The sequence below is a fragment of the Hyposmocoma kahamanoa genome, unplaced genomic scaffold (genome assembly GCF_003589595.1).
Source record: "Hyposmocoma kahamanoa isolate Upper Pololo Valley unplaced genomic scaffold, ASM358959v1 204, whole genome shotgun sequence".
NCBI classification, from domain to species: Eukaryota; Metazoa; Arthropoda; class Insecta; order Lepidoptera; family Cosmopterigidae; genus Hyposmocoma; species Hyposmocoma kahamanoa.
The window spans coordinates 806,452-865,135 of NW_020653728.1; the positions used below are offsets into that span (position 1 = coordinate 806,452).

At 36.3% G+C, this 58,684-nt stretch overlaps 3 protein-coding genes and 1 pseudogene across 3 annotated transcripts in view; 3 read left to right on the forward strand and 1 right to left on the reverse strand.

The window, feature by feature from the left end:
* The first annotated feature begins 1,709 nt into the window (after positions 1–1,709).
* On the forward strand, positions 1,710–9,616 carry LOC113227227 (juvenile hormone epoxide hydrolase-like). Its single transcript, XM_026460120.1, has 8 exons — positions 1,710–1,780; positions 6,045–6,236; positions 6,697–6,924; positions 7,490–7,654; positions 7,854–8,039; positions 8,266–8,428; positions 8,739–8,976; positions 9,373–9,616. The coding sequence occupies exons 2-8, from the start codon at positions 6,054–6,056 to the stop codon at positions 9,599–9,601; spliced, it is 1,392 nt and encodes a 463-aa protein (XP_026315905.1). The 5' UTR covers positions 1,710–1,780; positions 6,045–6,053; the 3' UTR covers positions 9,602–9,616.
* Positions 9,475–18,069, forward strand: LOC113227226 (juvenile hormone epoxide hydrolase-like). Its single transcript, XM_026460119.1, has 8 exons — positions 9,475–9,605; positions 11,263–11,454; positions 11,810–12,037; positions 12,682–12,846; positions 14,187–14,372; positions 16,125–16,287; positions 17,390–17,627; positions 17,800–18,069. The coding sequence occupies exons 1-8, from the start codon at positions 9,573–9,575 to the stop codon at positions 18,026–18,028; spliced, it is 1,434 nt and encodes a 477-aa protein (XP_026315904.1). The 5' UTR covers positions 9,475–9,572; the 3' UTR covers positions 18,029–18,069.
* Positions 18,070–18,935: 866 nt separating this feature from the next.
* Positions 18,936–22,274, forward strand: LOC113227232 (annotated as a pseudogene).
* A 12,132-nt stretch (positions 22,275–34,406) lies between these two features.
* The window catches only part of LOC113227255 (facilitated trehalose transporter Tret1-like), a 48,075-nt gene continuing 23,797 nt past the window's right edge, over positions 34,407–58,684 (reverse strand). Inside the window, exons 3-5 of the mRNA XM_026460153.1 lie at positions 45,103–45,271; positions 37,635–37,822; positions 34,407–35,566 (exon numbers count right to left, since the gene is read on the reverse strand). Coding sequence (XP_026315938.1) covers positions 34,502–35,566; positions 37,635–37,822; positions 45,103–45,271 — 1,422 coding nt within the window. The 3' untranslated portion in view covers positions 34,407–34,501. The remainder of the gene's footprint in view (positions 35,567–37,634; positions 37,823–45,102; positions 45,272–58,684) is intronic.

The following is a 58,684-nucleotide window of genomic DNA, read 5'->3' on the forward strand; positions in this document are numbered from 1 at the left end:
ATTGCTATTGATATTTTTTTAATGTTTTCCTGCTTCTGTACCTAAGAATACGTTATTTCTTTCCCAGTAGTTTTTAAATTATTATTATATTAAATAAATTACGTATTCTACGTAATTGTTATAACTTAAGATAAAAATAAACATAATTGCCGAGAGCAAAAAACGACGACGCTGCCTGGTGTTAGAATTGAATTATGACATCGATTATTGTCAATAGGAGTGTTTTAAGAAAACGAAATAAGTTCCTGAAAATTCAACTAGATGGCGTGAATCCAGTTTAAATCCAAAGTACCTATAATGTATGATACAAATTTCGATGTTATAAAAAACGATAATAAAAAGGACACTTTCATTCAGACGCCATTACGGTGACGATGCATTTGTACTGAACAACGTTGGCAGTATGCGATTTGTTATATTTTCTTTTTAGTACAATCAACAGCGAGTTACTTGAATAGACTTTGAGCCGTAAGTTGAATTTAATTCTAGCGTGCTTTTCATGTACTATTTTCATTATAAGATTAAAAAAATATGAGGGCACGTGTTGGAAATCTTTATGAATAAAAATTTGTACCAATTTATTTAAATACAAAATGCCGCTACCTTACCGATTTCTGCTGCCAAGCAATAATGTGACCATTACTGCGTTCCGGTTTTGAAGGGTAAAGTCAAGGTGGCGAAATTACTGGCACATGGGTCTTGTCAACTTATGTCTCAGGGTGACGGGTGCTATGTCTGTGCCCCGGACAGGCATGTCGCTTATCACCAAGCCTGTGGACTGTCACTTATTATTAGGGATGGTTATCCCAAAATGGATTCAAGTGATCTATGGATTTTTTTGATATCGAATCATTGCAACGCGATTTTCAAACGAATCGATTTAATAGAAAGGCAAAATATTTGAGCAAGCAATAAAGATTTTGTAATAATATCACTTACTGCCTCCGTGGCCGAAGTTACCATGCCGGACTGCCAAGCAGATGTCCCAGGTTCGATTCCCGGGCCGGGATAAATATTTGTATGGCCTACATTTATTTCTCTCGTGAGTTTGGGTGAATTTGTGTGTCCGTAACACCCGTGATAGAGGATTTCCCTAGTACGGGGCTTAAAAAAAAACTCGATTTACAAATAGTTAGTTGTCTATAGTTTTTGCCCTCGATTTCGTTTATTAAGGGGTTTTAACCCGATTCAAACCCGAATTAACAAAGCGCCGGGATAAAATCCAAAAAAAAAAAAACAGAAGAATCTATTGTGATAGCGTAACGGACTAAGGTTACCGCCCTGGAAGATACCCTCGTCAACTGCACCAAGTTGCATGAAACATGATAACGCAAACAACAAAAAGTTTATCTAAATATTTATCAGTACCGCTATACAGCTCTATAAATATACCGTTCTGTTGTTAGGAGACCCCAGCATCGATAACTCACAAAGACTCTCTTTTTGTATGCCTTTGATATACAAACCAGGAGGCTTCCAAACACGTTCACGAACTTCATTTCAAAAAAGTCACATAAAGACCCGCATTCTAAACACTAGATGTAAAGAAACTATAGGTCTTCGGGCAAAACGTAAATGTTTTAGTAAAATTTATACTGGAAGTTCCATACAATTGTTAGTAAATGTATGAAAGGTGTGGGTCTTTATAGCAATCTTTATGTAAAGTTATAAATAATATAAAACAGTTGTATCGTACATAGATTGAACTAGTCTACGCCGTGGTGCGGGGAGAAGCGCACCAGTGTTGTCTTTTTTATTAAATAGTGTTTTTTATTTACCGGTAAGTGTTTTTTAATTTGGTGATTTTACATTCTTGTACCTTAACGAGTTAGTGAACAACACATTAATACAGGATAGTTATGTTCATTTAAATTTTTTTATTATTTGTTACAAGTCGTCTTGATACCCTTGAGAAAACTGTACCTAAATGCCAAAAAGGTTTTTATATTTATATTTTGTCTATAAAAAGAATAAATAAGTTAATAAGAAATTTAATTAGGAATGCCGTCAGTTTTGCTTTAGCATTATATTTTTGTATTATAAGAGGACGTTTGCACTAAATATTTCCTTAATCTATCAGGCGTCACAAAAGACCACCAGTTTATTTTCTGCAGTTACCTATTCACAGCAGGAATTGGTTATTAGACTGTGGTATTGCTATTGTTACTGCTTTCGTATATGCTCGTCGGTTGAGGATATTCTTGACCAGGCCTTTCTTTAGGACGTTCTCAATATGCACCCTCACACTCGCCTTGTAAATCTGCTTGTCCATATTGCATCCTCTCTACATGATGATGTGTGTCATAATCCTAAAAAGTAGAAGTGGTCTCTGTAAAGATGTGGAGTGGAATTCCTTGCCTGCAGACTTATTCCTTTACCCTTATATATTGGACTTTTTCAAGTTGAGAGTGAATAGGTATTATTTAGGTGTGCATCTGCCCTATCATCCTCCTCATTGTCCTCATTGACCTCATTGTCACTTTCCGTAAAGTGAGATGGAGGTCAAATACGCATTTATTTTTAACCGAATCTGAAAGAGGAGGTTCTCAATTGGTCGGTATCTTTTTGCGTGCATATTATGTGTTTACTCCTATTTTTATTTGTGAACCAATTTCTTGTTTTTGTATAATAAAAAATTTGTACTTCTGACAGTACTTTTTTGTTGGAAAGATCCCATTTAAATTTGAAGAAAATATTCCACTTCTAAGGGGGTAAATTAGGGGATGAATCGTGTTTATTGGATTTGTCAATTTCACCCACTTTTCGTTAATCGATTTAAATAAAATAAAAATTTGGAACAAATGCATAAGCAAACTTTTGAAGTCGGTTTATGATTATATCATAAAAAAATGCATGAAGTGTATGTTTTTTAATGAATTGCTACGGTAACGCTTTTCTTTCTATATTTCTTCCTCCCTTGAGGAATTATTCCAAGGCTGTAGCGGAATTCTCTCATGTCTTTCGTCTTTCTCGTCCACTATGCCTGCAGGGACGTATACCTTCACATGTCATGTTTTATTTTAGGTCTAAAACGACGTAGTTGTCGAGCACGTTTAACATCTTCAGAATATTTTATGAACTGTGTTATTTCATGATAATATAATACTATTTGGTACGTAAGCACGCTGCCGACCTCCGCACACGGTCAAAGGTCACGAGGTATCTTATTCAATTGAGCTAAAGCACCTATTGTTTTGCATATACATCTACATTATGTATAAATGTATATTTCTCTTCTGGATATTGCATAGACTGTCTTTTTCTCCTGACAGTGATAGGGAAATTTGTCTAGTTGTTATTATCTCAGTTATTAAACATTGTACCGATTGTATTGTTTTATGACATGATCCTTATGTAATTCATAATTTTGACTGATAACAGCATAGAGTTAAGAACTATAAATAATATTTCTTCACTTGGAGTTTCGGATTTTGGGATTAAGCTTGTTGATTACCAAAAGTAGGTGTTCGCTATATTTTGATAACGTTATCAAGCGTATCTTTGCTTCAGCCCAGCACTTAAACCGAAACGGGAAATTACTTTCATTCATTTTGAATTCTTTCATGTAATTATTTTTAATTACATGAAAGCTGCACTGCTTTCTGTGTTGATTTTTTTACGATTTTATGAACAATATACGCATGCGTGATCTTATTACTCCAAACCTGTAAAGATAAAGCTTTTAAAATTATCTAGTCGATATTCCACAAATTGTACCTATTATTACCAATTACCACTTTGGTCCATTGCGCACTGTGAGACCATCCTACACGTTTATTTAAAAAAAAGCCTACTCACTTCTAGCCTTGAAAAGCCCTAAATTTTAGTTATCGGTAAAACACAAATACCGGTTGTGTATTTCATTCCTTAAAAGCAGGAAGCAAAGCGCTACATGCGAATGTCTAATTTATCGATGACACAAGGATAGATATAAGGATTAGACATGTCTGCAGGAGGGCTGACTCCAATGGAGGATGGCAACAACGTAGTGTAGGACGCTTTGCGGTAATGTGGACGGACGACATGAGAAAGGTGATCGGCAGCGGCTGAATGCGGGCGGCATAAATCCGGGACAGTTGGTGTGTGTAAGCTGATGACAAGGATTGAGTGTTCCGGAGTTTTTAATGGATCTAAGAAGGAAACAATTCTTTCTGCGAGATGGAACTGATTCTAAAGTTCCTTTTGCACAAAACCGATAAGCAGACCACTTTACAGAGGTGTTCGAGATTTAGAAGCTTCTGTTCCACTAGACATTTGTCGCTAATAAGTCACTTTGCTCTTCGCTCCACTGAGTCAAAGGTAATTCGTATCGGCAGAACCGCAAATAAGGGAATTTCCGTATGGAGAGATTTAGAGTTAATCGACTTCGGAATGCTTTAGGATCACCAATCACTAACTTGTCACTCAACAAGTGGGAATTTATTTCACTTTCTCTTCTTTATCTGGCAATGGCCTCGGAGACCTTCTCGGGTTTGTTGTCGTTTTGTACTTTGACGAGTAAAAACTACACGAATCTCGACAATTTCAAATGTTTTTAATTTATTACACTTGAGATTTTTTAGATCACTATGTTTTTACTACTACTGCTAATTCTGGAGATTCACCTGAGAAAAACTGTATGAGTTGCTATTTTAAATTTCAAATGCGAAGTCCGAAGCCGTTATTGTTCTTCAAGTTGGTATAAAACCGTATTCCTCCAGTCTTCCGCTCCATTGGACAAACGTCAATTGATTTTGTGCTTTATTGAGTAATCATGCTGTCTCACATTTTGCTTCGACAAAGTAAAGGACAGTATTATAGTTAATAACAATAAAATTTAAATTTAAAGAATGTTCCTACGATCACCTTACTATTTATTATGACGGAATCGTCTTTTCGTGTAGTGCTGGTCTCAACGTTAATTTGTCAAAACATAAACCTTGCAAAGTTAAACGCTTTGTTTCTAACATGCCAGCGTAACTCTCCGTCTCTCACACCAAGTGAATTTGTTGCACTATGTCTCTTTTTATTCCGATAACATGAACCGAAATATTCCATTCAATGAAGATAAACTTGCAGAGCTGTGAGTACAATTGACAGCTTGTAGGTATCTATCTATAAGACCTAAAGTAATTACTGCTCACCTCATTTAGGTTTGATAGTGATTACACCTACTAGTGTTGTACAGTTTGAATTTATAACTGTGTTGTGTTGTGGTATTGAATACAGGGTGGCTATGAAGTCAATGCCAAAAGAAGCTGATTCTGTATTTTAAAACGAACAACTTTTGTTCCACATTGTTTTAAATTATATATGGATTTAAACATTGTTACATTCCTGGGTTCTTTGTGAATTTGAGTGTTTAGAAGAGTAAAATAAAGCGAATGCGTATTTTCTTAACTTTCGATGTCCCAAATAAGCGCGTACTATGTTAGCAACAACCTTGCAGACATTACATTATCTACAGTTTAATATAAATAATAGATTCAAACTAGTGATGAGGATTTGTAGAGAGATATTCATGAATGCTGCAATGTTCACCTCTCCAGAAAAATGGATATTCTATCTGTAAAGAAATTAAGAGAGTAGAGTCGTAATGTTCAAAAACGTTCAAGGTTAAAACAGTTTGTCGAAAGCTTCGGCGGTTGTTCTATGCAGCACTAGTGTACACGTCCATTCGTGTTTATAACGAATTACGTTGAAACATTCCCATCGTGGTCAAAGATAATAATATTGTTATGTACCTACAGAATAACTAATTTAAAAAATATTATGTAGGATTACGTGTCATGATTTAATTGACTTGTAATGATTATACATTGAGTTCGTTAATCGTGAACAAGTACATAAATATTATAAAAAGCAAACGTGCTATTATACGAACATTATTAGATATGCGTTTCTCACCAAGCGGTGATGACGTGGTGATGACAACCAAGAAAGGCTTAAAATCTACAAAGCTATTACTAAATAAAAGGTAAACATATTTGTACATACATGATGAATGATCATCATAAGCTCTGACCTTGCAATAGACAATAGAGGCAGCTATTACACTTTTTCAGGTCTTCACTATGGCGAAACTCCTTTTGGGTCTTATAGCAGTGGTCGTTGGATTGGCTGTTTATATGAGTTGCAAGTGCTGCAATCCTCCGAAACCGCCCAACTTGAGTCTCGACGAGTGGTGGGGCCCCAATGAGCTGAAGGGAAAGAAGGATACCAGTATTCGACCTTTCCAGATCAAATTTTCTGAACAGGTAACTTTTATTAGAGTCCACCATCGTGAACCACATGATGTAACAAAAAGATCCGAATATAGTTCAGCGAGTGTTCTTTTAAATATATATTTCAAAATAGATGAATTTTACATTAAATTACCACCGCAGGTATTACTACATTCGTTCTGGTATTCACTATTCTAAAAAGTTGTCATAAAAAGTCGCAAATTCATCTAAGGGATAAGATTCCTGTTGATTTTCTATATTTGCCTCGTCTTTAGTGATTCTTTTTATAAACCGCTTATCAAGTTCTGCAAGTTTATGTATTGTTCCTGATCAATTACCGCGCCTTTATATATAGATCATTGCGGGGTAATAACTGATCGAGACGGTATCCCATTTGCATCTTGTAGATCATGAATAGTCAAATTGTTTATTTTTATGTGTAAATTTTATTTCACGCTTCCAAATCTTAAACATATATTTTTTTATGCTCCAGATGATAATAGACCTAAAAGATCGTCTTATGAAGCATCGTCCCTTCACCCCACCATTGGAAGGCATTGGCTTCCAATACGGGTTCAATACCAAATACTTGGATACCCTGGTGTCATATTGGGCTGAGAAGTACCCGTTTGCTGATCGCGAGAAGTTCCTGAACCAGTTCCCCCAATTCAAGACCAATATTCAGGGACTGGAGATTCATTTTATCAGGGTTAAGCCTCAGGTAAATTTAAGATTTCCTGTTTGAATGGTTTCCTAGGTGAAAAAGCCATTTACTTCTCCACATAACTCTGAAATTACGATAATGGCAGACTAATATAAAATACGACTAAACAATGTGGATAAGAAGGTTAAAGATCTAGCTTGCAGATTTTTTGTCTGCACCAGCAGCTATTCTCTTGCTGCGTTGGCGGGTAATCATTTTTTCATTTCATTTCACTATAAGGGCAAGGGCAACAAATCAGGTCACTGTATTTTTTTAATAAAACAAATGAAACGAAAAGGACGCAAAAGTACTTGGTGCAAACACATTTTTACAATACCTGTACTTTTATCTCAGAGTAAGATTAAGATTTCTTCGTGTTTTCTCTTTCTCTCTTTCTAATATTATTATCAAAAGCTTGCATAAAGTTTTATTAGATACAATTTCATAAAAGCAAATTTTCTAAAACCGTATTTTCGATTTGAAGAAACATTTTTCTAGGCATTGCCGTAAGTCGTTGTTCCTAGGTTTTCTTCCTGTGTTCAATTTTGTGTTATATTGCAATATCTACGTAATTAATTTTAAGGTCCCCGCAAATGTGCAAGTGCTGCCAATTCTCCTTCTCCACGGCTGGCCAGGTTCCGTCCGAGAGTTCTACGAAGCTATTCCAATGTTGACCAAGCAGGCATCGGGATATGACTTTGCTTTTGAAGTAATTGTCCCTAGCTTACCAGGATATGGTTTCTCTGATGTAAGTATACATGACTTATCTTCTGTTAATGTTGGTTAGAAGGAGAGAGTCTCTGTAATTATTGGTATTATTTCATTTTGAGAAGTTGCCTGATTGTAGTTGAAGTTAGTTAGAAAAACTAGACTGAGCTCCACAGTCGCGAGGCGAGGATTCAATCTTTGTATCAATAATTATATGTCTTTCTACTTTTATCTTTCAGGCAGCAGTAAGACCAGGTTTGGGCGTGGCTCAAGCAGCAGTCATAATGAAGAATCTGATGAATCGTCTTGGATTTAATAAATACTACGTCCAGGGTGGCGATTGGGGAGCCGCTATTGTATCTGCCTTATCCACACTTTACCCTGAGGAAGTCTTGGGTCATCACTCTAACATGGCTGTAATTTCGGTAAGGATTTTTATAACTTATTTTAAAAAATCTTTTCGTGTCATGAAAAGTCAAATTAAGAATAAATATGAAAAATGGGCTCTACACCACTATTATTGTATAGTTTTGTTATTAAATTCCAAGTCCAATTACAGATTGTGGATTGCTAAGTCCTTCAGGAAGAGAATTTCATATTACAAAAGTTCTTTACAAATTTAAGTTAGTTTCACTACAACAACACTTACAGACCCCCTGCACAATGCTGAAGACGGTCTTGGGAGCGTTTTTCCCGTCATTGGTGGTGGAACCTCACCTAGCTGACCGCATGTACCCACTGTCTACCGTGCTTTCCATCGCGCTTGAAGAGTTTGGCTACCTCCACTTGCACGCCACCAAGCCTGATACTGTTGGTGAGTTCATGGAGCTTTGAGTCAATGATATTTAATTAGTATTCGAGTGACTTTTAAGAACAAAGCTGCGGGTTTAATCCTTAGCAACGGTTTAATCGTTTAAATTCTTTTCTCTCAGTATACCATAAAGAAATTCGCCTTGTAAGTATATAGTATTCGTAAATATGTAGTAAAACATAAATAGCAAAAGTACTTAATATGCTCAGGGCACTTTTACCGTATGTTCGTTGATCTCATGAATACAAATTGTCACTGATACTATTTATAGCGTCAGGACTAATATTTTTTGCATACTTTTCTATATTCCTAGGCGTGGCGCTCACGGATTCTCCAGCTGGCCTTCTCGCCTACATCGTTGAGAAATTTTCCACTTGGACAGTTCTTGAGAACCGAAACCGTCCCGACGGAGGTCTGAACAACGGGAAATTCTCCAAAGACCAACTGATTGATAACTTAATGATTTATTGGACTAGCAACTCTATTGCTACTTCTATGAGGTTTTATGCCGAAAGCTTCAGCGACAAGCATAGAGCACTACAGTTAGACAGGTGATTTTTAGATTTACTGTACGCTAGTACACTACTCGTGGCTTGTTCTTCAATAGATGATAGCTTTTAGTACTGTACTAGGTATTTATACAAATTATTTCCAACTAATTTTTCCCTCTCTTCCACTCAGAAAAGCTATTAGTAAATTCTTTTTAGCCAAATTGTTTTTAATAAATAATCTGAAAGCCAATTTATGTTTTTATGCTGTTACAAGTAAAGTTCAAAAGCTAAAGAAAGGGCTTTAGATTATAAATTTCATGGCAATCCATCCAGCCATTATCACGCATAGTATATAGTAGGTATATCCCAACTTTCGAATTTATAAAATTTGTGGCTTGAGCAGTATTTGGAAGTGATCTAACAAATATTACTCACGGACTAAATTTTCTTTTACAGTATAAAAACTTCAGTTCCAACTTGGATTCTTCAAGCGAAAAACGAGCTTGCCTACCAACCTCCAGGCTTTCTGAAGACGAAGTACACAAACCTTATAGACGTGACAGTCCTCGATGATGGCGGCCATTTCTTTGCTTTTGAATTGCCCAAGGTGTATACAGAGGATGTCTTCAAAGCTGTAAAAGCATTCAGAGAATGGCATGCTAAGGCCAGCAAGACTGAGTTGTGATTTGGTAAATAATTCGTTGATGTGGATTAGGTGTAAATATAATGGGATTGTAAAATAAAGTTGTTTCATTTCTATCGATGAAAAATGTGAATTCAAATAATTCTAATTAGAGGTTTAATAGCCGTACAGTTTGTTTAGTGAAAGTTTTATATGAAACATTCGTTTACGTTCGAAAGCGTTAATCGAGTAAATTCATAACAATGCCTTTTTTTATAACATTCTTATGTTTTATCTTGATTTTTCGAACGATTTTTTGGATTCTTTTCGGCGATAGTCAACTTTTTCCTTAAGAATTCACCACACTTACCGACGCGGAATCTGCTTGAGACAAGTGAAGGGTAACCACACTTGTGACATTAATTCGACTTGGTGTCAACGCGGCCGATCGAGCGTCGTTATCTCCATTCAAATCGTCTCGTATCGGGGGTATATGAAATTTTCGGAATACAATATATTTAGGGCTCTCACACATACTTTAACTGCCTCGGTGGCCGGACGGTTCCAGGTTTGATTCCCGGGCCGGGAGAAATAATTGTATGGCCTACATTTAGTTCTCTCGTGAGTTTGGGTGTAATTTGTGGCTGTCTATGTGTCTCCATGGTACCCGCGACACAGGGTTTCCCTTTTGCGGGGCTGTGTTCAGTGTGTGTGTTATTATAGGGAATTTGACTCCGTGGCCGTTCACCGTATAAATGTGGAAGCGTAATGCCTTGTGCGAATTCTTGGAATATCCATAACATAGGGAGGAACTCCAGCCTACTTCTAGTCTACCGGCGATGGAAAGGCGGAATTGCGGATTGAATCGTTCAATGCCTTTTCACACTTTCCGTGCTATCTCCTGTGGTATATTGTGTATTCTAGAAAAATACAGCGTTATTTATTATTTCCTTGCAGTTCTTTTCTTTCTATTGAAACCATAACGATAGTAGCGGTAGAGAGATGCACAAATTGATACTGTCACATCCGTATGCTTTGAAAGGGACATGTGGGATGAATACCACGTTTAGCAATAGCGTCGTCCTTAACGTTAACTCAAAGGAGTTTATCAAAATTTGTCGTGCTACGGGAATTCATGGAAATAAGTTACGTGATTCTATTCGTATGGAAATCAAGAGATAACGTTTCAGTGTATACTGATTTTCAAGGTCAGAACAGAGAATGATTGTTTTGACTAATAATCTGCAACACAGTGCAGCAATCACGGTCGCTTGTGTTTGTAACGGATACGCTAAATCATGAGTTTTTTATAATCACCACTATTATTGTGCTGAAAGATAGCTCGTTAAATTCGATGTGTAAATAGAATAATAAGGTATCTGGGTTATTACATTACGTAACCTTATATAAAACACTTGTAATGATGATAAAAGGGATTTGTTACTTGTATAGATATACACAAATATTATAAAAAGCAAATCTGCTATTATACGATTATCATTAGATACGGGTGTCTTACTACGGAACGACGTAGACACGACGCGACGCAACAAAGAACGGCGTCGTTAATTGAATTGCCAAGAAAGGCTTAAAACCAACGAAGCGATTGCTAAATAAAAAGTAAATATATCTGACTTAAATGAGCATCTTAACATTAACCTTGCAGTTAATGAAAGATAACGTTTATTTGTGCAAATGCTGTAAATAACTTTAACATTTTCCAGGTCATCGCCATGGCGAAACTACTGTTGGGTTTTTTAGCAGCGGTCGTTGGAGTGGCTGTTTATATGAGTTGCAAGTGCTGCAATCCTCCGAAACCACCAAACTTGAGCCTCGACGAGTGGTGGGGCCCTAATGAACTGAAGGGAAGGCAGGATACCAGTATTCGACCTTTCCAGATCAAATTTTCTGAAGAGGTTCGTGACTTTTAATGGTAGCAGGGATTGTGAATGTTGCCCAAAAACTTCTGACAGAATTATGCACTCTATGCAATTTATCTATTAAGGAATTGTATTTATAAGAATTCCAGCTGAATTATGTCCGTGCCTCTTTGTTACACCCTATACAAGTATACTATGTAAATAATGAATGAAATTGGCGATTTTGCCGATAATGTGTGATTTGGTCATCTTTTACTTTGTGTTTCCACCAATCACCGTCCCGTGGCATCTTGATTGTTCGGTCAGTATCGCGTTCCGCAGATCACGAGTAGTCATAGCAAATTTTCTTGAGCGCATTAAAGTATATATTAATTGTTATTCTATGTTCCAGATGATAAAAGACCTAAAAGAACGCCTCAACAACCATCGTCCCTTCACCCCACCATTGGAAGGCATTGGCTTCCAATACGGGTTCAATACGAAATATCTGGACAACCTGGTGTCATACTGGGCTGAGAAGTACCCGTTTGCTGATCGCGAGAAGTTCCTAAACCAGTTCCCTCAATTCAAAACCAACATTCAGGGGTTGGACATTCATTTCATCAGAGTTAAGCCTCAGGTATGCAGGGACTTTAACAAATACTTACTTGCCCGATTCAAACTAACGGTTGCACATTTTGACAAGTTAGATTTATAACTACATTAAATAATCAATGGGAACGAATTGGGTTATCCGAAAAGTATACTACATTGAAACGAAAAGCACTTGCGAGATGAACCAAAACATGACAATACTGTCTAATAATAGAGCTATTGAGCAAAGCGTCAGCTTTTTTCCTTCAACATTTTTATTTATGACATATATTAATTTCAAGACCCTTATTCTAGTAGTCTTATTACTAATGAAGTTATTCTTGGTGAGTTATTCTTTAGTTATTTTTTTGTTTTTGAGCATTCAGTTATTTACTTTCAAAGCTTGTAGATTTTAATAATTTCAAAACCCCAGCCTTACGTTCACTCAACTTTCTTAGAAAAGCAGACTAGACATTATAATATACCATTACACGTACAATTTTAGAGAGGGGTGTTTTTTTTGGAAATTCGTATAATTTAGTTCTGAGTTCAATAAGCTTGCCCAATGTGATTTCAACCCCAAAGAATAATTTAACTTCATATTTCGTATTTTTCTTTCACAATTTCCTACGTTGTTCGTAATGAGTTCAATTTTGTGCGACACTAATTGCAATTTCTAATTCTTTTAAGGTTCCCCCAAAAGTACAAGTGCTGCCAATTCTTCTTCTCCACGGCTGGCCAGGTTCCGTTCGAGAGTTCTACGAGGCTATTCCATTACTGACCAAGCAGACACCTGGATATGACTTTGCATTTGAAGTTATTGTCCCTAGCTTGCCTGGATATGGTTTCTCTGACGTAAGTAAATATCGCTTGTCTATGTTTTTAATTAGGCCCAAGTTTTTCTTCAATTAAAGTAGGCAGTCGGAAGAGCAGGGAAGTCCTTGCTGCAGTAAAATAATAATATCGTTTTAATTTTGGAAAGTTACCTGATGATAATCGGTAGGTACAGTGTAAAACTTAACACGGTATGTAACACCGCTCTGTTTATTTCTAAGCTAAGCAGTAATGCTGTCTGTATTCTGGATTTAAGGGTAGGGAGACACAACGGGTTCAAAGGCATAAAAGGAACGGACTTAAGATATTATGGAAATTTCTTCGTATAGTAAACGTCTATAAGAAGCTTCTATCCATTACGAGGACCATTTGTCTATTCGTCGATTTGAATATCTGGTCTGATCATAGCAAGTTACACAACAAGCTGAATTTATTTTCTGTCCGTCTATAACGGACTTCAAAAAAGGAGGAGGTTCTTAATTCGGCTTTAGTTTACTTTAGTTACTTCTATAGTATAATGTCCTACGGGATTCTCATGTGGGGTGAAGCGGCAGATATTCAAACCATGTTTGTATTGCAAAAACGAGCGATTCGTTCTGTGTACCGTCTAGGCTCTCGGGTTCCTCACAAAGAAAAGTTTAAGGAGACTGGTATCATGACTGTGGCACACAGTACATTTACTCAAATATTTTATATGCCCGTAAAAATAATTTCAATAAGAAAGAAGATATCCATAATATTAACCTTAGAGCTAAGTCCAAACTCATGGTACCACGATTTCGTTTAACCAAGGTAAACAACTCTTTTATGGGGAACTGTATACGTTTTTACAGTAAGATTCCGGAGCATATATTAAGTTTATCATTTCCTAAGTTTAAAAACTACATTAAAAATATTTTGATCGAAAAATCATATTACAAAATTGAAGACTACGTGTTAGATAAAGATGTATGGAAAGACGACATGGCTCCAGAATCCACACAAATTTGATTCAAAGTGTATTCCATAGCATTTAAGTTTATTTGAAAAGAGCAATCCCTAGAGTTTCTTGCTCGTTCTTCTCAGGGAGGTCAGCGTAGTGAACGAGCAGTAGCTTAAATGTGACGTTTTCAAGTGTAAATTTATTTTACCTATGGAATAAATAATCTTTGACTTTGACTTTGACTTTGACTGTATGTTTTTTTTTGTGTGCCATAAAACATAAAGTTGGCAAGTTTATGTATTTTTTCCTATTTTTTATAGTTTCACCAGCTCCCTTATCCCAAAACCGAAACCTAATAATATATACTTACATCACTGTTTAGCGGCGTATCTGTGTTTTGAGTCTGTCTAAATTAGGCCTTTCTTCTTCTAAACTCCAGGCTGCAGTAAGACCAGGCTTAGGTGTGGCCCAAGCAGCAGTCATAATGAAGAGTTTGATGAACCGTCTCGGCTATAAGAAATACTACGTCCAGGGCGGCGACTGGGGAGCCGCCATCGTGTCCGCCATGGCCAAATTTTATCCCGAAGAAGTTTTAGGTCATCACTCAAATGCGCTTTTAGTAATGGTAATTTGTGATATTGTTTTCTTATTTTATGTTACACACGAGACACTATAATTTCCTATGGGCCAAAAGCTATTTTGAAGACATATTTAGAAGTTGGATAGTGACATCTTTGTTATTGTAATACAATGTAATCGTAGACTGCATTATTATCATAGTATAATGAGATAAGTAGGTAGGGTGACTTCGTACAAAATCTTGTATTGATAAAAGCTTGTATAATGTGCACGCCCGCCGCGCGCTTTGTACGGACGCACACATTCGCATGAAGTCACGGTGCACTCACGTAGTATATTATGACGGTTAGCACTCACTGAAAAAAAATCCGCGCGTAATCGGCCCGGCTTATTATGAGCACCTACCCGTTGACTTAAAAAAATGAGCCTAATGATGAAACATTTGATCGTCGACTAAAAGACTTTTTGTTGGATAATGCGTATTATTCCACTGAAGAATAGTGGGACATGGTCTTGTAATATATCGCACCCTTAGTAATATAAGGGCACAATCCAAAAAAAGTAGATTTTTGGGAAATTTGGGAATTGATAGGGACTTAAATAATAAATGGGATCAAACTTAAATAACTGCATATTTCTGTTATATTTTTTGTACTATATGGCATAAGCATGTTATTTGAAAAAATAGGTGTAATGTAGGAATCCAGAATCTTAATACGCGATTTTCCAAAAATCTACTTTTTTTGGATTGTGCCCTTATATTACTAAGGGTGCGATATGTTGTAATTTATAGATTATTAGGTATAGATATTATTTTACAGAAATGAATAAATTACATAAACTTTATGCATACAATCATTATATTGACATAATTATTATTATATTATTTAATATGTTCCTACATTATTTCACATAACTACATTGACTATGTTAAAATTACGTAGTACAAAACATGTAGTGGATATTTGTAATTTTTTGAAATTTAGCATTTATTACTATGTGTAACGATTCTTGTAATACAATGTATTGTATATAATAATGTAAAGTTTACAAGATAATAAAATAAATCTAAATCTAAAATCTAAAAATCTATAGAATTAAAGTCTTTGTTCGGTGTTTAAAATATTACACAAATACTTGACGTGTTTACTATGGTTTAAACAAGAGTGACACAAATTCTGAATTGTTCAGAATTGAATTAATTTTTCATAATATTTTTTTCAAATTCATTTATTCGCTTTCGATAGGGTAGAGTACATTATAAATGTTGATGGTAAAATTTAATTAGAACTTAATTCTAGTCAGCCTTAAACAAAAGCATGCAATATAATAATAAACAATTAAACAATATAATCCCCAATTAAATGAATTGATATATGCCGTGGTGGATGTCATAATTTAATGAGAGAAATAAATAATTGTAAAGGAATGTATGCATCAATCAGTTAGTCTTTATATTTCATGAAATTATATTCCTGTAATCGAGGTACCACTCTATAATACTGGTATAAAAATATCAATTCGTAAATACTTCATTTAACAAAGGTTTTTATATGTCAGGAGAATATTAATGATGGACATCTTAATTTTTTTAAATTATATTGAGAACCTGTGTAGGTACTAAACTAATAATGTGACAACCATACGCTCCGGATGCGCCGAAAAGGCGGAAGTTGCCCTGTTTGTCTTATTATAATATACTATTCTTTAGCATAAAGAGTCCTTTATTAAGGAAACCAAGTCACAAAATGGTATATTCGAAACTCGCAATAGTAGTGCTATGAAAACACCTTTACAGACTTCGTGTACAACGCTGAAGATGTTTATTGGAGCGTTCTTCCCATCATTGGTGGTGGAACCTCACTTGGCTGACCGCATGTACCCACTGTCTACCAAGTACTCGATCCTTCTTGAAGAGATGGGTTACGCTCATTTGCACGCCACTAAGCCTGATACTATTGGTAAGTTCATATAGTTTTGATTCACATATTACACCTTAATACATGTAACATTTAGGAGCAAAATCGTGGTTTTTATCTTGAGTATTTGCATCGCGAAGGAATCAACAAAATGGAATTGCACAGTGGCAGTGGAAGTACATCATACGTAGTCGAATCATAAGTTCTGTCACACACTTTAATGCTTCCTACTAAATAATTTGTGTATAAAAATAAATAAAGTTAATTCGAAACTACCGCCTTGATTTTCAACACATGTCTTCAGTTTTTAACACATGCATTACTCGCAGTAGAGCTCCTTGTGAAAGACTTCGTCTAGGGTAGCACTGCCACCTTACCTATTTCTGCCGCCAAGCAGTAATGTCAGCATTACTGTGTTCCGGTTTTGAAGAGTAAGGGTGCTGGTGAAATTACAGGCACATGAGACTTATCAACTTATGTCTCAGGGTGACGGGCGCATTGGCAGAGCTTTGCGATTTAAAGTCCTGAGTGGCACTGCAACTGTTATGAACAGGCGTGTAGCTTACCATCAGGCGCACGACTTGTTAGCCCTGTCAATTGATATTATAAAAAAAAGGCTGCGCAGCCAGTCATCAACCGTAGAGCGCACGACATCAATGTCAATGTCGACTGCTGATAGCAGCATAAAAAATTGATATCACTCAAAGTGTCCATCATCCTATGATGGTATACGATCCTATGATCAAATCAGATATGATGAGGATGATGGACACTTTAGTGATGGACAGTGCTATCATAGGATGATGGATACTTTGAGTGATATCAATTTTTCATGGGTATTATAGCGTATAATTTGATTGACTACCTTTATTATTTTTTCTTTTTTCTCTCTTGGTATCGTTTGATGGTATGGTAAATAATCTTGCGTGTCAAATTCAAATTATTGAAAAGTATTGATCTCTGAATCATAGGTATTAAAAATATTTTGTTTTTAAACAAAAATAAATCCAAATTTAAACACATGAAATAGTTTACGATCAGGTGTTGTTAGAGCTCATGACCTCGTATACTCGGAACGCATGTGCTGTGTGTTCATTGATTTTAATGTGGACATCAAAATGTAATACTTTTTCCACGTTCACAGGTGTTGCTCTTGCGGATTCTCCATCGGGCCTTCTCGCCTACATCGTAGAGAAATTCTCCACCTGGACAGTTCTTGAGAACCGAAATCGTCCCGACGGAGGTCTGAACAGCGAGAAATTCTCCAAAGATCAACTGATTGATAACTTAATGATTTATTGGATTAGCAACTCTATTACTACTTCCATGAGGTTTTATGCTGAATACTTCAGTGATAAACATAGGGCACTGGACTTGGAAAGGTGAATATTTGGAATAATTCCGTAAGATTAAATTAACCGTTGCCGAGTTGGTAGAATGATTAAATAATAACCGTTATACTAAGAGCGTATCTTAACTATATTCTCGCTCCTATAAAATTGGTAGCTTAAACAGAGTTTGGAAGTCACTCACAGTCTAAATTTCCTTTCACAGTGTCGAATGCACAGTTCCAACCTGGGCTCTTCAAGCGAAAAACGAGCTCACCTACCAACCTCCAGGCTTTCTGAAGACGAAATACAAAAACCTTATAGACGTGACAGTCCTCGATGAAGGCGGCCATTTCTTTGCATTTGAATTACCCAAAGTGTTTACTGAAGATGTCTTCAAAGCTGTAAAAGCTTTTAAAGAATGGCATGCTAAGGCCAGTAAGACCGAGTTGTGATTTTGGTAATTAATTCAAGTTGTTTATAATAATATGAAGTGTAAATATAAAGAGATTTTAAAATAAGTTTGTTTTATTTCTACCAATGAAAACTATACCTTTGAGGTTTAATATCCGTATGATCGATTGGAAGTCTGCTGCTCCCATAGCTCAAGGCACTGTTGCACTTCTTCATGTGACGCTTCAGTACAGTCCGTCACGCTTGTAGTGACTTTCAGTAAGCATTCAGAATAAGCACCTTATGTAGTATAACAGTTACTATTATTATATGTTATAACGTTAGAAAATTGATTGACGGATTAAAATTTTTAGTTAACTTTCTTGTAGTGTAGAAAAATAGTTGTATTTAATATTTGTTTCAATTTTGTTCTTGCCTGTTCATGTTTCTGTTGGTATGGAAAACAAGAGATATGGTTTTAGTATCAGGTCAGGTATAGTCAAGGTCAGAAATTATGCAGTATTCACGGTCGTTCGTGTTTATAACGAATATGCTAAATCATGATGAGTTTTTTATAATCACCATTTTTATCGCGCTAGAAGACAGTTCGTTGAATTCATAGTATAAAATTTATATAAAACACTTGTAATGATGATAAAATGAATTCGTTAATTAATTGTATAGATATACACAAATATTATAAAAAGCAAGACTATTATTATACGGTTATCATTAGATACGGGTTTCTTACTACGGAACGACGTAGACAGGACGCGACGCAACAGAGGTCGGCGTCGTTAAGTGAATAGCTAAGAAAGGCTTAAAATCAACAAAGCGATTGCTAAATAAAAAGTAAATATATCTGACTTAAATAATGATCTTAACATTGACCTTGCAGTTAATGAAACATAACGTTTATTTGTGCAGATGCTGTCAATAACATTAACGTTTTCCAGGTCATTGCCATGGCGAAACTCTTATTGGTTTTTTTAGCAGCAGTCGTTGGAGTGGCTGTTTATATGAGTTGCAAGTGCTGCAATCCTCCGAAACCACCAAACTTGAGCCTCGACGAGTGGTGGGGTCCTAATGAACTGAAAGGAAAGCAGGATACCAGTATTCGGCCTTTCCAGATTAAATTTTCTGAAGAGGTTAGTAGCTTTTAATGATAGAAACTATTGTGAATCATTTTTGCTTAAAACAAATTTCAAAAATATGCACTCTATATTACTTTAATGTAGAATTTATTTATCGAGTATACGTTTTCACGATTGTTACACATAGGAAATTAAACTATTTTTCCGAATTTGTATCGCTGACTTTACCACCTCAGTCAACCGTGATCATGGGACCTGTAAAGAGCCCGAAACGTTTTGGTCTGTTTGAAAAAATAAATATACGCGATTTATAATTATGTGTGTTATATGTTTTTTTTACTTTGTGACTGAACTGATCACCATCTCGTGGCAGTTTCATTGGTCGTTCAATATCGCGACTCGCAGATCACGAGTAGTCAAAGCAAATTGTTTCTTGAGCGCATTATAATACTAATAATAATTATTCCTTGTTTCAGATGATAAAAGACGTAATAGAACGCCTTAACAAGCATCGCCCCTTCACCCCTCCATTGGAAGGCATTGGTTTACAATATGGTTTCAATACCAAATACCTGGACACCCTGGTGTCATACTGGGCTGAGAAGTACCCATTTGCTGATCGCGAGAAGTTCCTGAACCAATTCCCCCAATTCAAGACCAATATTCAGGGATTGGATATTCATTTCATCAGAGTTAAACCTCAGGTAGGCGTAACTTACTTTAGCAAATTCTCATATACCGGATTCAAATTAAGGGTTGCCTTTTTGGACAAAACATTTTTCGCAAATTTGACTCAAACTGTATTTATAGTTATTGAATAATAATATTTGTATTTTATACTACAACATTTTTATATATAACATGCACTTCAGGATCGTAGCTCTATTACTACTAACGTTATTCTCTGTGAGGGATCCTTTAGTTTCGTACTTACGTATTTGAGCATTAAACAGATATTATTTATAAAGGATGTAGGTTTTAATAATTTTCCCTTTATTCGAGTTGTATTAAAAGCATGTTATACACGTCCGTGTATTTAAGAGAATTCTTATACTTCAGCTCTGCCTTCACCAACTACGCCCAATGTGGTTTTAGCCCCAATAAATCATTCTTATTATTATTATGCGCGATATGAATTGCATTATCTAATTCCTTTCAAGGTTCCCTCAAATGTGCAAGTGCTGCCAATTCTCCTTCTCCACGGCTGGCCAGGTTCCGTCCGAGAGTTCTACGAGGCTATTCCATTATTGACCAAGAAGACACCTGGATATGACTTTGCATTTGAAGTTATTGTCCCTAGCTTGCCTGGATATGGATTCTCTGACGTGAGTAAATATCTCTCGTCTATCTTTTTCTTTTTATTTAGGTGCTTCTTTTTTCTTCAATTAAAGTAAACTGGCAGATGGAAGAGGAGTTTCACTAGAAATATTTTTTATTAAATGCTAAAAATTAATTTTTTTTTTTATTTATAACAAATCCAAAAAAAAAATTAAAAATAATACACGTCTTTTAAATTTTGAAAAGTTACCTGATGATAGCTCATAGAGCAAAACTCGACACGGTAAGTTCCACTGCTCGGTTGCCATATTCCTGTACGAGAACTATCTGTGTATTCGCCGGTTTGAATATCGTTACGAAAAGAGTTAGAGGGTTAACGGGTTAGCAAGTTACAAAAATATTGCAATCCGAATATGTTTTCTGTCCGTTGATACTTGATCTCAGTCTTTCTAAAATATGCCTTTATTCTTCTATCTTCCAGGCAGCGGTGAGACCAGGCTTAGGTGGGGCTCAAGTAGCAGTCATAATGAAGAACCTAATGAACCGTCTCGGCTTCAAAAAATACTACGTCCAGGGCGGAGACTGGGGAGCCGCCATTGTATCTGCCATGGCTACATTTTATCCTGAAGAAATTTTGGGTCATCACTCTAATATGGCTTTTATTATGGTAATTTGTTAAACAAGTAACCATAGTTTCCTACGCGTGTCATGAAAAATATCTAAAAAAATATTTAGAAAATGTACAGGCCCGTGTCTATTGTGATATTATTTATTCGCAGACAGCATTATTACGGGGTATAAGGAGACTGTGTGTCATTAAAGCTAGCAATACAATTAAAAACTTTTCCGTGTGTTCTAACGACTTATTATGAATTGAGGAGTCCTTTATTAAGGAACCACATTACAAAATTGTTATTTAGAAATTCACAATAGTAGTATTATGAATCTTTACAGACCTCCTGTACAACTCTGAGCACGATTTTTGGAGCGTTTTTCCCATCATTGGTGGTGGAACCTCACTTAGCTGATCGCATGTACCCACTGTCTACCAAGTACGCGATTGCTCTTGAAGAGACGGGCTACGCCCATTTGCACGCCACTAAGCCCGATACTGTTGGTAAGTTTATATAGTTTGGACTCAATCCTACCTTGATAACCAAATCACGGTTTTCGTCTTGACATTGCGAGGAATTCAACAACATATAATTTACAAAACTAATCGAATACTTCTATAGTAACGATGGAAATACATTATACACTCGGAACACTGTTTTTAATTTCATTGCTGACATAAAAGTGTAATACTTTTTCCACGTTCACAGGTGTCGCTCTCGCGGATTCTCCATCGGGCCTTCTAGCTTATCGTAGAGAAATTCTCTACCTGGACAGTTCTTGAGAATCGTAACCGTCCCGACGGAGGTCTGAACAGCGGGAAATTCTCCAAAGACCAACTGATTGATAACTTAATGATTTATTGGATTAGCAACTCTATTACCACTTCTATGAGGTTTTATGCTGAACACATGAGTGATAAACATAGAGCACTGAAATTGGACAGGTGAATATTTATTTGGCATAATTCTACCTGGCCGTTGCGGCGTCGCTGAGATGGATTAATAATAAACAAACTGCAAGTAACACTAAAAGATCAAATTTTTTCCGCAGTGTCGAGTGCACTGTTCCAACTTGGGTTCTTCAAGCGAAAAACGAGCCTTCCTACCAACCTCCAGGTTTACTGAAGACGAAATTTACAAACCTTATAGACGTGACAGTCCTGGATGATGGCGGCCATTTCCTTGCATTTGAATTACCCAAGGTGTACACTGATGATGTCTTCAAAGCTGTAAAAGCTTTCAGAGAATGGCATGCTAAGGCCAGCAAGAGTGAGTTGTGATTTTGCTAATTAATTTAGGTTGTCTATGAGGTGTGAATACAATGAGATTTTAAAATAATGTTGTTTTATTTCTGTTAATGAAAAATGTACATACCTTTGCTTACCTCTAACTAGTGAAAGTTTTGTGATTCACTGTTTGACAACGTCGACGCAGCTGGATGTCCACGACGCCGATCAGCCATCGCCGGCTTTGAGTCAGCGACAGTGCGTATTGTGATAAATATAATGAGTTTATAAAATAAGGTGGTTTATTTTTTTAGACTTTTGGAGAGTTGTTGGTTGGTCTTGCGAAACACGCAGTTGGTAGAAATCTGGGAACATAAATTGGACAACCCAGCTTATTGAGGTACATTTTGTAATCTCTTAACTAGTTGGTTAATATACGAGACTTGCCGCCCGTGCTGCGGTGTAGTGCTGCGCTTTTGTGAATGGCTTCAGTTGGTCTCTCAGGAGCGTGGTATCAATTCAGCGGTGTCAACGGGCGGCGGGCGTACGTACGTAACGTACGTAAATTCCACGCGCTGTATGTTTCGATGTTGCATGATTGATGTCACTATAATTCATATCAATGAAAAGTGACTCTAAAATTCAAATGTGTTCGTATTATCTTAGAATATATACACACACACGCACACACTCATAGCCCCGCACTAGGAATAAGCCCACAGACCACATAGTGGATAAATCTGTATCGCAGGTACCATGGACACACACATAGACACCGCAAATTACGTCCAAACTCACTTGAGAAATAAACCACACACATATTTTTTCCGGCCTGGGAATCGAACCCGGGACATCTGCGTGGCAGTCCAGCAATATAGACCGACAAGTTAGAATCGTGAACCAGGTTTCCGTTGCTCTGGGTACGGTTGTCAAAACGTTATTAATATTCGTAATTTGTTTGTTGTCATTCATTGACAAAACGTGCTCGTTGATTGTTTTACTACTGTACTGTAGCAGAGTACTGGCTTTTTATATATTTGTTCTCACTGTTAAGTTAAATTTCTGTTCATCATCATTATCCCAGTCGAAAAACGTCCTCTTGTGGACATAGACCTCCTCCAAAGATGGCCACAGCGGTAAGACCGGTGTCTTATCCCGCGACCTTCACCAGGTTATCTGTCCACCTTGTGGGTAGAATGCCCAAGCTGTTCTATTCTGCGAGGAACGTATTCCGCCCACTGCCGCTTAAGTTTTGCAATCCTCTGGTTCTTTTGCGGATATCACCATTACTGTTCAAAACAATACGTTTTCTATCTATCTATTCCAACATTATTATAATTTCATCTTTGGTAATTTCACGGCGAGAGTTATGTTCTAATTAAACATAAAGAGATAAAAACTTTCTAATCTCTGTGAAACTTTCTTCCCCTTCTTTAGTAATTTTGAAAGACGTTTCCTCGCTCCTTGTTTTATATAATGTGTTTACAAAATCGTAATTAATTTTGCATTTTTTGGAAAATCTTCCAACATAACTATAATGGAAATGAAAATACTTTCTCGGATCTATACCACGTCTTTACTTTTTCAAACATAGCTAAATAATGATTAATCTAAAACTTTTATCATGGTACCAAGTGGCAGAACGAACAAGTTGTGCGCCTCGTGGTAAGCGACATATTTGCCAAAAAAGAAAGGGTCACTACCACGGAATTTTGTCATCCAAGTACGCAGAAGCTGCATAATTAAGCTTAGAATAAGGTTTTTGTTTCACTATAGTTTTAAACCTCGCAAATTTTGAATATCACCCGGAATTTTCTTATAGAAGCGTATAATATGTGACGTTGTGAAGACGACTGACAAGAACAGCTTAAAAGTGTTCTATCTAGTATAGATTACTGGTTTTATTACATGAAAATCTTAAAAAGAATAGGAATTTAATGAAACAAATTATACATTATGTGGAATTTTACTTCTCTCCTATTTTAAATATAAAAGTTAGGGACAAATTTCATCCGTACAATCTAGAAACATCTCACCTGAAAAGTTTTGATTTTGCTTATAAATCACGTGTGATTTGAATTTAAGTACGTAATTACCATACTTCATCCCAAATAAACATTAAAATATACTTTCATTTTTAGCCACGTGTCATTTGTCCGCGTCATTTTATTGTGCCACTTCAGCCCCTTAATTTAGGGGTGGTTTACGCACCAGAATAAATTGAAACGAATGATCCCCTAAATATTTCAAAGTAGAAATTGATTTTTCATTACATTACTTTTTTATTATGTATTTTTTATGGATTGCGGTAGGCGTGGGAATTTTATAAAATAAATGTTGTTCTCATTGACTTACAAATAAATGGACGACGGGTCTAATACAAAAACCACGAAAAAAATGTCCCAAGTCAACCTATTCGAAATTTAAATTGTAATGTCATCGCAGTATCGCGCTGTCGGTTGACCAAAAGAAGACTAAAGCGGAGTGTCGCGCTCTGTATACGATTTTAGCGCCTTACAAGTGCGGACACTTTTTAGCGCGGACCCGACGTCCATATAATTGTAAGTCAATGGTTGTTCTACATAAAAACAACGTACCAAACATTCATATTAATTAACTGGATTTAAATTAGAACTTTTCAGTACTATGAATACCAGAATAATGAAGTTAACCTCAAAAATGTGACTAAATAGGCACTTTCTTTATTATCAGTACCTTGTGAAAGAGTCTGTTTTGGAGTGCTGGTGAAATTACAGACATGTGGGACATTTTAACTTAATAAGTTGACAAGGTAGGGACATACAGAGAAGACAGACATTACACAAGTTTGATGTGTCAAAAGTTCTGAAATCCTTATACAGAATGAGCAGTCTTGACAGTTTTGAGTGTCTTCATAATTATCATCAGCCAACCTCTAAGGAGATAGATAGGTATTTATAGGTTTAGGCCATTGACTTACAATTATATGGACGTCGGGTCCGCGCTAAAAAGTGTCCGAACTTATTGCAGAACAGAGCGTCATTCACGCTTTAGTCTTCGTTTGTTCGACTGACAGCGAAGCAAGCAAAATTAGACAGTACTGCGATGACATTACAATTTAAATTCAACGTTTTAGCTTTTTCATATTCCTTTACATGTCACTACGTTTAAATAGGTTGACTTGAGACATTTTTTTCGTGGTTTTAGTATTAGAACCGTCGTCCATTTATTTGTAAGTCAATGGTTTAGGCCACAGGTTTTGCCTTTAGGTTTTTGAACCTTCTTCAATATTCAGATTTCACCACTATGTTTCCCTTCACAGATAGCTAGAGATAGTGCTATTAAACAATCATAAGCTTTGAGTGTGTTTTATCAAAATTATTTTGGAATTAATTGTCACATTTTGCTTTGTTTTCTTAAAAAAAAACCTCGTAATCATTAGAAGTTACTAATGCCATCTACCGAAAACACTGGGAAACTTTCATTGTCACTCTGACTACAAACTGCACAATCACATTCGCCGTAGTTCTGTTTAATTCCAAAAGATGGCGTTACAGAGGTCCATATGTAGAGCACAACAATTGTATAAAAGTGAAACTGAAACTAGTTAATTCATTTCAATTTTTATTGAATTGATATTCAATTATTTTTATGTGAAATTACTCCACTAGTTTGACATAATTTTTATTAATACTATTTTTTGAAATTAATTAATGTATTAATAATTATAAAAAACTAGTTAATTCATCTTCCTCATCTTCAACTCATTATATGTCCCAGTATTGGGCTTGGGTCTTCTCTAAGGAGAGGGTTTAGGCTGTTCTGACGTGCAGCTTTTATCACGATGCGATATTTTCCTTCATCATTATTTTGTGGTAAACATTTATTTACATATGCACAGTAAGTTAGAAATTAAAGTCACACGGATTGGAACCATGGCCCTTTCAATTGGGAAGCAACGGTTTTGCCAACGGGCTACCACTGCCTGCTACTGTTTCCTTTTATTAAACCACGAAAAATAACAAATGAATAAATAAAACATCAATTTTAATAAATCAATCTAATTTTAATACTTTATTTAGGCATTTTCTGCGTTACATAAATTGTCTAGAACCATTACATTATATTATAAAGTTTCGTTTAAATAATGAAGTATAATTAGGTCTATTCAATGTTATTATTGTCAATCATTACCTTTTATTATTATTGTTTTTAATTATTGTCTTTGTCTTGACTGTTATTAATAGCGACTTCAAAAAAAAAATACTAAATTGAAAATTTAAGAAAAAAGGTGTCTGTCTTCGTAAAAGCTTTTTTTTAGAAAAGCTGTCTGTATTAAAATACATTTAAGAATAAATATAAGTACATTAAAAATAAATTCTATAAATAGGGAAGCACACCGACTATTTACCCCGCCAGATGGCGCATGATCGCTGGTGCTGTTGGACTAACAAACTCGATGTATTTTATTTAAAAAGAAATTCTGCTAACATATGCCTCTACATAGTATTTTTTTCCATCCTCTAAGAAAGAAAGAAAAGTTTCTTTATTGAAATAAAAAGAACCATAACCATTAAACATACAAAAAATTTACACAAGCACATTTCCTAGGTTTGTATTGTATTCTGCCGCCTTTAGGTGAAAGGGTGCATGTGACATTAAAAAAATATATATGTACTGCCGTGATCAGTAAACCGATACATTTTCCTAAGTGGTGAAGTTACCGCAAGAGTAAGGTTAGATATATTTTTAATTTCATTTCTTTAAATAGTATTTTCTCGGTTATCAGTTTTTGTCGCTTGTGATTTTGTCGCATTTTTAACAAACCGCACCTCTCACGGAAGACGATAAGTGGAGTTACGTCAAAAATGTTTATTGCTCCATTAGATACAGAAAAATATAACTCTATCAACTAATTTTGTCGACAGAGGTACAACAGAATTGGAAAGGACGTGGGTTATATTTTTCTGTATTATAGCTATATATAGATAGCAAAAGTATTTATTGGCTATTTGGAGTAATAACCATTTTTGTCGTAACTCTGCTTATGCCATTCTTCTATGAGGGGTGCGAAACGGTGACAGTATTAGACAGTAAGGTAATTGTTAGGTTTTCTTACTACTATTATCTATACATGTTAATTCCACGGAAGATAATGTTTAATACATCCATGACAATTGGTAACAAACACCAGCGATAGTGGCGCCACCTGAGCTTAGCTTTGCCTGTGGCTTCATATTGTAAGGGCGTCTTCAAATTGGACGCTTGTAGAAACGCGGCAGACGCGCTACTAGCAATTTTCATACAATATCTAGTCTGCGAATGTGCCGCGAAACTGACGCGATTGTGGCGCTGTAGCTGCACTGTTAAGTATTGCATGAAAATTGGTAGTGGGGCGGTTACAGCGCTACAGTATTTTTTTTAAGACGTTTTTTTTTTATCTAAAACCATTGAATTAAAGTTAAGGTTTAGAGAAACATGAGACTTATTTTCGTTGCATTGAAAAACTATGTAAGTATGATAAAATATTGAGTAGGCATTTTTTGTACATTCTAAAGTCTTTTAAGGAAATACTAAGCTAGTTAAAGCCTTTCTATCTTAATTTCTATCTACATTATTTTCTGAGCTAGATTATTTTATTTTGAGATTTTGTTTTAGGAAAAAAACTATTATTATGCAAATTAAAATAAAAAAGAAATTGAGAAGCTACAACTTTGGAACATTATCCAAATAAGTAATTTAGACAATATTATTTGTACAGTAAGGAGCATATCAGATTTGACACATTTGACTTTGGATCATTCTTATTACAAGCGTCATAGATTTGTATTTAGGTCTTAAGTGTTAAGATGGACGTGGTCTTGACTATAATGTAATTTACAAACAATTGTTTTCTTCCTAAAACTTAATCGTACAAAGTATTAAACTTTTTTATACAAGATTTTTTTAAACATAGCTCACTCATTGTACCTAGATCTAGACCGGAAATAGAACCTAAAACAGGCACACGTCTAACACAGCACATCGCTAAACGGCTAAGCCATAGCTGCTAAATTACTTTTATACCTCACAAAAACAACACACGATAAGTATTTCACTATTTAACACATTTCACTCAAATTTGAATTAAGCAAAACAGCTTTAGGGTGTAACCACATTTATTGACACGGAAAGCATTAAGCCAGTCAAAAAACTTTATATTCATGTAATTATTAAAACAACATACTATAAATCATACATTAAGAAACATTCTATGAAAACTAACGATATAAACTATTATTACCATATAAATTGCTTAATTGTTATTACATGCCATTTATATGCATATGTAAGTATGTTTTTGTACCTGTCTAGATATAATTAAGTTAGTTTTTACGTAGGAAATGAAACTATTTTTTGCGGATTTAAATCGCGTATATTTGTTTTTTCAAACAAACCGACGTTTCGGGCCCTTTACAGGTCCCATGGTCACGGTTGACTACGATTAGTTTTTTCGATTTTTGCTCTATTATATTATATTTTTACTTAAATAGCCTGAACTCCTTCGCCGCGGATTAAGCCGGAAGGACTTTTGTGAGCGAAGTTTGTAATTAGCATATAAGTATTTTTTCTGTATTTTGGTCAATAAACTAAAAAAAAAAGCGAAAAACTTGTTGTGCTTTTTTATCCCATGGACATGCGTACAAAACCGGCGAATGCGCTTTTTTACCGGCTCAAGTCTATTCGCGTTTATAAATGTAGTGACACTCGAAGACAGGTGCAAAGATTAAAACACTCTTTATAATTCTGTCTGAACACATTCGTCAGCTACAGAATTGTATAATTTTTATGAATATGAAATAAATTATCTAAACTCTTGATAACTAACTGCACATTCATTCTGCGCACATAATTTTCTAAATCACTTATGACTATAATAACTATGATTAAGCATGCAAGCAAGCTGATTCGAAGGGAACTTACAAAGCCACACTATTTTTAAATATCAATTATTATTATAAAAATCTAGAAAATGTATAAATTCACAACCTATTAATTTGTCTATTATATTTTCAGTTACTTGACAATATGTGAAAATCATTCTAATTTTGATAAAGAAAACTTTTATATTTAATAAGTACTGATGTTGCTGCCTTTAAACAGTAACGCAGTATTACAGAATACTACGATTTTGAACTAACCATACAGCGCGACGAGCACCCATCTTCTTACTTCAAAAAGATAATAATAACAATGTGCCAGACAAACACATCAATTGCCTGATTTCAAACTAGGGAATTCCCTGTACTATGAGACCAGGACTACTGTAGAAAAGTTAATTTCCCAATTTGATCCAGCGCCGACAGTAAAAACCGTTGGGCCACCGAGGTTGTCAATTTTGATTCGTCAAGATGGGTGCTTTATTCGCGATAAAGTTTCGCATGCTCTCATCGCTGTAAGCTTAGTTCAAAATCGCAGTATTCTGCTATACTGCGTTATAGTTTAATGGCATCGATATGATGTCTATACATATGCAAACAATTACTTATTTTATATCCTTAAAAAATATATTGTTTTAAATAATTTCACGCAGGGGTTTTAGGCCTTCTAAACATTTTGTTAACTACAGCATTTTTTCTAAAAACCAATTACTTCTGTAACTAAACTAAATACTTATTTTTAAAAACTGTAATTATTTACTAAAATAAATATTATTAAGCGTATAGCTTTAAGTGGCAGGCATAAGCTAGTAAAGGCATCATTCTAATTTGAACTTTATATTCGATATCTCCAATGGACACTACATCAACTTTATTTTTTGGTTATTTTCTGTTATTTATGTAAACAGCCATATTTATATATTATGCTCCCCGAATTTTGTAAAAAGAAATAAAGAAACAAAAAACAAAATAAAACCTGTCCATTATTAAATTGGCATAGTGTTCATTGGATTAGTTAGCATGGTTCAGCACATGGGACGGGTAAATAACACAGTGCAATAAATTGGAAACCCACAAACTGAAGAAAATGTAAGTGGAAATGAGCGATGTTTTTTGACAACTTGAAGAAGGGTTTAACATAGCATAAGCGCGTTCCGAATGCGAGTATATGCAAATCTAGAAAACACGGACCGACTTCGGATATCGCTTGTGCACTACATCCAAATACGAATATCGCTAAACTAAAAACTAGGATGATCGCTGTGACATTTCATTTGACGTTTGTCATAGGGATGAGGTAAAATCTAAATTTTAAAGTTGCGTGCTTATAGTTAACTTGCGGTTCCTAAACACATCATAGAGAGCTTATAATATGTGTATAGATAAAGCAGTGTATGTTACTGTACATAATTAGGCATTAACACACTCGTGTGAAAGTGATTATCGCCTGTCGGCTCGTTTCATAAACCCCTACTCGCTTTTTCGATTCCCGGGCCGGGAGAAATATTTGTATGGCCTACATTTATTTCTCTCGTGTGTTTGGGTGTAATTTATGGTTGTCTATGTGTGTGTCCATGGCACCCGCGACAGAGGGTTTCCCTAGTGCGAGGCTATGTTGAGTGTGTGCGTTATTATTATTACCAATGTCTTTCATTATGTAACAGTTACAAAAAGTACTATATAAACAAAACTTATTCATTAAAATGAGGCTTATGAAATACGTAAATTAGTGCAAGACGTTACAAGGTTATATTTTATAGATTACGAACTGTTACAAAAATCATATATATTGATTCCTGTTGGTTTATAGCATCGAGTACATAACCAGAAATAGAGACCAAAAGTCATTTAATTTGTTTAACAACTATTCTGCAAAATCATTACGGTGACAACTGCCCTCCGATTGGCCAGTCAAGGTGTCGTCAATTGTTTATATGTTTATGTGTATGTTACGCGATAATTCTGATATTTGTGAACCGATTTTCATGATTCTTTTTTTGTTGGAAAGGGGGTACTTCCATAGTGGTCCCATTTCATTTTGAAGAAAAGCATCCACCTCGAAGGGTGGCTGTTCACGCATGAAGATTCATTTTTATAAATAGCGCCTAACTTTAATTTAGGAGCAATTACATTAATGGTTGATTTTGCTTTTTCTCCAATTCAAGGCGTTTTTCTCTCAATATACTTTGAGTAGTGAGAACCGATTTTTATTATCTCCAGTGTCAATTCCTGTATAGTGGCGAACTAGGGGATATTTCAATAAAACTTAACAAGTAGACGTAATTCCACTTACTTTTGAAGTCGGTTTTTTTAGTAATCTGTACTGAGATTATGTATGTAGATGTTTTGCTGTTTTTTCCACACCACCGAATGGAACAGTTAGAGATATTCTCTTTATTACAATAAATACAGAATATTATTGGAATATAGGGAGACGTACACACAGGTCAGTTGTTGGCGCTGTACTATTTCAGCTTTTTAATTTGTGATTTCAGTGCAAACGAGATTTGATGTTGAAAAGTGATATAAGGCCCATTTTCCTGATGAGTTGCCACGGCTGGATGGCCCTTATTTCGTCTCTATTTCTGGTTATATACTCGATGGTTTACAGGTTACTATAGGTAGTACATGTATGTGAAAGCATATTATAAACATGCAAGGGCCACCATACATATCATCGCGTAAATCACCCGTTCCATGTTAATTCTCCATCTTGCTTTTACTTACTTAAAAAGTATTGCAAGCACAACCGTCTTTAAGTAGCAAATTCTAAAGACACATTCACAAAATATAACCTATTTGCATTTTTTTTATATAAAATGACTACACAGTTTGCATTGGATTTTACTATAATAGCTTTTTTGAGTTCAGCACTTTATTGTTTCCATTGGTTTTAGTATAAAAATCTTAGTTTTTTTGTGTGTGAACTGGAAATTGCTCTATTGATTTTTGCCTTTGGGGTGAGCAATACTTTACACTATATTAGGATTTTCTTAAATATGATTTTACAAACTGCCGTCATAATATATTCTTTTTATTACAACCGCAAATCATCAAACACACAATATTACATCATAAGTATCCGTAATGCGCTAGAAAACAAAAAAATTGTTCCCCTAAGTTTTTAAAATACGCCTAGATATATTTTTTAGAATTTTTAGAAACAACTTTGTAATAGAAGAAAGACCTCTCCTACCGTGAAACTTTCAGGTCAGTTTATTCGTAATGTTGTGTCATAAATAAAAAAACTTGTGAGACAAATAAACATTAGAAATCTGTGAATCTAGTTCGATATACACTCATAAATTTCTATACGTTTGTAATTTGCATACTTAGTGAATTGCAAAACGCAATCGTAGCTGCATTTATTTATAGTTTCGAAAAATAATAGGCGTCATATACTTTCTTTTTTTACTTTCTTAAAAAGTTTCACAGTTGGACGATACTTGAAACACTCGCAAAAATTAACATTTAGTAGAATTTGAGGGGGTTCAACACTAGGATTTATAAATTACTATATTAAGAATAATTATAATAGTTATTGTCTTAACAATTATTGTCATAGAGTAAAGGTAGGAAAGCTCGATAAAATATTTAACCAGTATTTTAAGGTATTTTTGTATCCCAAAAATGATGTAGCCTGAATAACTCGTCATAATTTATTTTATTACACTTCTTCACTTTTATATTCAGAACTATGAGCCTGGGATTAATACCATAGTTTAACGATACACATTTTGATAATGATAACTTTTTTTGCTAAAAATTAGAATGTAATTTTTTTTGAAAAATTAGAACTCTTGGTCACAATGGATGTTAGGGCGCCTTCAAATTAGACGCTTATAGAAGCGTTGCCGTGACGCAACTGTAGCGCGGCAGCTGCGCATTACATTTGCTAATTGTTACAGCAAAAGTACCGCGTGCACGCCACGATAGGGGTCTTGCGACTGCACTCCCAGATATTGTATGAAAATCAGTAGTAGCGCAGCTACCACCCTACTGCGCTATTGCAGTGCTTTTATAAGTTGGTCTAGTTACGTAGTTCAATTGCTATACAAAAATAATTAACTTCCCAAAATAGATACCAATAATCTTTACATATTTCAATCATGCGCAGAAATCTGCTACAGCACGACAACTAACATCACTAGATCAAGCTGTGTAGCTCCCAAGTATGGCTGACTGTAACACAGATTACTTGTACTACGTAACAGATACATAACTCTCATACAAAACCGAAAATACCCACGCTATAATAGACTAGTAAATCTGATTAATGACACCAGGCGCACTCTACTAGGAAAAAGGAATCTAAGCACGTGCTCAGAGAGGTGAAAATAGCGTTGCCCGCCTTGTGCAGTTCTGAGGATCCGAATGGTAGTAAATGAAAGACTTCTATGAGCGCTTGTGCCGGCGCGTCGGCACTCAGCGGTAGGCACTTATAGCGTAACCTTGAGCGAGTGACGGAGCCCTGACTGTAGTACCACATTTCGTGCGAAAAACTATCGGCGTCACGAAGTGTTAATTTAGTCGTGAAGACGGGATTAAATTATTCGAATCTCGAAAAAATGATTCCACATCAGTTTCACGTGTGGTCATTGTGATTACGCAGCAAGTTATCGAAATGAGGGTAGTCGTCGACAACGAAAAAGGGTCGCCGACCAAGAAAATTGTTTCATAGTAATAACAACTGTTTATAATAACTATTATCTCAATTTTCATTAAGTTTTTAATACTCTTCTTAAACTTAATAAAGATGTAATAAAAGTTAAAAGTTTTGAATATCATCTTATAAGACACAAACTACATCATTTTTGAGATACACGAGTAAATAGAGAATAATTACTAATCGGAGTTCTGGGAAATATAGTCATCTTTTTCTAATAAAGAATTTCTAGTGAAATATTTGATAGAGAGGTACGAGTAAAGTATGGACCACTGCAATCTTAAAATTAGAACTAGGTATGTTTGTTTTAACTGAAATCTAAAGATATGGTTTAGGATATGCGAATAAATATTTTGATATTATATGTTTTTCTTCAAAGTGTACCACCATAAAACCGTGTGGTGTTTATAAAAAAATTGAAATAAGCACAGCCAACGCGGTGGATTCGATTATATTTTGTTCCTACATTAATAAGGGGCACTAACGTCATCGCATTTACTTGGACACGTTTCTCGATCTAATTCCTATCAAGGAACAATACTTATGTCTACACCTATAGTTTAGCATACCAAACTTGGTGTTTCTTTACAGCATTTACACACCTTGTCACTAAAATTTCATTCTAAAAACATCTAAACCATTCACTAAACCAATACTTTCATCTTCCGCAAGCAATATGTCTTAAATGGCTTATGTCATAGATGTTTAAAATTTTCAAATATTATCGTTTTCCAAGTAAACGCGATAATACATACTCTTTATCTCTTTGGTGAAAGACTCTGAACGTAATTTGGGTCCATTTCATCCAAATCTTTGCCTTTTGTCTCTGGAACACAACACACAACAAAACATAGACCTCCAACACTTATAGAGGCATATAACCAGAATGCTCCATGAAGACCTAAAGCCTGCTGGAAGTCGACAAAAGTTTTAACACCAACAAAAGCACAGAGATAGCTAAAAGCCGTAGCCATAGCGCTCCCAAACGCCCTATATTCAAGAGGAAACAGTTCACCAATTAGAAGCCAGGATATAGGACTCATACCTAAAGAGAAAGCAATAGTAAACACCAATACACATAACAAGGGTATCCAGTCATTCTGACCAATCGTCTGGTGGAACATTACGTTTTGAATTCTCTGATTACGGTGTACTTCTTCGTAATATGCGTAACTTCCAAACCCAGCCAAGGCCATGGACATAAGTACAGAACTGACAATCAATAAGGGCAATCGTCCAACTGTGTCTATCAACAGTCCTGACAAACATGAAGCCAGTAACTGTACAAAGGATACCGCTATAGCAGCTCCATGAGGGTTCATACCTCCGAATGTTTTTCTGAAAATCGGGACAGCATAGAACGAAAACGCGTGGGCACCTGAAAATCTTTGGAACATCATTAGGCCACAAGTAACAAGAATAGGACCTAGCAGCCGGTTCATGGTTCGTGCATCCAAGGAACTTATGAATTGACTTCCAGATATTTGACTTTGGCGTTGGCTAAAGTTCTTGCTTGCTAGAACGTTTGTTCTAATTGTAGCTAGTTCTTGAGCTACGTCAGAATTTGGTCCTCGAAGCCACAGTAAAGACTTATAAGCTTCTTCGTCTTTTCCTGTTAAAACAAGATAGCTTGGAGTTTCTGGTATGTAAAGAACGGTACAGAACAGAAGTAAGGGAGCAGCAGAAATGCAAAGAGCCAGTTGTTGCCAGTCCAAGTAGGCTCCTATGGTGAAACTGAAGAGAACTCCAAGATGCCCGACGATTTTTAGAACGGCGGAGAGGCAGCCGCGAATATCTGGTACTGATATCTCGCTGATGTACACCTGAAAATGGAGAACAACACATGAACAAATGTAATTCTTATTGGTTTGTATTACGTTTGTTTAGAATTCGTACTATACTTGTACACTGCAAATTTTTATTTAATCTGGAATTAATTAAGTAAAGCTTACAGTACTTGTTCTCCGTTACCAAATTCTATTACAGCAAAAAATTCGCTTCCAGGGAAAACCTCGGTAAGTTGCAACATAATTGCCCGATTATACTTTACAACGCATTCTATTAAATATCTAATAAAACAAACAAGGGAACTCATTTAATTTTCATCCTTGGTAAACTAATAAATAATAATTTCGACGTTAACACGAAAGTTTGGCTTTTGCGAGCGAATTTTCAAAATTAGTCGAGGGCGTCACAGACGAATTTCTGGGCTATGCTGAAAGTAATGTTTAGAGATGATTCTAATTTGAATATGAATAATGTTACTTTTCATTTTGTGCTGTTAAGTTATCTTACGCGAGGGCCACGAGCCGCGACGTTCCTAGCAAATTCGCTTATTGCTACAAGCATCAGCATTTTATGTATAAAAAGCCACAAAGTAGCGCTAGCAACTTATAGCGAAATTCGCTCCAAGAGGGAATTTGCACGAGCGTGACGTGCGGTTTTTGCGGACAACCAGAACAATTACAAATTTGGAGGTAAAGTTTGAAACAAATTATTTTGTTTATATTTGTTGTTCGGTTACTATTGACAGCAAATAGTTATTAATTTCAAATATTATTAATATCATATATTTAAAGCATAATCCTCCAAAAATATTAAACAATATTAACTATTTATTTCGTGAAAAAAAATCTGTTTGGCTTCCCTCCACCACCGAAAACGCTGTAAGCGAATTGACGCTTCAAGCGTGGCGATATTTTCGTGGCCGAAGCGGCATGGTACCACATGGTACGTTGTATGCAGGAAGAAGACAGAGTGCGTTGCAGTGCGACTTCATTATAAATTTGACTTTGGAATATAACTGTCACTTGATTTATTATTGAACGACGTACGAACACAATCACAAGAAAAGCTAACTACGTATTTTGAACAATGAAGCTTCGAATCAAGGGTCAAAAAATCTCATTAGCAAAGTACTTTGAAGTATTATAGCACGCAGCTGTTACCAAGTATTAGGTATTATTTGAGGGCGTAAAACTTTGCAACTCTACTTAAAAAGGAAAATGCTTCGAACTTGTTAAAAGTTTTCGGTTTTATCAATTATAAATAGGGTGACATAAGAACTTTGTAATATTTGGATGGAGAACGTAAGGTAGAAAGGGTTGAGAAGGTGGGTAGGATTATGTATTAATTTAAAGATATTGATTTTCATGTTTCACTCATTTGTACGTACAAATAAAGGTATTTGTCTCAAAACAAAATTTACAAACAATACTACGTTACAGCTTGATAGAAAAGATTTATATTCAACTGATGCCTTTTGCGATAGGAAAGGTCCAAAGTGTCTCGAAAGTACGTGAAAATCGATTACCAGATTGTAATATTACATGTGAAATGCATTTTAGTTCGTGTGGAATTCTAAAATCATTTTCATGGTTACCCTACATTGCCGAAAATATGCGGGCGATTCTAAAATTTGTTTAGTTGCCCCAAAAACGTTATCTCCTTAACTTCGACGCTCTATTACAAAAGCACAAGGTTCAACTTACGAGAGGTTTAGGTGAACCTCGTTGAATATAATTATTGAAGGATAAAATCTTATCTTGTTTAAGAGTTATGAGAAATTAATTAGGATTGACGTCATTTCGTTTTCAATCAATTAATTACGAGTTAATTTTAAGATCAAAACGTTGACCTCGTTTTTGATTTCAGTTACGACCAGAAACTCCATTTGTGGTCATTATAATGTTATATGTGGCAGTTATGTAACTGCCTCCGTTGTCGAACGGTTACCACGCCGGACTGCCACGCAGAGGTCCCAGGGTAGTAGGGATTGTATGAATATAATAAAAGATCGGGCTCAGTTGTGGTCCTTAAGGGACTCCAACGTCTGTAATAACCTCGCCACTCAGTTTCTGTGCTGTCTGTATTTATTAAATTGAATGTTACCTGTGACAACATAGTGAGTATGGAGCAGCAGAAGCCTCCTAAAAAGGCTGTGACGCACATCATTCTGACAGAAGTGGCCAGCACTGTCAACAGCCAGGAAGCGCTGCAAGGCGCCGCTGCCAGAGACAGGACTCGTCGTCGACCGTGCCGCATCGCTGCTCCACCTGCCATGCCACCGAAAAGTGCACCTGGAAATATTTCCACCAGCTGTGTTAATAAGTTAGTATGAGTTAGTATAAGCGATTAGGTTCAAACAATTAAGGAAACTAACTACAAATTGGTCAAGTATGGTTGTTCAAGACAGTGTACATTGAGTTTAATTTCTTCTTAGGCGATTTTCACATGGTGACACCCGTCATAGCGACAGGAGCCGCTTTAACCATGGCATATAACTATAGCATCGCTAAGACAAAAACACTATCGCTACCTGGTACGCAATGACTCCGGATAAACCAACGCTATGGTTGTATACTCCGTCCATACATTTATTTTTCTTTTGACAGCTTGAGTACTAATCAATTAGCGATACCCTAATAAGTTTCCGATTCGATTGTTTATAACAATCGATTTTTTTTTATGAATAAGCTTTAACCGTGAATGTGAGAGGGTTCAAAAAGAAGGTATTGTCTGATTGGGATCGAGATGTTGCGTTTGACAATTTGTGCACTCAAGAATTAATAATGTAACTGAGGATTCAAATAATGATTCCCGGACAACCCGAGTATTTATTATAACAGCAATGAGAATTCATTATAATTATTTATAGTTAATTTAATTTCCTCATAGTTTATTAGACAGAAACCAAAACCTATCAACTTAAATAATCTTCTTTACATATTCTGTCGGCTCGATAAATATCGGAGCTTATGAAATATTGCATTTATTTGTCAATAATTATGAAACTTCATAGACATGTTTATGACAAAAGTAAATTAAATGGTTGGACGGTGTATAGCGTCGCTTCATGGTTTTATCGCTTCAGCGAGACAAATACCACACTTATTAACGCCGGCCAGAAAATGTCTTATATCCATACAATAAGAGCGAAAAAGACGATCGCTTTCTTAGGTTTCTTACAAGGTTTAAACTCAATAAGTCTTCTGCAAGTCTGCAGCAAGTAAGTATATAGAAAAAATTGTAAGGTCTGCTGACTCGATCTGTAGATCAGTTGAGAGTACGGTAGTCCCGGTTTGGCTAACCTGAAGTTGGGAAAAGGAACGGGGGTTAAAGGAATTTTTCTTTGTTTAAATTTGTATTGAATTGATATTCAATAATTTTTTTGTGAAATTACTCCACTTGTTTGTTATAATTATTAATACAAAGATCGAACACTCAGAAAACATTCCTTCGCTCCGGCCGGATTCGAACCGACGTCTTCTAGCACACCGTGCCAGACGTTATACCAACTAAGACACGGAACGAACCAGCGTCTTCTAGCATGCCGTGTCAGAATTTTTCTTTGTGTTTGTTGAATTGGCTGTAATTGAAATTCCTTATTTTGAGTTAAAATTTAAAATTGGTGTAAATATTTAACACCGCTGCAGCCTGTTAACCTTTTTGTATTTTATTTTTTATTTAAAGCCTTTTTATGAGTTTCCTTTGAGACTGAAATTCAAAATTTAAATGCACATAAATGTGTCTGGCACTTTTCTTCTATTAGCTATTGTTTTATCTGCTATTCACGCTCGTACACGTCTTATTATTTTTACGTGCCTTAATTATAACTAAATTGTCTTTAATAAGCCATTTGCATACTTCTCTTTATAGCCCGACGTTTTATTAATATTATTTACGGGTCCAAAACGTGGTTCATTAGACGCGTTTTTTATACATTCACAGGCACAACGGCTCACAATCTGTGCTGCAAATTATAGCTGCATCACTGAGCAGAAAATAAAACTATTGGTACTTTATTTTTATAAACAAACTTATCCACAATCACGATTGGTGGAAAGATATACATGTTCACTAGGAAGGTCACACTGACCTTGAAAACATAACCTGAAGTTTCTATATAACGTTTGAAAAAGAAAACGGTAAAGAATTTTACGCCTTACCAGTTTGAAGAACAGTAACGTGAAATGTGATTATAAAGAAGCGACACCAAAATAAAATGTATCTACCATGAAATCCCTTGCCGTGTCTTTAGCTTTAAATCACAGAGCTCTGAGGGGCACTACCACAGCACCCGTGACCTTGAGACATAATTTGACAAGTCTCATCTGCCAGCGTCCTTACCCTTCCAAACTGGAATGCAGAAATGTCCACGTTAGTGCTTGGTGACAGAAATAGGTTAGGTCTCAGTACTCTCATGGCCCAATTCTTACACAATGAGTTCTATTGCTACTAAACTGATTGTGATAAAGAATCGAGACTGTAAGGTAGCCTATCCTATCCGAAATTGAGTACGAAGCATAGTTTTAGTTTTTTCCCTTGGATACTGGTTATTTCTGACTCATCCATGACTTTTATTAGTAAAGCACATTAAGGTAAAGCCTAGATATTAGATATTAACACAAGTCACGGCATGTACGCATTAGAATAGAAATTATCGATTGATTTTTTTTTTCATGTATTCAAACTAATGGATGTAACAAAACTTGTCATTTGTAGTAATGAATTAATAACAGAACTTATATACATCAATATTAATGAAGAATTTTGATGACGAGCTATCCCGGAATGACAAAACGACAGACCACATTGCGGTGACAGAGAGAAGCCAATCGTTCAAAGTAACCGTGCTATAGAAGACAGCTATACTAAATTGGGTGTGTGGTTGGAGGCTGAGACAGAAAGAATTTTGAGTTAAATATTTAGCGAGACCTCAAAAGTTTGAGTACTTTTAGACATTAGCTCCGTCTAAAGTTTCACTTCGGAAAAGCGCTGATTAATGTGAAAGTGGCAAGAAACTTTGTGGTAACACACCTTTTTGTAATCTTGAGGAATATTACAAGGTCCTCCAATCTTGCTCACACAAACTTTACACAAATTTTAATGAATATAATTTTAGAGCTCCTTGTGAAATATCAAATCATCTTTATTTCATAGGTAAGGAAATTACACTCGAAATCGCCATATTGATTCAACTCTACCGGTCATTCGTAAGGTAGATTCCCATGAGAAGAATGAGCAAGAAATTCTGGGGGTTGCTCTTTGTAAATGTACATTTGAATACATTTATCAACCGTCATTACCTATTTCTACCGTCAAGCAGTAATGCGAGCATTGCTGCGTTCCGGTTTTGAAGGGTAAGGATGCTGGTGAAATTGCAGGCACATGAGACTTGTCAACTTATGTCTCAGGGTGACGGGCGCAGTGGCAGTGCCCCTTTACGATTTAAAGCTCTGAGTGGCACTTCAACGGCTATGAACACTAGACTTGTTCGTTTCGCCACTTGGTATCATAAAAAAAATATTAAACCAGCCGCTGGGTGCGTTAGCAAAACAAGAATAAATATTTAAAATGTTTCAAAAGAAAACATTTCGCATCAACGATTTCCCGATTATAATTTGTTTTTCCCTTTTGGATCTGCATCCAAGAGTGAAACCCCTTTAGGTATCCCATGTTTATATTCGGTCTCTTTCTATCGTTAATGAGAGATAGTATATTCATCCTTATCTTGCAAAACTTCGTGCGTACATTACGATCCCCATGGTATAAAGTTTCCGAGCCATTTGAGCTGGATTTAAACAGAACATCGCGGCAATTTCATTTCCTCTTATTTCACTATAATGTCACTTTGCGCCGTTTTGTTGCCACAAATTGGTTCCTATTTGTTTTGGGTTCACCGTCAATATTTTGGTCGGTATGGGAATCTTTTTCCCCTAAACCGGTTTGCATGTTGGAGAAAGTTAAATATCATTTTAAAGGCATTATGTTCTCGTAAAGCTAGGTAGTAGGTTATGTTAACTTTTATATAAGTGCGCATTTGACGTCAATCTCATCTGATGGAAAGTGACGATGAGTTCGGCGATGTAGCATGCACATCTAAATAATGCCTGTTCACTCTCACCTTAAAGTCCAAGCTATAGCGTTCAGGGAATAAGTTCGCAGGCAGGGAATCCCACTTCCTAGCCGCTCACCATATAATGTGGAAACGAATCGCTTCGTGCGAATCCTAGAAATATCCACAACATGGGGTGGAACCCCAGCGCACGTCTAGTACCCCAATAATGGAAAGGGGAGAGCGGAATCAAATCACGCAATTTTATCGCACACTCTCCGTGATATATCCTGTAGAATACCGATAAGCAGGCAACTTTACTGTCAAGGCTTTGCAGCTTCGCCTCTATTAAATCCGAGTGACCTATAAGCCTCTTGACACGCTTGTCGATTGAATCCAAGGTGACCAGTTAATACTTAGCAGAGCCATCCCATAAGTGGCAGTAGTAATCCATGTACGACCGGACTTGTGTTTGGTATACCATGCATATAGCTGAAGCAACTGTCCTTGTATGAAGTAACGCCTCACCTTGGAAAGAATGCCAAACTTCCTGGCGTCATTTTTGGCCATGGATTCAATGTATCTACCGAAGTTCAGATTGGACGACAGCTCCATCCCTAATAGATGGAGACGGTCGGCTATCGGTATGGATATATCACGAAAAGTAGAAGTCAGGTCAAAGGGACTCCGCTTTGTGGAGAATAATAATAATAATAATCTAATCTTTCTAGATGCGCTAGGCCTATGATGACAGGCATGGACCTCAACTAAGAAGAAATCTATAAATGAATGATATTATTTACATAACAATACTGTGATTGTCTCGAAAACTTGAAAATAAGCTAAATACGATCAAGGAAACGAATATTAGTACATAATATCAACATGTAATCAATTAACACAAAAAGAATAAAAATTATAATTAATAAATATTCTTCTTCTTCTTTTTAAACTGGAGATGTCCAAAAATGGCAACCTATTTCTGTATTTGTCCAGGATCGAGTTTTCAGCTTAGTAATACCATATCAAATTAGATTTGTTTAGAAATGTCATTTAACCAAATTTCAAGTGTCTCCATCCACAAACTCATCAACAAGTTAATTTTTTGTAACAAGAAACGCTTCAATTACTTTTAATAAGAAGAAGGGTCCTGTGCTATTTTGAGTTCAAAAAGAAGGCTTTTAAAGATATGATATGTACCTAGGATTATGCTTTATAAATACGTATCATAAACATATAAATTGGTGCTATATACTGGGTTGCTCAACTTTACTACGATTCGACCGATTTTTTTCTTACTCCGCTCCAATAGCACAAGCACGTGACTTGCACACTCTCACCGACTGATACCACATACACTAAAACACACACACACCTACACATACTATATATAATAAAAACTCACAAACTCCATTTTGTTTTACTTCTTAATTTACTATATTTAACTCGCAGTGATTATCTTTTTTTTAAGTCCAACTGTAGAAGCAAGTGTCTGATGATCCGTTATACAGGGACTACTACTACAAACACCAGAGCGTGTGAGTCTATAGTTATTATTATTATTAAAAATAGTTTTACAACACTCCTAGTAAAATATTTCATACTCACTTCCATAATGTCCACAGTTCGAAGAAAGAAAATAAAGTTTGTGACATCTTCAATTATTACTAAAATAATATAATTATTATTGTTTTACAAGTGGAAACTGACCGAAGGGAAACCAAAAAATGCATCTCGAAAGAAATTTTCTCCAACGACAATTGTTTCTTAAATCTGACAATACATAAATGAAAATCATAGGATAATTATTATTATAAAGATGGGACGCAACAAAGAAGAGTTGGTTTGATCTGAATATACTCGAATCAGGGTCTGTTGCCATACCGGAGCCATCGCCCTTACCAATGTCATTCTAGTAAAACATCATGGTATTTAATAAATAAATATCACTCTGTAATTGTCATTTGTACTTGAAGTACTTAGAAGTGCTAATCTCGTGGTGATGGTAAGAGGACAGCGGATCACTGAGGCTCCTACAGTCAAGAACCTGGGTCTGTTGCTCGATGGTTCACTAAGTTTTGAAAAACATGTTGAGTCCAAAACAGGCCACAAATTAAGGTCATCCATCAGTGAAGTTATTAGGGAGAGACTAAAAAATTCGCCATTACTTAGATGTAGTACATGTAATATATAGGCCACGTCTTACAAAAAAAACTGCCGATAAAATTCAGTAGGTTCAAAACTCCTGCATTAGGTATTGTTTCAAGGTACCATCCCGATCTCGTATTACCCCCTTTTTAAATACCTATAATTTATTAAATATGAGAAATAGATATATTTTAAAATCAAACAGTCTGGTGTATACCTTGAGGGTTTCGTCGACTCCTAAGTATCTGGCCCAAAAACTCAACTGGACTGATCAGTAACACAGTGGAAATGTCCGATATATTCGTATGCGGTACTCGCATCTTCAGTTGTTGACTGTCCCTCGTTTAACCTTGTACAAGGGCAACTTTCGTTTCGCAGCGAGTACGTGCTGTAATGATCTACCACGTCCAGTAAAAAACGCTAAAACGTTGTTTACTTTTGAAAACCGATGTAAGCAATGGCTCCTATCTGTACAAAAAACTAGCAACAACTGGTCCCCAATTAAAACTTCTAGCAGCACAAAATTTTAAATTTTAGTTAAATGTATAAAGAACCATATAAATTTACACGGACAGCCATTAAATTTTAACTTATTACTAGTTATTACTAAAGGTAGATAATTACTTAGTGCACACTCCGCATATTAGCTTGGTGCAGCAAGCGAAGAAGTATTGTGTTCCATATGTTTTGTGAAGAAATAAATACATTTTTATTTTATTTATTTTTATTTATATAACTTCCCATCTCATCTTAGGGTTCCTGATTCTGAAAACATCTACGTAATTCGTCTATAAGCTCCTGGATGATGTCGAGGAAAATATCGCGATTTAGGAAAAAGTGTTATATTATAGCTTTAGTGCAATCGCTGATACGCTTGTCGAATGGTACAATTTCTGAGGAAAACTACATTTACGTTCACTGATATAGGGTAACAAACTCAACAAGAAAGTACAGCTAAATGCACGAAGAGGTCTTGAAATCTTGGAAATCCATTCTCGTAGCATTCGTTCCAGGTCACTGCAGAGACAAGGTGGCAGCTATACCACAGATTACTTACTACGTAACAGGTACATACGTCACTCTCATACAAAATCAAAAAACCTACGCTATAATAGCGTACTAAATTTGACTAATGAAACCAGGCGCTCACTACGAAGAAAAAAGAAACTAAGCACGCACTCAGAGAGGTGAAAATAACGATGCTCGCCGTGTGCAGTCACGCGGAACCGAATGCTGGGGTTGCACAAGGATTGTAATATAAATGAAAGACTTGTCTGAGTTCTCAATATCGCGTAACCTCGAGCAAGTGACGCAGCCCTAGCTATACCACTGCTGAGGTTTATTGTAGTTTGGCGATTATATGGAGATGCTTACCAAGAAAAGACAACGAAGCCAACCAAGACGCTTGCTGATCAGTCAACTGGAAATCTCTTCTCGTGGCATTCGCTCCAGGTCCTTGCAAAGACGCTATGGCCGGGGAGCTGTAGCCTTTGCTGAGTCCAGCCGAGAATGGAGCCAGGGACACTGCTAGCGCCGCCAGTACCTGGAAACAAAGGAAAGACTTAAGTTTTTCACAAGCTTTACCCCTGAAGCCCAATGGCATATTAGCATTATGATAACCACTTGACGTTATCTATAATTATTCCTCTAATGTAACATTCCTTATAAAACAGCGAAAGAATAATGTAATAGTTACGCAGTCTCTAAAGAAAACTAGCGAGCTATCGAGCGCAGCATATATTAGGCGTAAAATTAATAGATCGTGTCCGAAACACCACGCTGCGTTCACAGATCCAAATTATCGATGTGACTTGGAAGGCAGTTAAAATGAAGTGTGTTACATATCAAGCGAGTTGTCAGCCAAAATACTCGCGGAATGGAAGCCGTATCTCCGTTTTGAACTGTCGTCAAAACGGAGATACGGTAGATCACGTCGGCGATGACGGGATGATTTGAAGTCTCTTGGAGTTTGGAGAGTGGAGGCCTTTGCCCAGCAGTAGGACGGGATAGGTTCGTAATAATAATAAGTCTTACGCGGTAATTCTCTACACTGTTGTCTCTATAGTACCGTCACGCTATGATGGCCGTTTTGACTTTTATCCGCATCAAGTTTCGTATTAATTCATAACTACATGCGGTACAATTTGTGGAATATATAATTTTACAACACAATTCGGCATTTGTTGTTCGAAATTCTAAATTTAAAAATGAAACCTAATACGATCGTCACTTATGGGATCGCTGGCCAGCACAAATTCTACCTCCGGCAAACTCGCTTCAAAGCTCTATGCAAAACAAGGCAGTTTCGAATTGACGATATATTAAGTAATATTCCTATTTTCGTTTTGTTAAAACTTTTAATCAGCTGCCCCTAGCAATACTAATTATAAATATAGAAACTTATAGATGTGACTCGTATTTGATTTTTTGTTTTCGATAAGAAATAGAGATTTGACCTCACTATTGTAATTTGCCAAAATAGCCACCATAGCGTGCCGGTTCTGTAGTTAAAGTTTTCTTATGGCTTAGTGACTCTCGCAGTTACTTTATATGCGTGATGGAGGCACGGAACGATGCTCATGAAAACGCTGGAAAAAATAATCCATTTATTTTTATGTTACTGATCAACAAATAGTGTCTGTAAGTGATTGGCCTTGAACTTTTTATTATTCCTTCCAAATTTCATGGTCACGGGCTTATTGGGCAGCAGCAGTATTGACAGCTTTAAGGGTATAAATGCCAATTGACGATAAACTATCAACATACCATGACTGTGGTACTGTTGTAAAATATTGGGAAAGAATAAATAGGTCGGTGTGGTAAGCCTGTGACTAGATTTTCTTCTAATGCTTCTTTTGTACTATAGTGGTTGAGGCGTCATGTTAGAAGATTAGCCTAGTAGAAACCGGTGATAACCGTTTTGACGTGATTTACTTAAGATTGTTTATTGTTGGTAGAAGTTAATGTATACTACCCGCAGCCTATGTAAATAAAGGCCATACTATTCTTAGACTTTGTACCGTACTATCAGCAACGTTGAAGCTTTTCCAGTCCCGAAACAATTTGGTTTGCAAACGGAGATTGTAGCTAGTATCGTCTCTTATTTTGTCGATTCCTTTTTTGAAAATATTTTGTTTATAATAAACTTATGATCTAGTCTAGTAGTGATCCACGTCTATCCAATAGTGTAGTAGATTTTAGATGGCAAACTTTCCGTGTTCGACTTGAAAGCACGTTTGAGAAAAGTATATTTGTACACGTTTCATATTCCATCGCCGGCAAAGCCTAATAGATTGAAGCAAGCGCCTCGGAGCCCAACAGTGTATTGTTAATATAAAAATAAATTGGATTCCACGGCACGTATACGGTTATTAAAGATTGACGGTATAGATTGTGGGTACGAGAAATTTGCGTTGGATAGACACAATGATTTTAAGGAATGCCGTCTCCCGACTGTCGCTTGTGCCTTGGCGTATTAATTGATATTCTTATAAAAACGTATATTAAGATTAAAATACCTCCGATACAAAACAGCGTTGGAAAATCAATACTGCCATCTTTTAGTAGCAGCAGAACTCATTGTCAAAAAGTTCGTCCAGGGAATTACTTTTTTTTTATAAAAATAAGTGCACATTTGACCTCCATCTCACTTGATGGAAAGTGATGATGAGGTCGACGATTCACTTTCGCCTTGAAAAGGTCCAAGTTATAGCGTTCAGGGAATACGTCCGCAGGCAGGGAGTTCCACTATCTAGCCGCTCGCCATATAGATGTGGAAGCGAAATGCTTCGTGTGAATCTTGGGAATATCCACAACTTAAGGGTGGAATCCCAGCCCACGTCTATTCTCCCGATGATGGAAAGGGGAAGGCGGAATCAAATTATGCAATTCCATCGCACACTCTCCGTGATATATCCTGTAGAATACCGATAAGCTGGCAACTCTACGGCGGTGTTCAAGGCTCTGCAGCTTCGCCTTACTAGGTCCGCTGTCACCTATAAGCCTCTTAGCACGCTTGTCTATAGAATCCAAGGTGGCCAGTTGGTATTTAGCAGAGCCATCCCATAAATGGCAGCAGTACTCCTTACACGACCGGACTTGTGCTTGGTACAGTTGAAGCAACTGTCCCGGTGTGAACTGCCCTAACCTTACCTATTTCTGCTGCCAAGCAGTAATGTGAGCATTATTCCGGTTTAGAAAGGGAAAGGTGCTGCTGAAATTACAGTTACATGGGACATGTCAACTTATGCTTCAAGATGACGGGAGCAGTGGCAGTGCTCAGATCTTTGCGATTTAAAACTCTGAGTGGCACTGCAACTGTTCTGGACAGGCGAGTCGCTTACCACCAGGCGCACGACTTGCTCGTCCTGTCATTTTATATTGGAAAAAAAGACAAAGATGTATTTATTTTGCGTCGGGGGTTAAAATAAGAACGAGGTCAAGAACGTTGCAATGTGTGTGTTTTATTAGTTGTCCCTTTATTAGGTAACCCTATTGAATGTTTTTATTATTAACATAAGCCGATCTCTTTGATATTTTATATTGTCGACCATCGCCATGTTGTTTTTGATGACGTCATGGGTGTTATGAAAAGAACTTTTTCTACTCCTGTACTTTAACTGTCTTTAAATTGTCGTAAACCGTCTCACAAAGGCTCTCTATTTAGTTTTGAAGCAAAATTCTATTGTCTATGGTACTCGCCACTGAACTGAAAATTTTCATTATGAGTTTCAAAAAAAGAACGTTATAATTTTATTAATGAAAAAAGTCTCCTTAAATGCATCCCTGTGTTCCTGAACAGAATAATGTCACCACATTTGTGACATTAATAAAACGAAAATAATTTTATTAAATAATAACTCAAAATGTTACATAACAGGTACATGGCGTAACCATTTGGCAAAAAGAACTATTTAAATAGAATATAAAATACTAAAAATGACGCTATTTAAACGCTCTACTACCTGATTGGTTAAAATATAGGCGGTATTCGGCCAATCACGGACACTTCTATTCTATTTCTATGGTTTTTTGTTTTGTAACGTTTGTTTGGCTTTCTTTTGAGTTTGTTGTCGTGGATTGTTCATAAATAATCTTTAAATATCGGTTATGTTTCATTATTTTAATTTACTCTAATTATAAAATAATGATTGCGTACAAGACTTTTTCTACGATAATTAGGTCTTCAAATTTCGCACCTATTACTTAGGCCACAAGGCGACACGACTTTAAGAATCCCCATTATGCAACGTCAACATTCGTTACTTATTTTGGCTACGCCGTAGTCAGGCAGAAATGTAATACAGTCAAGTCTATGCACTGAGCTACGAGCCGTCCATTCTTGCCTGAAATTTTCTTTGTTTTCTGTAACTAAATGTTCCAGGTTCGGTTCAGATCGATGCCTGAACGTTGTTGGAATACAAATTACACATATTTGAAGTTCGGGTTACGGAGCAATACATTATTTGTGTCAGGGACTCGAAGGTATACACTGTATCAACACATACATTCTACCGCAGGACACGGGATCCTCTAAGGAGAACGAAGTCTACTACGACTAGTCTAGTCCATCTATTATGGAATACGTTTTCAAGAAGTATCTTTTTGTGATGGGATGAACGAATTGTGCGCCTGGTGGTAAGCGACACGCCTGTCCCTATCAGTTGTTGTGCCACTCAGTACTTTAAATCGCAAAGATCTGAGCATTGCAACTACGCCCGTCATCCTGAGACATAAGTTGACAAGTCCCATATGCTCACACTACTGCTTGGTGGTAGAAATAGGTAAGGTGACAGTACTTCTCTGGATGAACTTCAAAATTTACACGATTGGCAAAGCGTTGTGCTCTTGGGAATAGAACTAGAAACTTTAGCATGAAAGTCAATTGCTCTAAGTATTGGATCCCGTTCATAATTTATAATATAGCCTGTAATTACAAAGCAGAACAATAATAGCAAGCTTATAGTACTATCATAAACAGACAACGACACGGCAGCCTTTATTAGTGAAGATTTAAAGCGTAAAACCCTGCGTGCTGTTGACTCTTGTTTAATAGTAATAGGAACTACGTTGAGGCCCTCCTTCATCAAGCCGCAACATCTTACAGCGACGTCATGAATATTAAAACCACTTAAGCAGTAGTAAGGCCTAGCACTGGGCCACTAATTTATTTGCCCATTTACCCTGTTTACTAAGCAGGAGTCAACATAATTTAATACTGGTTATATTGGCTGAGTGGTTAAAGATGTTCTCAATTTTTTACTTTTAAAAACTTGAAATACTTTGTTATATCGTCGGCGATCGTGCAATTACGCGTATCTAGCATTTGAATATGAGTCTCCATTTCGGTAATTTAGTTGCCAAATAAAATCAGCGTAAATGTCGTGGCAACCAAATTGGCGTGGTTTACGGGAATCTATTGTCATGAGTCCGTATACAACAAAAATTAATGCTTACTGTGCAAAAATAGTCGTAGCCATTGAAATAACAAAGTAATAATCGTTCTCCTGTGAACATTGACTTACAAATAAATGGACGACGGGTCTAATACAAAAACCACGAAAAAAATGTCCCAAGTCAACCTATTTAAACGTAGTGACTTGTAAAGGAATATGAAAAAGCTGAAACGTTGAATTTAAATTGTAATGTCATCGCAGTACTGTCTAATTTTGCTTGCTTCGCTGTCAGTCGAACAAACGAAGACTAGAGCGTGAATGACGCTCTGTATACGATTTTAACGCCCTGTAAGTTCGGACACTTTTTAGCGCGGACCCGACGTCCATATAATTGTAAGTCAATGTCTGTGAAGTTTGGTTTGGTGCAGGTAAGCGCTTTTTACCAATACTACATACGCGGATTTGCACTATCCGTTTTATTGTTTAATAAAAAGTGGGTTAAGGATAAGGATGCTGGTGAAATTCAATACTCAATATATTTATTGCATACATATGGTACATGCTTAAAATTACAATAATGCTACACATATGAGCCCTTTATTAGAAATAACAATAAGAACAGAGGTAGGTCGAGGTTTCAACTATTAATGAAAACTGTTATTTATCAAATAATAATATAAAATTAAAAAAATATGTCATGTAATAAGAAAGACATACGTCATATTATAAGTAGAATTATGTCACTTGAAAGACTGAATTTAATTAGATTACAATAGCATTACTTTATAGTATATAATTAATATTTATTTATTAGTCAAATTTATTATAATATTTTTTTTTAATAATAATATTCAGGCAAGTCAACTTGCAATTCAAAGTAACGGGCGCAGTTTGCAGTGATACTGTCGCTGCAACTGATATGGACAGGCGTGTCATTTACCACTAGGCCTGCGGCTTGTTCAAGCCGTCACTTGGTAGCATAAAACAATAATTGTAATTTTTTAATTGAAAAAAAAAAATCTTATTTCATCTTATATACAAATTTTATGGGCTTTTTTCGATTACCATGGGATCCCCTCATCAGATTCTAACTTCTTGGTGACGATGGTGCTATTACGGACTCCTTTATACATTTTTTACTTTTTTTCTTGTTGTCATGATGACGGTAATTTGTTGATTACATGTATTGTGTCAAGTGAACAGTCGACGTTTATATGCTGAAAATATTTTTTTCATTTGTGATAGCCGAAACGATCCCGAAACAGCATCGTCGGCATCAGGGACCATCTCAGTAGTAGGTCACTTTCAAACAATAAAATAATTTTTCAAATCGGTCCATAATTGATGGAGAAATCGCCATGTACTCTGATATGATGATGATCCCCTCATCATATTCTGACTTGGTGACAATGGGATCACCGCGAGAGTGCACCAAAGACGAAATACTTTCATAGATTTCTCATAGATGGCGCTAAGGCTAAAAAGTCGTTGAAAAACCATTTGGTTTTTACGAAATTTTCTAAATTCATGAGGTCCGCTGGTTCGTTCTGTGGCTTAGTTGGTATCTCGTCTGGCACGGTATGCTAGAAGACGATCGAAGGAATTTCTAAGGAATTTTTTCTAATTGTTCGATCTTTGTATTAATAATTATAACAAACTAGTGGAGTAATTTCACAAAAAAATAGTAATTGAATATCAATTCAATTACTTTTTTGAAATCGGAAAACTTACATACAGCCGAATGTAAAGCCTCCTTCTTTCTTTTTGAAGTCGGTTAAAAAGAATCCTAGAGTCTGATCTAAGACCAGTGACGGTCTGGCCGTTTTGGAAGCCTTGCAAAATTCATTCCATTAGGCCCGCATGACGGACTGTGTCCTAATATATACATTGATACACATTTATTTTATTTATTTATTTATTTATTTATTGGTTCACCAACAACTGTTACATTTATACTTATTATTAGGTACATTCTGTTTTGGGTTTAAGCTTAATGCACAGCTACTTAAAGGTAAACACCACATGCATAAAAAAGTGTCCTTAACAATTGGACTTATTATATTTATCTATTATCTAATACTCGACAAAATAACAACCTACTTCTAATACTATTTAGATTTAATATTTTTTAAAAATGAAGCAAAACTGTCTGCGTGCACATCCAAATGTTTACTATGTAAATTATATAAGTTACCGATTCTGCATATGGGTGAGTTCATACCGAACTTAGTTTTTCGATTAGGTGTGCATAATGGTTGGACATGGTATCGTGGATATCTATGGGGTACTTTAATCATTATTTGACTTAATAGGACTGGACAGTCAATTTGGTTTCGAAGTAACTTGTATAGAAAGACTAGATCCGATCTATCCCTTCGGCTTTCCAGGCTCATCATATGAAAATATTCGAGTTTTAGTTCGTAGGAAGACCGTCCAGCTATTCCCTTTGAATATGCCAAGTGGTATAAAAATCTTTTTTGGATTCGCTCAATTTTCAGTGAGTGTGTGGCATAATGAGGTCTCCAAATTACACTGCAGTACTCTAGAATACTACGCACTAGTGAATAGTACAATAGTTTTTTTGTCTCCACTTTACGAAAAACCTTTGCATTGCGTATAACAAACGTTAACATTCCCGACGCTTTCTTAACAATGCGATCAATGTGTGGCAAAAATGTCAATTTATTGTCTATGTACACTCCTAAATCACACATTGATACAGCCTTAGTTGGTTTCACATAGAACAGAACTTGCGATTTCAAACCGCATAGAATTCAACGAGATTGAATCACAGATGTTGCCTGAAAATTAATTCAAAATGATCCTCAGGGAGAATGACTAGATTTGGTCGGGCTGTTACTTATCTGCCCGTATAGCCCGCAGCTCTCTTTTCGTAATTTGAGTTCCTCATTGTGTAACTCAAAGCTTTCAATTTGCATAGAAATTATAATGTAAAATTATATTTCGCTAAGTACCTGAATACAGTAAAGAGCACATCTATCTTGACACTTGTACTTTGGACTGTTGTTTTCGCAATCGGCATAGAGTTGCATTTAAATTAAGTCAAACTTAATGTTTTTTTTGACCTTGTGGGCACCATCTTACCTATTCGTACCGTGAGGCAGTACTTCTGCGTTTCAAGTTGAAAACTAAAGAGAAGTATCTATTACGAGCGTTGTAGTTGGTTGCAAGATACCTCTTAACTGCTATAATTACTATTTTCTTGCTTTGGCAAAGCCATCAGCCTAAACATGAAGTTTAATTATGTTTCTGTAAATATGGCCGCCACAAAAAGGATAGGCAATTTGAGGCGGCGTGCTTAGATTGACTCGGGATTCCTTAAAACGGGCCGATACGGGTATTTAGTTCGAGATTCGTATAATTTCGCGTTTTAATCTTCGATTAAGGCACAATAGCACTATTCTATTCCACTTTAAACTAGAGTTCCCAAAATAATTGAAAGTCAAAATAAAAACGACACTTTTCTCTCCAAAAGGTCCAGAGCGAATCCTTAATCTTTCAATTATAATTTCATAAACCACTATCATAAAGGCGCTCCTTTTAGTGTTCTGAATCAAAATTCTATTGTCTATGGTACACAGCACTATAATGAGTACTTTAAACACAACTTTAATGAGTTTCAAAAAAAGAACGTTAAATTTTCGCTAATTAAAATGTCAATTACGACGCTACTCAAATGCTATACTGCCTCCTTATTGGTTAAATTGGCCTAAAAGTCTTTCAACCCGGCCATAAAAGTTTATAAAAAAGTTAATTTGTGGAAAAAATTTAAGCGGTATTTAGCCAGTTCTATTAATATTAAATAGTTTTGAGGCGCTCGGCTGTCGGTGCCGGGCGCACGTCACCGCCTCCGCGCTTCCAACGAAGAAGGTGGAAACACTTCTTCGCGGCACACGTGTCGTGCAAGTTTTTTTAGTACCTATTTTAAATCTATTGTATTGTAATTGTTAACGAACCAGCGGACAATTATAACATCAGGAAGGTGCTAAATAGTATATTTAAATATAATTCACAATTTGGTAAAAAATGTAGAGCTCTGGCGACCCGCTGACAACGACTGACAAAGGTTTAAATTTTTCGTCTTTGTCAGTAAACCACTGCACCAGACAGTTGCCAACATCCCGGGTGTTGGTGCAGAGTACGGTTAATGAGGGGCAACTGGTTGGTCGTTCGCCACCAGGGGAACCAGCTTGCGGACGGGTCTCTTTAAACTGCCCTCGGTGGCGACTTCTACTACTATTACGATATTACAACTACCTACCGACAGCGATGGAGTGGCGGAAGGGCTGGACGGTCTCCTGGCAAGGTGGGCAGATACTCCCGCATCCATCTGGCCCAAAAGTGGGCTGCCAGTCGAAGAGTCTGCTTCCATAATGACCGCCGCACCATTAGCGGGGTGATAGCCTGAGGAGCATCGTTCGAAGCGGAGACGTATGACAGTGGTCGCGAGTTGCACAAGCCTTCAACTTTTAATAGTAGTGTATGCAACACCTATTCTTTCGAAGCCCAGTCTCGAAAGAAGAGGTGCCTTTAGAGCCGACTTAACTGTGCCATTGTCAGAAAAAATTTTACTCGTGCAGCCTTGTTGCACAATCAGTCTTCTTAGGGCCATTATGGCGGAGTCAGTTGATAGAGTGGCTACTATTTCTAGATGAAGAGCGCGAGCGACTAAATAGGAGAAAACAGCTACCCACCTCTTTTCACGGCGTCGGCCGATCGATACAAGCACAGGGCCGAAGTAATCAATGCCGACGTTGGTAAATGATCTTGTATGGTGAAGAAGTCTCTCCGGAGGAAGGTCGCCAAATGGTGGATACCGTGAGGAGCTTTTACGGTGTTTGGACTCAAAACATTCTGCCGTCACGGCTCTGACAGCTCTCGACCTCGTGGCACCCAGAACCGCTCTCTTAAATCGTTGAGTACGTATTCTTGATAGCCATGACCAGTCTTGTTATGGATATTGGGAATTAATAGGCGCACGATGCGATGGCGATCGTCGAGGAGTACACGGGTCTTCGTGTATTCGTCTTCATTGGGCAGTGCCTTAATTCTAACTAAAGCCATCGTGAACCCTAGGCGAAAATGATGAGAGCCGGCTTGCTTTTAGAATAGGCTTGGACTCATGAATGTGGGCCATTTCGACTCCAAACCTGACAGTCTGCGACTTCAAAAGAAGCTACGACTCCGCCAGTGAGAAGTCCATGGCAGAAGAACGCGTACAATCATTTTGAATTCAAAATAATCTTGAATTTGGAGTTAAGGGCGAATGAGAATTTTTAGGTCGTTTGACCTAAAAATTCTCGCTGTTAAAACAACGGAAGCAATGGCCCTTAGTAGACGTGACCATGTACTATAACGATTCGGGTCCAATACAGGAGGCTGTGGAAGGAGGACCTCATCTGAAAGGACACCTACTGTTTCCTTCAAGTCCGGTAGAGGTTCTTCAAGATGTTGGCAACTGGCTGTTGCAGTGGCTCGCTGATAGCGACGAAGAATTTAAACCTTTGTCAGTCGTTGTCAGCGGGTCGCCAGAGCTCTACATTTTTTACCAAATTGTGAATTATATTTAAATATACTATTTGGCACTTTCCTCATGTTATAATTGTCCGCTAGTTCGTTAACAGTAATAGTATTTTAATTTTACATAAATATTCACAATAAAAGTGTTACCACAGAGTTAGATAATATTATTAAATTAAGATTTGGATCTGTTTGTTATTAGGGGATGGGCGTTAATAACTGAGACATAATCTAATTGGCATTCACCTCTATATATTCTATGGGATACATTTCGGGTGGTGTGCGCAGGAACTTTTCAATTTAGTTCCACCGTCACCGTTCCTCCTTCGGTCGACTAGGAGGTCCAGAGCACTCCATTCTTATGCCGTTGATAGTCCATCTATTCGCACTAAGCACTTTGATTTTTTCTTTCTAATGCATACGGCAAAGGAATGGAATGCTCTATCTGTATTTTCCGAAAAGTACAATTTGGGGCTATTCAAGGCTAGAGTGAATAGGCATTTTGTAGGCAAACGCGTCCCTTCGTCGGTCACATCGTCGCTGAACATCAGGTGAGATTGTGGCTAAGCGTGTGCGCACGCTATATATGTATATATACATAAATGTAGTGGATATTCCAAGGAAGCGTTACGCTTCCACTTTTAATATGGCGAATGGCTATGAAACGGCTATTCCCTGCCTGCAAACTTATTCCCTAAACGGTATAACTTGGGCCTTTTGAAGGCGAGAGTGAATAGGCATTATTAAGGTATGCATGTTCCATCGTCGACTTCATCGTGACTTTTCATAAGGTGAGATGGAAGTCTAATGCACACTTATTTAAATATTAGACTGACTGGGAAACCCAAGGGTCAGCAGCTACCTAGCCCAACGCATTAGCATAGTCCTAGTCTTACTAGTTCTAGTTCGTACTAGTCCTAGTTTTACTCGCTAGTATTTAAGCTTTTATTGTACCTTACCTGTATATTATGAGAAAGAAGGAAAAACCCAACTTGGAGCAACGCCTGAAGTTTTATTTATTCAAGTTGGAGACGTCATCCAGATGTCAAAGACCCTCTATACTATTATGTTCGTTACAAATAAAAAGCTTATAAGTTTATGTATAAAAATGTAGACGTACTACGATTAGTCGAGAACGTTCGCTTTTGAAAGCTGAATTAGATTAGAAGTACGTCTTGTTCCATTCGGACAAAATGTCAGAAACGGCAGTTAGTGAGACGAGGGATGACTTGTCCCACAGTCATTAATGCATTTACGACATTAAGTATACTTTCTTAGAGTCGCAAGTTCCTTCTTGTAAATCGTTTTACCGTTTATTGAACGTCTTGACAAAATAAGACCATAGATAATGGTAACTTCATACAAAAATAGCAGCGCGGCTTATATGTGTACGTGTCTACCGTGTACGGACGCACACATTCGCATTATCTCTCTGTGCATTCGCGATGCATGGCGCGGAACGTCTCACGCGCCATTAATTATACAATTGCAGCCAATGCTATTGTACTATTGCAGCAGTCGCTAGATATTTAGAAAAAGGACATCAAATTGTAGACGTGTTTATTGCTGCGTAGTAGTTTAAACAATAGTGCCTCAAATTCATATTGTTGAACATTTTATTTCTATTTTGTAATCATACTCCGTAACCAAACTGACTGAAAAGACTATGATGCTAGTATAAAAATAGCAATACGTAAGTACCTACTGCATTTAATAGAGATTTTTTCAATATAGCACGAGAATACCGTGATGAACAAGTTAATTTTTTCATATTATGTTTACATACAATATACTTTTCGATCCCATATGTTCCCCATACACCTACTACATTAGATATGTAAAGTCTTGTCGGTGGGTAAACTATAAACATTTAGGCAAAGACGAGTAACGCTATATCGCATAATGATATACCAAAATGTAAACATAAAAAAAATTATAAAACCAACGATATACATACAATAAACAAAAGAGAATGTAAACATAGGGTAGTAGAGTATATCCATTGACCTTATGATGAAACCGAGAACTTATTAAGGTTTATACAGTAGTTTTTTTTTCTTTTCTAACCAACACACACTCCCACACACATTCTATCATTTCCAATCTACTCACAGGGAGGTCAGTATTCATATCTAAAATTATGAGTAATTTTAAATGATTAACATTATTACACTAACGTCAGTACAGTACAGTACGTTTATGAATATGTTATTTAAGAAAAAAGACAGACAGAGTGACAGACATAACATTAACACGAGGAATAAAAGTAAACTAGCTGTTCTAGACAGTCGTCATCATACATTCTCAAATTCATTTAAGGGGCAATGCGTACGCTTCTATAATAAGATTCGGATTGATATTCAAAATTTGCCATTTACGAGGTTTGAAACTATTGTGAAAGAAAAACTTTACACTGAAGGTTATTAATCAGCCTCTGCGTACATGGATGAGAAAAATCGTCGTGGCAGTGACCCATTTAGCTCTTGCAGGTAGTCTCGATCTAAGACGTTTAAATTAAATATTGTAATGATAAATGTATATTTACAAAGAGCAACGCCTAGAGTTTTTTGTTCATTATTTTCAGGGAAATCTGCCTTACGAATGAGCAGTAGAATTCAATCAGTATGACGATTTAAAGTGTAATTAGCTTACTTATGAAATAAGATTATTTGACTTCGACTAAATTTAAAGTCAAAAAACGATAGGCTAACTTTAAAAAACAATGCTATTTTTGAAATCTGTCACATGTTCTTGAATTCACGGAAGAGCGCTGATGTTTGAAATACAGACAATTAATTATCTAGTTCAGGCACAGATGTCTTGTCCTAAATGCGATGTTGTAACTTTAACACTGTCAATGTCAAATTTGTATGTAAGTTTATGAAACATTTTTAAAAAGAAAAACAAAAACCTTTTTAAAAATACCATCCCAATACATGTATGATATAATAGTTTATGCTCGTTAAAACTTGAGCACTTATGAGCGACACGTACAGGCGGAGGCCGAGTGTTGCGAAACG

Excerpts from the sequence above, each read along its gene's own strand:
- LOC113227227 (XM_026460120.1), top strand. The coding sequence starts at position 6,054 with ATGGCGAAACTCCTTTTGGGTCTTATAGCAGTGGTCGTTGGATTGGCT. Across the intron at positions 6,237-6,696 it reads AGATCAAATTTTCTGAACAG|ATGATAATAGACCTAAAAGA; the intron begins GTAACTTTTATT and ends TTTATGCTCCAG. Across the intron at positions 6,925-7,489 it reads TTATCAGGGTTAAGCCTCAG|GTCCCCGCAAATGTGCAAGT; the intron begins GTAAATTTAAGA and ends ATTAATTTTAAG.
- LOC113227226 (XM_026460119.1), top strand. The coding sequence starts at position 9,573 with ATGCTAAGGCCAGCAAGACTGAGTTGTGATTTG. Across the intron at positions 16,288-17,389 it reads CACTAAGCCTGATACTATTG|GTGTTGCTCTTGCGGATTCT; the intron begins GTAAGTTCATAT and ends CCACGTTCACAG. Across the intron at positions 17,628-17,799 it reads AGGGCACTGGACTTGGAAAG|TGTCGAATGCACAGTTCCAA; the intron begins GTGAATATTTGG and ends TTCCTTTCACAG.